At 37.9% G+C, this 72,089-nt stretch overlaps 1 protein-coding gene across 1 annotated transcript; it reads left to right on the plus strand.

Moving 5' to 3' along the window:
* Positions 1–9,891: 9,891 nt before the first annotated feature.
* Positions 9,892–36,937, plus strand: AMTN (amelotin). The gene is made up of 9 exons (XM_059066108.1): positions 9,892–9,945; positions 13,445–13,531; positions 14,737–14,802; positions 15,697–15,786; positions 19,667–19,702; positions 20,944–20,970; positions 21,278–21,281; positions 23,637–23,900; positions 36,795–36,937. The coding sequence occupies exons 1-9, from the start codon at positions 9,892–9,894 to the stop codon at positions 36,935–36,937; spliced, it is 771 nt and encodes a 256-aa protein (XP_058922091.1).
* The last annotated feature ends 35,152 nt before the right edge of the window (positions 36,938–72,089 follow it).

Genomic DNA, 72,089 nt, shown 5'->3' on the forward strand with positions numbered 1-72,089 from the left:
AGTTATACATATACATACATCCACTCTTTTTTAGATTCTTTTCCCATATAGGTCATTACAGAGTATTGAGTAGAGTTCCCTGTGCTATACAGTAGGTCCTTATTAGTTATCTATTTTATATATAGTAGTGTGTATATGTCAATCCCAATCTCCCAATTTATCCCTCTTCCCCCTTACCCCCTTGGCAACCATAAGTTTGTTTTCTGCATCTGTGACTCCATTTCTGTTTTGTAAATAAGTTCATTTGTACCATTTTTTTAGATTCCACATATAAGTGATCTCATATGGTATTTGCCTTTTTCTGTCTGACTTACTTCACTCAGTATGACAATCTCTAGGTCCATCCATGTTGCTGCAAATGGCATTATTTCATTCTTTTTTATGGCTGAGTAACAGTCCATTGTATATATATACCACATCTTCTTTATCCATTCCTCCGTTGATGGACATTTAGGCTGCTTCCATGTCCTGCTATTGTAAATAGTGAGGCACTCTCACTTTTCTAAAGATAATTCAGAAAACTAGAAGGAACAATCAGGGAGGTAACAGTAAAACCAGGAGAGTGGTATCATGGAAGTCCAGAGGGAAAAGGAAAGCATTTCAAGAAAGAGGCAGTGGTTAATAGTAGAAATGTCACCAAAAGGCAGAACAGACAGAATGAAAACCAAATAGTGTCCCTTATCTCTGGCAACTTGAAGGTAATTAGCAGTTTTAATGGAGTCATGGGAATGGAAACAGCTGTGAAATGAGTAAATAGGAGGTGAAGAAACAGAGAAAATGCAAACAATTCCTATTTATGGACTTGGAGTCAAAAAATAAGGCAGCTGCTGGATGAAGCTGTAGAGTCAAGAGAGTTATGTTTTATGTTTCTAAATGTGGGTCATGTTGGTATGCTGATAGAAACGATCCAAGAAAAAGAGATAAGAAGATAACTGAAAAAGTGAAGTACTTAAGTAAAAAATAATGGGATCCAGAACAAATGTAGAGGAGTGGTCCGTTAGTAGGAGTAAGGATACTTCTTCCATCGTAACAAGAAAGAGATGAGTCCACATACGAGTAGGCTAAGAAGAAAAGAGAGTTCCCCTATAATGTCTTTTATTTCCTCCATGTTGTTTCAGTTAAAGAAGGAGAAGTAATCAGCTGGAAGGATTAGGGGGGAGGAAGAGACCTGAGGAAGGATAATCCCAGGTGAGGATCCCTAGCTAGGTCCATACTTGCCCTGAAGTTTTGACTATCCTCAACACCACGGCTAAGTGTCCATAATAATGAAGGCATCCCACTGAAAACACAACCATCTGAACCACGCCACTGTAACCAAGAGGCTGAGAGCTACTGGAAATGATCGCACAGCAGAACAACTGGAATTACTAGAAATGCTTGCCTCAGACCACTAGTCTCTAGTCAGCATTCTCACTCACACTCCCAAGTGTTGTCGAACCCAAGTCTGTGCACTTGACGCACAGTGAGTCCAAACAAACAGAAAGTCGAAGTGTGGAGCAGAGAAAGGTTTATTAGTCGGAGGCACCAACCCAAAAGATGGGAAATGGAGGCTTGTCTCAAATCCACCTTGCTGGCTGGCCAGGGGCTCAAGGGTTTTAAAGGCATAAAGGGTAAAGAGGAGGGGGTTCTTTGTGATTTTAGCTTCCTGATAAGACCTCAGTTGCAGACTTCCTGGCACCGTTTTTTGACTCGATGTGTCATTGGTGATCATGATTGATCTATGTGTTCCTGTAAAGTAAACTAGTAAATCATGGTCTTATGATCCCTTAACTTCTTTCTAGGAGAGAGCAAAGGTGATGATTGAGGCACTTTATAGTTTATTTAGAGCCTTCATGATGGTTCGGGAGGTTCAGTTCTTAATTGACTCTCCCTGTGTCATCAATTTTAAGTCTGCTTGGGGCCAGTTGGTTGAAGCCACAGGACATTATCTCAACAGTCTGGGGTCATAAATCAAGGCATTAGGTTAAACTAACAATCATGGAAAAAAATATATTGAGTTTGCTTTTCCTTTGTTTCTGTGTTCCCTCACTTTCCTAGTTAGTAACTTTGAATCTGCTCTTTGGAACTCAGGGAAGGTCTAGGAGACTAAAGCCTTTTTCTATAAACAAGAAACAGGGGACACAGAAAGGCTTTTGTATCTCAGAGGGTACAAAAGGATTATGTTTCAAAAGGATTATGTTACATATTCTCTAGCCTAAAATTTCCACCTCTTTCCCTTCTCCCTCAGCTCTTAGTAAATGAACTTGCCTAATATTTTACAGAGCAAATAGCAGTCATCAGATTGATTCCTTCAATTGATTGCTACCACATCTACAAATGGCGCATCTGTTCCCATCTTCTTTGTCTTTATTCCTGTTACAATGGCCAAGTAAAAGATCAATCCCTCCATTTGTGCTCTAGATACAAAAATACCCTGCCTTCCCAGGGCCTCTATTCCTTTATTTCTTCATCAATTCACAGCTAAAGTCTTCAAAAGGCTGAGTTGTTTACAGACATCCCATCATCCTGTGTCCACGTCTTTACCTCTCACCCTGCTCTGATTCACCTTTCACCCCTGGACACGATTTCCTCAGTTCACCAAAGACTTACTTGCTGCTAATTTAAATGGACTTATTTCAGTCATTATTGTACTTGATCTTTTAGCAATTATCCCCACACTTTGATCACTTTGCCATTCTCGAAAAACTCGCTTACTTTGCCTTGTGTAAAACCACCCTCTCCAAGTTTTTCTCCTGTGGTGCTGCTCCTTCTCAATCTCTTGTGCTGACTTCTCCACCTCCATCCACACTTCAAGATGTTGGCCTTGGGCATGACTGAATCTTGGGCCTTGTCTATTCTCACATATGGGGAGGGGGAAGGGTAAGGTGTGACGAAGTGAGAGAGTGGCATGGACATATATACACTACCAAATGTAAAATAGATAACTAGAGGGAAGCAGCCGCACGGCACAGGGAGATCAGCTCTGTGCTTTGTGACCACCTAGAAGGGTTGGATAGGGAGGGTGGGAGGGAGGGAGACGCAAGAGGGAAGAGATATGGGGACATATGTATATGTATAACTGATTCACTTTGTTGTAAAGCAGAAACTAACACACCATTGTAAAACAGTTATACTCCAATAAAGTTGTTAAAAAAATAAAAAAATCAGAGATAGCAAATTGGCAACCTTCAAGCTCAATCCTCACTCTCTGAAAAATAGTAAATACCCAATAGACATTTGTTTGAATAATTAATTAGTTATAAGACTAGAACTCAATTGGGCTTAGGGTAAGGGGATGAGGACACAGTGTGGAACTAGCCACTAAAGCAAGCCCCAAGAAAAGAAATTCCTCCCCACCCCACATCAACAGGTTCTCATAACAGTTAACATAAACTACCTAGACCAGACAACTGACAACTGTCCAACAAGAGACACTTGAGCACATTCTTGACATCTGGTGATTTTAAAACACAGCTAGGAAGTTGTTTGGAGTATTTGGCCTGGGGTGTACAATCAAGAAAATCACACAGCTAAATTATGTAGCCAAATGAGAGCTAGTTTAGACCTCCCAGTAAAATAAGGGTCAAATAAACACACTATTACCAGTTTACCCACTTGTTTCTCTTCTAAGATTCAGTGATAGTTTGTTATGCTTACCCTTGTCTCTGATCAATTTCATGACAGTCAGCAAAGGAAAGGTAGAACCAAGCAAAGAGCATAGTCCAATTCACATGCTTTCAGGCCAAATTCATTACTATAAAACTCTGATCAAATTCAACTTCTTCCAAAACCAGCTGATGAGCAAAAATTGTCCCAACCTAAACTTATCCAGAAATAGCTGTTCAGAAAAGACTTGGATCTATACAAATTCACTGGAGACCAGTTAATCAACAAAGAAGTTTACCATCCAAAATTCATCCCCAAACAAATGTTTATTCAAGATCTAGTTCTATACAAACTCACTTGAAATCAACTTGTCAGAAAAAAGCTTCCTCTTCCAAGGCTCATCCAAAGGCAGCTGTTTAGCCAGAACCTAGCTCTATACAAATTCATCCAAGACAAGTTGATCTGCAAAGAATTCTCTCATCCAAAGAAGCTATTCAGCAAGGAGCTACCTCAAACAAACTCATCTAAAACAAGCCAGTACTCATCCAAAAACAGCTGCCTCTAAACTAACTCTTCAAAAACTCATCAGAAAAGCATTTCCCTGTCCATAGCTGGTCCAAAAAAAGCTGTTCAGTTGAGACTTGGATGTACACAAAACTATTCAAGAATAACTAATAAGCAAAGAATGAACCCATCTAAAAGGCATCCAAAAACAGGTATTTAATTAGGTGTTGACTTTCCATATAGTCATCCAAGAGCAGCTATTAGGCAAAGAATTGTCCTGGTCAGAGCTCTTCTTAAAACAGCTATTCAGTCAGAAACTTGCTCTCCAAAGCTCATATAAAACCCCATAGTCAATCAAACCCTGAGTTATCAAAGTATTTTCCAAAATCTGCTATTTATAAAAAGCATTAAAAGCCACCTCAAAAAATACCTGACCACACCAAACTTCATCCAAATCAACAAAAGACCTGGACAAATTCAATCTCACCAAAAAGAAATTTTTCCTCCCCTGCTCCTCTATCAAAACCCACATCCAGATCTAATATTTTCATTTGCAAGCTCTCACCCTCAAATACAAACCAGTACTATAATTTTCACTAACTCTGCTACCACTGCTTCTAAAGCAACTTCTACCACCACCACCACATCTACAACTAAGTTCTAACCATAATCCCCACACTAACATCAGCTATAACTATAAAACAAACCACCCCATCCAAAACAGACCCAAAGCTGGCACCTATAACAATTACTTTGAAACAAAAAGATTTCCCTGTGATGGCACCTAATCTTAAACTGGCTCTTTGTCTAACTTTGAAACACAGAATCTCCTATGGCACCACAGAATCAAATACTGACCTTCCATTTCCCTTTGAAACTACATATTTTCCTGATACTCCTACAAAACTGAAAGTAACTACCCAATTGGCAGTATTGTTTCGACTCTGAAACTATGTAAATTCCCAGCATCATTCTACAACCTTATTATCTAAACCATCATACCACCATCCAAACACTGAAAACATGAATTAATCCTTATACTAGTACCAAACCTCTCATTTCTCCCCTCAGCATCCTCATTTGTGACCATTTGCAGGACATTCTTTCTCATTCTGAAAAATCATCTACAACAAAGCCTGCTTTTTTAAAATCCATAAGAGTGTACTTTTAATGGTGAGTTGAAATTTTCCCACATAAACAGAGTACAATGTTACCACAACGTGTTGAGCTCAACCCTGATGAATGTGGAAATTTGATATAATGTATCCAGTATTTCTAATGACATTACATACTGAACTTTATCACCTATGACCAATGGCCAACCCACTCTCCCAAGAAGTCTGGACATATTTTCCTGATACCCAAACTGAAAAAAACTTCAAAGAGATTAGTAATAAACTTATATAGTTTTTTCTATTTAGTAGAATTTTAGATATACTTAATTCAGTGGCTGTCCTTTTGACATTCATCAAACCACTCCATAGAAAAGCGGTTCTACAGAAGGTTTTCAAGCATATACCCTAATTTCCTCTGTGTAGTATGAACTGGTCAACAATTTTAAAGAATTTTGTAAACTTACAAAGTCAAGCAAGTGATAACTCAATTCAACTCATATTTATTGCTCTACCACATGCAAGATACTTTGCTGGGTTGTACAAAGAATACAAAATGACAAGACACAAGATCTTCCTTTAAATCTAATATCTCAAAATAAGAATACAAATAACAATAGCATCAGCCAAAGTAGAATAAAATAAATAAGAAATTCATTAGTTAAAATAGAGTTTCAGGGAAGGAAAAGAAAGCCTGACTCCAAATGAGGGGAAGAAAGACAATGACAATTGTGGCATAAAGAAGGATCTTTAAAAATGAGTAGAACATTGACAGCCAGAGAAATGGGAGACTCCAGGCAAAGGGAATATCATGAACAAATTTAGAGAAACAAGATGAAAGTCCACTAAGGCTCTTTTCTGACATCCAGTGCATACTTCCATTTCACCTGCACATTATACAGTGATTGATACTGGCTGTATTTCCCATAAGAATGTAAGCAGGTATTCTGTCTTATTCACTTTTGTACCCTAGCATCTAGTACAATGTCTGGGCTAGCACAATTTAGGTTTATGTTTAATAGGTGTTGTTGGAATTATTATGCACCAGGGAATGCTGACTGCAGTTTCCAACTATTAATTTACTTAATTATTCAATTACATTATCACAATAATAAATAGCAATCGTGTGTCTCAAATCCTTTTAATACTGTGATTGAATGATCAAGTGGTACAAGGAGAAAAAGAGGTTTCCAGTCTACTTTATCTTTTCATTGCCAAATGGGTCCTCTTAGGCTGGGATTCACAAAGAGTGCCTTGGGTCTGGGTAATTCCTATCTTCCCACATCCATTGGGTATAATGGAGTTGGGAAGAGGGTACATTACTTGGCTTGAGAAATCCTAGAAAGTTCAGGGATCACACAAAAGAGGTTTCACCAGGATTCTTCTAAACCAGAGACTCTTAACCTGGGTCTTCATAGTTAGGCTCTCAGGATATCCATGAAACACATTTGTTGTCTGATACACATTGTGTTCATGGGCATATGTGAATTTTTTCTGAGGAGATGGTGTATAGATTCAATCAGATTCTCAAAAGATTCCATAAACCAAAGAAACTTAAACCTAAAACCAATAAGAAACATCAAGAAATGTCTAGTCCTACAGGGCTAGATGTTACCTGTAGTTCAAAAAACACTTTAATGAATCCTGATATCATAAGTCATTTAAGAAAAATAAATTACCTCAATGTTTTTGCTGATGTCTCTCAGTTTTGGAATGATTGAGGAATTTTCCCCTTTTATAGTACATATTTCTTGACACACACCTCCATAATTATATTATTGCAAGTCATCAGCTTTCAAACTTAAAATTCCTTGTCTAAGAAATTACTCACCCTTCTTAATTTCCCTTGTTTATTTTGGCCAAAGTCTACTGACTGCTCATTTTCCAAGCTAGGGCACGTCCCATTCTAGCTTGGGGCTGGAGACATGTCTGCAACCGGCATTTGATGCACTGTCAGTTCCCTGAATCACCTGATGTCCAGACAGTCACACAGTGATTCATTTCAAACGAGCTATTCATTAGCACCATACTCTAGATTGGGAATAGAACCTGTCTCCTCACCTAAGCCGAGGAAAAACAGTGGCATAAAATTCAACTCTACCTCTTCCAAAAAAGAAAACATATATATATTTAAGGAAGCCCCTCCCCCTACACATTCACTGAAAATAATGCCCAGGGGAAAGGGGATTCCCCAGTGTGGTGGGCTCCCCCCTATACAATGAGGCTTGACTATTTAATGTTCCCCTACAAAATGTAAGCTCTTTAAGGGCAAGGATTTTTGCCCCTTCTATTCACTGTTTTATTCCCAGGAACTGAAACAATGCTAGCAGAACATAGAGTGAATATATGCTAAATGATGGGTTGGAAAAATGAATTGACTGATTAAAAGAATGAATGAGGGCTTCCCTGGTGGCGCAGTGGTTGAGAGTCCGCCTGCCGATGCAGGGGACGTGGGTTCGTCCCCCAGTCCGGGAAGATCCCACATGCTGCAGAGCAGCTGGGCCTGTGAGCCATGGCCGCTGAGCCTGTGTGTCCCGAGCCTGGGCTCCACAATGGGAGAGGCCACAGCAGTGAGAGGCCCGCGTACTGCAAAAAAAAAAAAAAAGAATGAATGAATATGTCTATGAAAGCCTGTGAGAACATAAAGTTGCTTCCCTTCCACACACTTCAGCTCTTATGTTTCATTGTTCCTCTTAATTTCACCCTCTTTACCATGCTATTCTCTGTCCCATCAATCATATATATCCTTCAAATCCACTTAAAGTCCCATCTCCTCTCTGAACTCCACCTTTCTCCAACTCCCTATAGTATATACCTCTACCATTTATCCATCAACATGCAGTGACCATCTGCTGCTCTACAAAGTTATTAACATAGAAGACACTAAAGAAATATAAGACAAGGTCCCAAGAACTCTCCATCTAGTTCAGGAGAAACATACAATCAGGAAATAATGAAGGAGCTGTGTGAGATAATGTCTGATCAAGAGCCAAAATAAATAATAGAAGCAAACAATCAAAAATACTACAGGTGATTAAAATTAGGTATCTCTCCAACCCTATCTTTCACTGCTAGCCTCACCTCATTTTGTTCCAGTGATAAGCAACAATAACATGTCTCCTTCATATGTAAAAACTTGTTCTGCTCTCCTTGCATTCTTAATAAATGGATTTTTATTCTTCAAAACCTAGTTCAAAGGTCACCTCCTCTACTGGGTTTCTCTGCTCTCTGTCCCCAATGAAATTAACCATGCTCCCCTTCGTACCTGTGAATACTCCTAGGATTACATTTATGAAGCATATATGGGTTAACCTTTGTGTTTCCCCCATTCTTACCAGACAGTAACAAAATTGATTGTGTAATGAATAGTTACAGAAAAGGCTTTGGGAACAACTCATTGTCTCAGACAGATTTTCTGTACCTAAAACAAGTCAAATCTAAGATGGCCTTCCATGGGACTTGCCTGGTGGTGCAATGGTTAAGACTCCACCCTTCCACTACAGGGGGCACAGGTTCGATCCCTGTTCAGCACAGCATGGCCAACAAAAAATAGGAACTAAGATGGCCTTCCATGTGAAATCCTGACATGACACAGATTTATCTTTGATTGGGCTCAAAATTTGTTGAACAGACCCCACCTCCCTTCATATATAAATCATTAAAGAAGAGGCATCTCTCAAAAACTCCAGGGGAAGCCTGGGGCCCTGCAAACCTATGGTGAGCACCTCATTGTTCTTTCTGGGAAAGAAACCTCAGTTGGTCCCTGCATTTTGCTTAGATTACGGTAGATTTTTCCCTGTTTAAAATAAAGTACACCATTCAACTTTTCTGGAAGGAAATTTGGCCATACTTATTGAAATTTAAAACATACATATCTTTTACTACAGTACTTCTAGGAATAATACCTACAGAAATACTCCCATGTGTGTGAAAAAATTTTATAAGGATGTTCATTGTACCACTTTTATAATTACAAACTAAAATGGGAATGGATTAAATTTCCATCAAAATGAAATGTAATATAATGTAGTCATTAAATACATGAAATAAATCTGTACTGACATATATGGTCATCCATTATTTGTTAAGTAAAAAAGTAAATTGCAGAACAATAAACATAATAGGTCTTATTTTTTTAACATACACAGTTATATTTTGATGTTTGATTTATCATGTATACATGATAAAATAGGGATGTCTGGGAAGTCATTTGGGAAGGAGATGGAGGTGAAGATTGTAATTTTTCATTGTCTGCACTTTAAAAAAATTACACAAGGTATACCTTCCTGAAATACCCTCTATTCAAATGGTAGACATTGTGTAATATGATGTCTGCAGCTAATAACTCACTTAATGAAGTGTTGGGAAATGAAAGAAACCAAGTGATTTCACAGACAACTAAGTCCTCATTGGCCACTCAGTTGCCAGCCTCCTACAGTCAAGTTTAAATTCCTACTACAAACTCACAGCTCATCAAAGGGTAAAATTTTTCATCATAGAAACTAGAGAAATCAACTGGACTTTGCATATTGTCTCACCTGTACATTTTGCCTAGTGAAGAGAAAGGTAACAGAAATGACCATGTTTCAAATAGAGCATTCTTTTTTTTCAAGTACCACTTTGTCTCAAAAAGAAAAAAATACAGTGAAAGAATAACACTATTTTTTTTGTTTCAGGTAGTAATTTGAACATGAAGACTACGATTCTACTGTTTTGTCTTCTAGGATCAACTCTGTCATTACCAGTAAGTGCAAAATGTATATTTTATGAACCAACCAGCCTTAGCTGCACCCCTCTCTCTCCTTGCCCTCTGCTAAAACTGCACCGTGACCCATTTCTTTAGTTTTCTGTTTTTATTTTCAAAGTTGAAAGATGATAAACTAATGAAGTATTACTGCATATTTCAATGTACTTACATTGTTAAAATACATCCAATCTATCATGGATTGAGTGGATTAATTTTACAATAAATTAATTTTTATTATTATTTTGACTTATTTTTGAATAATAAATTATTGATTATTTGATTTATTTTGAATAATAAATTAATTTTGATTATTTTGGCAGAGAAATAGGGTAGAAATTAGGAGAAAAAGGAATGCTTTAGATTATGTCTGCTCAAAGTGGATAATGATTCTACTTCCAAAAAGAAGTTAAGATTTTCTTGTCAACTAATTATTTTCTCATGACCAAAGGTGTAAACTAAAACATTCTGATTTTTCTAATTGGAAGCACGAAACATCTAGATTGTATAAACTCTAAAAGGTCTACCAAATCATGCAGTGGGAATATTAGAAAGCAGTCAATATTTTTTAGTTAGAACATTTCATCACGAAACATGTTCATATATAACAGTTTTTTGAATAAAAAAGAGCACTAGTATTCAAACATGTATTCCAACTGTCGTTCAATATTTTATAGACATAATATGGGTGGTTTGGGTGTCTAAGTGAATTTCCCTTTGTTTGAGATGCTTCATTGTGGACAATGAGAAAAATTTTTTTAATATTTACTATGAATTAGCAGAACAAAAAGAAACCATTCTCAGTTAGGCCTCAAGCTCACTTAACACTTCTTTACTCATCCATACAATTAGCAAATATTTATTGAAAACTCTCTGCATACCATATATTGTGCTAGTTGCTGAAGATACAATGGTAAGAAAAAAGGCATGATCCTTCATGGTGTTTACAAAGGCTATATATACTAAAAAATATTTTTAATGTTAAATTATAACAATGATTAGTTCTATGAAGGACCTGAACAAGGTGATATTGGGGGGGAGGGGATGGAACAAAACATGAATAACCAACCTCCTTCTTATTTCATTGCAAATATACATTTGTCCTTTAAAGAAGTTGTCTACAAAAATGTGATGTTTAAACAAGGTAAATTAGGGAGTTAAATTCTTTTAAAACATGGATTTTGCGCTTCACCAAACAAGTTTGCCAAAAGTTTCTTCTAAATAAGGTGTCTCTAGTGAATTTAAATTACCATAACATTTGTAAAGACTCAAGACAAATAAAACTTTCTGGAGCACAGCTATCATTCAAAGTGGACTGAGGAGTACTGTGCAGGTTAATGCATATTGGGAGTGCAGTTAGAAACAGTGGTGCAGGGAATGTGGGAAGTAACATTAAAATGTCTATTAGGTATAGTATTGGTATTTATCAAAGAAAACTCAGGACACATAGAAAAGGTTTTTAAAAATTATTTGTACATGAATTTATTGAATTATCATAAAGGTATATAAAATGAATTGAACACTTATTGTTTTCAGTAAATCAAAAGTTTGGGAATAGGGTACACACTGGAGATGCGACAGGTTGCATATTCAGAAGAGTAGTCAGGCTAGGCCTCAAAAAGAAGATGAGCTCAAGCAACAAGGTGAAGCTGGTGAGGAAGTGAGCCAACGACGGGGGAAAAAAGCATTCCAGACGGAGGGAACAGGTGGAGATGAGGCTCTGAGGCAAGAATTGGCCTTGAGTGTCCCAGAGACATCAAGAAGCCTATATAGCAGTACGAGAGTGAACAACAGAAAATGAGGTAGGATGGAAGGTCAGAGAGGCACTGGGGGTCCAGGTCCTGAGGGTATTTTAGGCCATTGTATTGTCCCTGGCTGAAAACAGAAGTCAAGACACAGATTGAACAAAGACGTGAACACACCAGACTGTTGTTTTCAAAGGACCCCTCTGACTGCCATGCTGACAGTGGATCATAGTGGATGAAAACACATTTGCAGAATTTATACTTACATAATCTTAAGGCTTAAAGGGACCCCTAAGGACAGATAGTGCCAATCTTACCTCTTACAACTGAGAGAAAAGACCAAAGTGAAATCTGTGGAGCGCGCCATGCCCGTTAGGGGTATTTGGCCTGGAGGAAAATGACCAATTGAACACAGACTCCCAAAATAGAGGCAGGCATTCATGCATGCCTCAGTAAGGTTGAGCCAACGCTCTTGGGACTTCTCCAACCCACGTTTCCCCCCGAGGTGATCAGTGCATGACAGGTGCAAGTGAAGCTCATTATGGACAGATGAAAACCCCCCTTTTTGCTAATGTTTATCACAAGGTCAAGAACAATATGCCCAGTCATAGCAGAAACTTTGGGTGCAAACACAGACGGTAGAAATATTGTTATCAAGAAGCTAGCAGGATGAAGGACAAACTGTTCCCACGAGAAAGAAACTAACCTAATCTTAAACAGAACCTAGTATGCTTTAACTCCCTGAGCTCCCTGTAACTGCATTTTATAAAAGCTGTGCATATAAACAATAAAATTGACACTTGTTTGCAATGGCTCCTGGTGTCCCTCCCGTCCTCACTCTTTCCTCTTAAACTTTTTCCTCATCCCCTTGCCGCCTGAATTCGAGCCCTCGGTCGTGCTGGCAGCGACAGAAATCAAGAGTCATTGGTAGCTCCAGGATATATCCAAGTGACCCGAGGGTTAATGCAGTGCTGGGGGGCCCACAGCACACTGCCCTTGGGGATGCAGCCAGGAGCAAATGCCAACCGGAGTCAACCTGTCCAGAGAGCTTCCACATGAATGCAGATGGAGTACAAAGAAAAACAAATAGAAGGATTCATTTCTTCAAGACTAAAAGCGCTTGCAGGGATCCTAGTACAGGCTCTGCAACTCAAAATATCACCTTGGCAGGTGACACTGCTTCTCACTTCCCTCATCTATAAAACAATACAACTAGATCATATGGATTCAAGGAGATTTTTACCCCTGAAATTCAGTTATTCTTAGTACACTAGGAAAATACCCTGGCCAGGAAGGGGACAGAATTTCCATTACAGGAAGTGACTTGTCAGGCACGAGGTAAAATTAGGAAGCTTTGTGAAAATGCAGTAGAAATCATGGCAGCTTACCTTCAAGCTTTGGGAAAAAGCAAATGTGTATAGAGCTAAGGTGTAGACTATATATTTCATGTCCTGGAAAAGGAGGAAAGCACTTTCAGAAAAGAAATGGGAACCTAGGAACTACCACCAGAAATCCATGTGCCCTACCTCACCCTCTGTCCCTACTCACAGCACCCCTCCTGGTCTGGCACTTTTCTGCTCCACAATTCCATCTCCTGTCATGCACAAAATGTTCCACGGAGTTAAAACTGCTCCAAAACACACAGAGGCTAAAGACAGGTGTTTTTGCACTTGGGTCAACTTGTTACCTCCTGGAAATAAATATATGTAAAACCTCAAACACATCCCTGCTTCTGCAAAAATTTGTTATCACAGATGCAGCTCAACCCTTCTTTGGTACTTCCTCCAACAAAGCTGGTTCCAGATCAGGCAACACTGCTAAACCAACAAAAGCCAAATCAGGTAAGAGTTCTACAATAGGGAACATTTAGAGACCAGCAGAGGAAACATGTTAAGACTAGTGGATTTAAAATCAAGATTCATCCAAAGTCTCATGACTAAGCAACAGAGAGAAAAGCTTTATTTGGGGGAAAATAAAAACCAGAATCATATTTTATTTCAAAACTTTGAGCAGGAAAAGCAACACATCTTCATTCTTTTTCCTTTTGACTGAATAATCATTTGGTTTAGCAACCAAATCTAGTAAACTCTGAAAAGCAACAGCTATACCTATTGAAAAACCTTGGTCATCTATGCCCTTGAAGTACTGTGACTTAATCATGTATGGTATTTGCCAGAACTAGCAGGGATTAAAAAGTAATCTATAAAAATAATTGCAGATTTCCTCGTGGTTTTCTTAAATTTCATTGTTGCTGATGAGCTGATGTGTTACTGTAAAATCTGTCTTTGAAACATATTTAAGTACATTTGAAAACTGCATGGTCAGGCTTCCCTGGTGGTGCAGTGGTTGAGAGTCCGCCTGCCGATGCAGGGGACACAGGTTCGTGCCCCAGTTTGGGAAGATGCCACATGCCGCGGAGCGGCTGGGCCCATGAGCCATGGCCGCTGAGCCTGCGCGTCCGGAGTCTGTGCTCCGCAAGAGGAGAGACCACAGCAGTGAGAGGCCCGCGTACCACAAAAAAACCCCAAAACAACAACAAAACCAGCATGGTCTCCTGGCTACCCACCCCCTTCTTCTCACCCTTCCTCTGTTCAAAAGGACCTCTCCTTACCTATGTCTAGACTTTGTGAAATAGTACAATAATACCAGTCTAAAGTTCTCTTTTTGGTCTATGGACATTATACAATACTCATGTCAGTAGCCAACCTCCCTCCTTAAGGAACCTGAAGCTTTGGTGACCTTCTTTGAAAAATAATACAAAGTTAGATATGTAAAATTAGTTACTAAAGTGAATAATTTATAATGAGATAAGAAATAAGAATAAGTTACACATTTTTAAGCTGATAACTACCTTAAACTTGACACATTGCTAGGGTGCCTCCTAGGGCCACGGAAGGGGACAATGCTAGTGAGAGGCCCTGAAGCTTTACCTTCGTGGTAAATCCACCTGTGACTGAAGTATACGTTACTTGAGGATATCCTCCACTGACAGCATTGTAAAACCAGACAACCTCTTGTCTCACACATCAATTTCAATGCCCTGCAGGTCTTCCCTTCTTTAAGTCTAATTCCATTGACACAGATGCTCACACTAGGGTCAGACCTGCAACTGGTAAGTACTCTTTTTATCATTTTAATATCCATTGTTAAATAAAAATAATACCTAATGTGGAGGGTATGTGTGTGTGTATCCATAAATGTACACATGCACACATATTCATTGTAGTGACAGAGGAAAGTCAAAGAGAGTTGAATGCTATTCAATACATCATTAGAACATTTTCTTAGCAAGAGAATCTCTAAAGGAATTAATCTAATTCTTAAGTCTTTACTTCTTTAGTTCTTCTCACCTGCCCTCCGAGCTCCCCTCCCCATCCTCTGACACATCTTCCTCATGGCCCATACAACATCCACATACCCACACAAACACTATGACTGCTATCATCGCCACAAAAACAAGAGCAAACAAGAAGGGGTAGAAAGATCTACATTCTTTTCATAGACTATCTGTGTAGTTTAATCTGTTTGGGGGATAAAATAATGTTTCTTTCCTGCTTAAAATGGATTTTTTTCCACTGGTCAGATTTAAATATAGTACTAGACCATATTCAGACGAGATACTTTATTCTGACCCTCACAATTTTCATGGGGATACCTATGAAGGAACTCAGTCCTTCATAAGAAAATCATCAGAAAAATTCCAGGAACCCTTGCTGTTACAGCCAAAAAGGGAAGGCAAATATAGACTCACTTAAGTAATCCTCAGGAGAGTGGGTTAAATGCCAAAGAAAAACTTAATATGAGAAAATTAGTCCTGGACTTGATGGTTGTACTAGTAGACTAAACAAGTTTTTGAACTTCATTTATTTATCTAATTCCAAATGCAATGTAGTGTACTATACATTTGCATAGCAAATCCTTCCTTTTACATTTAGTAAATACAAATTCAGGTCCTGGATGTTCGAACTGAAACAACACAATGAAAATCTTCCTCGTTGCCCTACAGCTAAATCCTGCTGCAGGGATGGCACCTGGTAGCCAGACCCTCCCATTGACCCTGGGGGGATTGAAGATACAGCAGCAGGTGCAACCACAAGTGAGTTCAAAGACCTACTAAGTTTAACAATGGGGAGCATTTTCCCTCAGGTGAAGACCTAAAGGGGAGGAAAGAATGTTTTCAAGGTTCTTTAAAGTTCTACCCTGATAATTTGCAGAGGGATGTCCTACTAAACTTAAAGCAGCCTTTGGCAATTTGGTTCTTGCTGAAATCCCATGAGAACACACCCAGAAAACAGCATGCTGCCCCATAACGTCTCTAGAATACATTTGTAATAGGTAACAGGAAATGTGAAGAGTTGGGGAAGATCGAGAAGTAAAGAATAAACGGGGGGGATTGAGAGGTATCAGGATTCTTCTCCAGCTTGCTCTGGTTCTACTGAAGACTTTCTGGGTGACCAAAATCATTCCAAAGAAAAAATAAGAGATGGATAAAGTTTATTTCCAGTAAATCTAATCTATCCTTTTTGTGTGCTTTTTTCATGCCTCCTCTCGAGTCCCCAAGGATTCTCTAATTCCTTCTCTCCTGCCATCATTATTTGCTTTCAGGAAAATCCCCCCAAAAAAACCCTCACATGGGCTTCCCTGGTGGCGCCGTGGTTGAGAGTCTGCCTGCCGATGCAGGGGACATGGGTTCGTGCCCCGGTCCGGGAAGATCCCACATGCCGCGGAGCAGCTGGGCCCGTGAGCCATGGCCGCTGAGCCTGCGTGTCCGAAGCCTGTGCTCCGCAACGAGAGAGGCCACAACAGTGAGAGGCCCGCGTACCGGAAAAACAAAACAAAACAAAAAAACCCTCACGTGAAGATATAAATGACATACTTAGGACATCACCTCTTTCAGAAGTGTTTGCATTTTAACTGCAAAGCCCAAATTTTGTCTTCTTGGAACTTCTCTAAATAGTTTAATGACTCTGGAGAAAAATACAATGATCCCTTTATGACTAAATTGGTTATTGCTAACTAATTCTCCCTAACACATGACCTCAGCCCCTATCATTCCCACATAATGGTCTAATTTTTTGTAGATGCTTTCTTGATTATTACATGCATAGTATATGTTAACTATAGAGAATTTAGAAAACACAGATAAGCAGAAAGAAAAAAATAAAATTCACCCATAAGCCTACCAGCCAGAATTAAACACTGTCAGCATTCTAGGTTATGTCTTTCCACTCTTTTTTCTATGCATATAAGTATACTTTTTAAAGACAATATGTTCTTACTATATCTGATGTTCTATAATCTAATTTTTTCACTTAATACATTTTGAATAGTCTTTCATATATTTTGAATATTCACTTATAACATTGTTTTTAATGATTGCCCGTATTCCATCATATTGCAAAAATTGGTTTTTTTCCAAAATTTTTGCTTCTATAAACAATTCTACAGTGAACATCCTTTGACTAAGTCTTTGAGCATTTCAGTGATTATTTCTCTAAGACCAGTTCTTAGGAATAGAATTTGTGGGTCCAAAGATATTCTAAACTGTAAGACTCTGGACGCGCAGGCTCACCGGCCATGGCTCACGGGCCCAGCTGCTCCTTGGCATGTGGGATCTTCCCAGACCGGGGCACGAACCCGTGTCCCCTGCATCGGCAGGTGGACTCTAAACCACTGCACCACCAGGGAAGCCCAAAACTGTAAGACTTTTAATACACATTCCCAAATAATGAAGCACGACTATACCTTAACCATCTTCCTACCACTATGGACACATCCAACTTACAGTAGCAAGCTTATATTAATTAGTAATTATAATCAAAGCTGAGTTTAATTGACAAAATTATTTTAAGCTGTTCAATTGAAATTCTATATCATATGCAACTAATACTTTTTTCTGTGCCTTTTGTCCAAAATAACAACACAAGAAACTCTATACTGCTTCATTTATTCATATTTGTAAAAATCTGTAACATAACTAATTTTTACATTTCTTTTTTTAATATTGATGTTTATACTTGTCTATCAGTCATTACTTATTTCTTACAGATATGTTAGAGCCTTCACTCAAAGTATTTGCTGCTTATTTATATTTTAATAATAAAAGTGATCCTCAGAAAAAGACTAGAGAGAGTAGCAAATAGAATGAGAATCTCTTTACTACATGACCCTGGTGTAATCCATCTGCCAGTTGCCCAGGTTCAGTTTCAATTGCTGGCCTGCTCTAACCTGGAAGTCAGGCTTAGTACATCTTCATATCCACCAAAGAATATATCCACCAGAGCCAAAGGCATAAGTGGGCACTGTAGATGTTACTGAAGATTCAGTAGGGACAGTTCGACATTGCACACTCCCCAACATGCAATAATATAAATCAATCCTCGTTCTCTGTGGGGATTCTTTGATGTCTCTAGGCTATGCCACCACCAAGGGTCCCCACACATGCCTTCTCCTGTGCAGTCCCAGTCCCTCCAACCCTGTCTCTCCCTATGCAGAGGACCTTATGTCCCTGCCAGAAACCTGGGCAGCTGCCCACAGCATTCATTTATCTAAGGCAGGCCAGAGTGGCTAAGAGTGAACTCTAGAACCTCAAAACTTCTGGTCAAATCCCAGCTCTCCACTTACTACCTATGTGGCCAAGTTACCTAACCCTATGTGACTCACTTTCTTCATCATATAGAATAGAGATTAATTGGAATCTACCACTAGAGCTGTTAGGATTAAATGAGTAAATCTACATAAAACATTTAGAACAGTGCCTATACATGGTACTCATTCAATACGTGTTAGCTGTTATTATTTCAAACAATTTCTCTATCAAAAACTAAGTTAGCTGTTATTATTTCAAACAATTTCTCTATCAAAAACTAACACTTTTTCTCCTTGTTACATTGGTGCTACATTACTTAATTCTTACAATACAGTTTTTACTTAGACATCTGTGGTTTCCTTTTGTATCTTTCTGTTCCTTCCAATTTACCTTTAAAGAAGAAATTTCAATTTCGTTTTCTCCCAAATCCTGTGTCCCTTCCCTTCAATCCACTTTTCCATTGCCACCCTGAAGATGAGTTGCTTTTTTGGTCAGTAGCCAGGGATCTGACAGAGAGTAAGGCTTTTTCTTAAATGTGTGTACTTTTTACCTCTTGGCATTATGGGTGTTACTGTACAAACTTCTTGAGAAATAATAAGTTAAGAGTCTTTTTATAAGACTTTCAAATCTTTTAGGTCTGGCATATTAAAAGTCCCATTTTGATAACTTTTGTGACACTCTATATGAGTTTCTATAGAAATAAAAATAAACCTTAAAACCCTAGTTCTTTCTGACAAACCCCATGATTAGTTCTTAGAGTGCTAGAGCACACCAACACCTCACCCAGAACTTTCCAACTACAAATCCATAACATGTACGTAGTTATCAGTGATCAGTGTGGTATTTCTCACTTAGCTCTAAGAACTCTGTTAGGATGAGCGTTCTTGAACAATATCAACCAAAATTTCCTTCCAGTGTTCTATTTTAATAGCAAAATATCCAGGCAACCATTATGAGACTAAGTACACATGCTTTAAGAAATCTTGATATTTTAAAATATCCATTACATGTTTTCATGTATCTTCTGAGATGCCATATAAAAGAAACACATGGATTTTATCAACATGATTGCTTAGAATAATTTTAAGTTTGGGGATAGCTTGAGATCAAAGTTATTTTTTGTTCATCCAATTTACTAACTTCTACCTTTTAAATGTGCTGCTTTGGACTGATTTCTAAATCTCTGGGTCTAATCTTCTTCTTTTTACAAATTGGATGAGTTCCAATTCCCATCCTGCTCTATGAGTCAATATATATGATCATAGATGATACATTAAACAAATACCTATTCAGTAAATATTGTACACTTTTAAAAAGTCTCAATATTGATATCTACCAGAACTTACCTTTTAGTATATTTTTCCTACATCTTTCACTCTTTTTTCAGGTGTTACCAGTTATTGTAGCACACCTTGGAGCCCAGGTAAGATTACTTTGTAATATGATTTTTATTTTAAATCATCTTAGTGTGAAATATTTCATCCTATCTCAATTCACCAGATAGTTGCCAAGTTTCCTATTTACTTTGCACTGTATGGACACTGATAATAACAAAAATAATTATTGAACACTTACTATGTGCCAGGTACTGTTCTAGTACTTTTTATTTATTATGTACTATCTCATCTAATCTTCAGAACAATCTTTTATAGACAATATTTTTATTTCTAATGTGAAGATAACTGGCAATACTTACAGTTAGTTATTTATTTACAATCACACAGTTAGTAAATGTCACAGATGAAGCAACCAGTCAATCCTTTAATAATTAATGATTTGGGGGATATTTATCTCAAATTTATTTATTAACTATATATCTTTCCCTAAAAATGACACATTTTCCTCTCTCTCTATTTTCCTTTGTGAAAGGTAATTCTTGAGATCACCGATAAAATTACCAAGACCCAAGATCAAATATGAACATCAGAGGGCAGTTTTTATTTCTAAAAGCAGAATCAAGTATAAAATTCATATTAACTCTTAATTCCACATTCCAAGGAAATAATCTGAAATACAGCAAAGGTTTATTTACAAATAAATTCATCAAAATAATTTTATACTAGAGAAGAATATTAGGTGCAACCTACATTTAAACAAAAGGAAAATTATTACGTAAACTGTACAACATAAAAGCAAATACTTTGTGACCATTCAAAATTATATTTATTAAAATTTGTTGGTAATGTGGTTAAATGATTGCTGGAAAGTATTAAAAGAAAAGGTAAGACACAAATTGTAAAAATTACATGACTTCTAGTATGTAAAAAAGAAATGTTTGAAAAACATCTGCAAGAAAAAATATCACATTCTGCATGATGGGATTTTTTTTTATTGCTTTCTGCATCTTTCAAGTCTCCCTTCATGTGCATCTATTACCTAATTATAGAAAATATGTAACTTCTGAAATGCAGAAGACCTCCCATCACTCAAATAATAAATGTTAGTAGTTCAATGTCATGTGCTGACTTGAGTTTTGTGATACAAATCACAAAGACAGTTTAAATTATTGTTGAAAATAAACACATATCTCTTTATAATATTTATAACTATTTTAAGTATTTAAGTTATTTTATTTAAATATGTATATATATATACATATATATATAAACCTTGCCTCAAATATATTAAAAATCTGTCTAATAACTTGTGTTATTTTCTTTTTAGGGTGTTATCCTAAGCTCAGAGGAATTGGTAAAAAAAAAAATTAATTACTAGTATTTCAAATTCCTTTCACTGCTACCACTATGCTGCTTTCTATCCTCATATAGCCACTTTTGACCACAACCCCTAAATCTGGTGCATACTATCATAAACTGAACACTTTTATAGGTCCTCACATTAGGTTATCTTTTGTCTAGCTGGGGATTTCATCATCCTTCTCCAGCTACTTGTCCTCATTAATTTGACTTAGCTTTTGTTTTCCACATATTGATGTCAGATTCAGTTCTATCCAGAAAGGCAATGCATAGTTTTAAACTTTGTATTGATTAAAATGTAGGATTGTAAGTTACTGAAATGCATGCAGATTTAGAATAATATACATATTTCTATTTAGTGCAGGAAGGATTAATTTTTTTACTTAGATGCTTAAAGTTTATAGAAAAAGTATTATTCTTCTAGCATCTAATGGTGATGAATGAACTCTTCTCTATACGTATGAATAACTAGAGGGCTGAACCTAAATAAAACTCATAGTACCATTACTAGGCATTTCTATGCATTTCCCCATAAGTCATTTTCAGAGAAAAATTATTTGAATTATTATGATTTGAATTATTATAATTATTTGAATTAATATGGTATGGAACATGAAACTGAAGTAAAGAGTTGAGGCAATATCTGGGAAGACAGTTTGAAAAAGGTAGAGATTATGAAAAAGGTAGAGTATGTAAAAAAGAATTCCAAGGAAATAATCTATTATGAAAAAGGTAGAGATTTGCTAGACTGTCCATAAATAAAATCAAGTAACGGGGCTGTTTTGCCAGCACTGATACATGAACACCCATATCAACCAGTTATAGACCCGATTCTATAGAACAGGAACCTTAGTAGATTTTTTTATATGTGTTGCCTTTAATCCTCACCAGATTACAAAGTAGAGACTTTTAACCCAACTTTATATAAAAAGAAACTGAGGCTTGGAAAGCTTAAGCAAATTAGGTCCGAAGGTCAAAAAAAAAAGTAAATCCAGATTGAAAACCATTTTTCTATCCACTATACCAGTGGATAGAAAAATGGTTTTCTTTTTCTTTTTTTTTCTTTTTTTGGTGAAACTCACAGTAACAGCTATATTTTTTATGTAACTAATGCACACACACACGTTTTATGAACCAATATTTACCCTTACTATATAGAGTGCACTGGTAATTTATAGTCTATTATTTTTGCCTTATTTTTTAATGATGGGTACCACTCACCTTCTTTATTTTATTTATTTATTTATTTATTTATTTAGCTGCATTGGGTCTTCGTCGCTGCACGGGCTTTCTCTAGTTATGGTGAGTGGGGGCTACTCTTCGTTGCAGTGCGTGGGCTTCTCATTGCAGTGGCTTCTCTTGTTGCAGAGCATGGGCTCTAGGTACACAGGCTTCAGTAGTTGTGGCACGTGGGCTCAGTAGTTGTGGCTTGCGGACTCTAGAGCGCAAGCTCAGTAGTTGTGGTGCACGGGCTTAGTTTCTCCTCAGCATGTGGGATCTTCCTGGACCAGAGCTTGAACCTGTATCCCCTGAATTGGCAGGCAGGTTCTTAACCACTGTGCCACCAGAGAAGCCACCTTCTTTATTTCAAAAGTATGAGAGTCCCAACTCCCAATTTGAAAATTTCTGTACTCTACTCCTATCTCCCATTCAGCACAAGTCTAAATCTGGTTTCAGTACCTCATAAATCTAAGACAGTGTTTTCCAAACATCAGTCCTGGACCATCAAACCAGGACAACTTGGAGCGCTGGTTAAAAATGCATATTTCTGCCTTCCAGATGGTGCTTATGCAAACTAACAATTGAGATCCACACTCAAAGAAACGGACCTGTATCTTAATTTTGAGTTCTCAATGCTTTTTATTCTGTGAGAATGCTGTCAGAACTGAAAGGTCCCAGAGAACTGGTTCTTGCCTGAACTCTCTCCAAAACCAGCTGATTTCAAATTATTACTTCTTAGGAAGAACTTTTCACAGTAATTTATTCCCAGGGGAAAAACAACAACAAGTGTAAGTAGCAAAAACATTCATTACCATTGTGCAAATCACTGACTGTCCAAAAGAGAGAAGATCCACTGAATAACCTCAAGGAATACACCAGTGGCTGAATTGCCAAAAGAAACATTTCTGACTGAATATTCCAATGCCTTTGAAAAATACATCAAAAGAAACTTGAAGGGGTGAAAACCATGAGATAAGAATTGATTAATCTAGTTGAACTAATTTTTCCATTAATTTTTAGTCTCTTAAATTACTCTAAAAAAATTTGGGCAAATGAGAGACTATAGTTTAGGTCAATAACAGAAATGCAGCCCCCTGTAATTGTATGGATTTTCTGCCTTAGTTCTACCTCCAGATACACCTGATATGAACAAATGATGCATTATTCCTCTTCCTGTGACTAGCTTGATTCTGGCTTTCCCTTTCTGAGGAAAATGGAGCACAGCAAGGAATCCCAGTAATGAAACCAGCATCAGGCTTGGCTTGGGAGAGGGAGGCATTTCCTCTGAGGAACGCTCGATCTTTACTGTTTTTTCTGACTCTATCCTCTCCATCTGTAAATCCTACCCAAACTTGCTGCCCTCAAGGAAGAAAAAGCTGGTTGACCAGCTTTTAAATGTGTTCCTTTGACTTTGTTTTCTATTTCCTTATCTCATTCAAGCCAGCAACCCCCAAATCTTAACAGGATTTATCTTCCATCCCTTGTTTCCCGGAGCCATCCTGCCCACCAATCAGGCTACTCCAGATGTCCAGAATGGAATCCTTCCTGCAGGACAAGCAGGAGCAAATCCTGCCATCCAGGGAACCCCAGAGGGCCCCTTCCCAACTACCAGTGGCACAGATGATGACTTTGCAGAGACCACCCCTGCAGGCATACAAACGGGCACACACACCACTGAGGAAACCACCACAGGGTCACCAAAAGGTAAGTTCTCCAAGCCAGGAAAGTGTCCCAAGGCCGTGAGTGAGAGAGGAGTTCTCACTGCCTAGTTTCTCATCCGCAGAGTGAGAGAGGAGTTCTTTGTCTTGGCTTGACAAATACAGATCCCAATAATATCAGGGAGCCCCCTTACTCACTCACATTTGATTCCAGCAATGTGAGGGAGTATTTTTACTGGGCTACCAACCCTATTGGATCTATCCAGAAAGAAGACATTTAATTGCTGGCATAATTTACTTTCCATGTTAGGTCAGAGCTGGAAATATTTGGAAACAGACAGTGTTCTCCATTTCCCATCCCCCCACACACCCTTCAAACACACACAGGACACAGTTAATCAATCAAGATACTCTTTTCCACTCACTAAGCATGGATGAGCCTCAGAACCTTCCTAACATAAGGAAGGTTCTGAGGCTTCAGAAGGTTGCAAGCTGCCACTAGCAATAGACTAGAGTTGGTGCAGTACATGAACCCATGTGCCACTCCCCTCAGATGGGACTTAAGAAATGTTGCAAAAATCAGCTCTTCCGGGCTTCCCTGGTGGCGCAATGGTTGAGAATCCGCCTGCCGATGCAGGGGACACGGGTTCGTGCCCTGGTCCGGGAAGATCCCACATGCCGCGGAGCAACTAAGCCCGTGAGCCATGGCTGCTAGGCCTGCTCGTCCAGAGCCTGTGCTCCGCAACGGGAGAGGCCACAGCAGTGAGAGGCCCGCATACCGCAAAAAAAAAAAAAAAAAAAAAAAAAAAAAAATCAGCTCTTCTAGCACCAACAGACAGAGATATCACTTAACCTGTGAGGATGTCCAGACCCACATGTTCCAAATATCCAAATGGACAAAAGAATGATTTGCTATTGATAATCTTGCTCCAAAAAAAGAAATTTTGATCTCAAGTAAAAAATGTTTGAATTCAATATGCCTTTACCTACATTTAAAAAGTGTCTTTTTTTTCTTCCAGGGATTTAGTAAGCTGTCTCAATTTTTTTCAACTAAGCCACCTCAAATGTGGTGATACATAAGAATCTTTTTCATTGATCATATTATGGAATAGACTGAGACATACTGGAGAGCATCAGAAGAAATTAATTCTTGGTTTACCTAAAAATTTTTCTTGAAATTTCAGAAGATATACACTTCCTGGGGAATACTGACTTCTGAAAAAGAATACTAATGAAATGGATAAATTTATCTTTAAAATATAACATTATGCCACCTTAGACCCAGAAGATATGTATATTAAAATGTATTTTGAAACTGACTCTTTTCCTTTTTGGGGGGTGAAAAAAAGTTGGACAATTTCAGAAACTCCATTACCTCAGGAGACTTAGATGATACTCTTGGTCTAGACTTTCTTTGGAAGCAGAAAATGCTGCAGTCATGGGAGTGGACATCCAGCTGTGTAAGAACAGTTCTAATTTCCTCACAACCACCTTATGACCTACTCTATCCCATAAGAGCCACAAATTTAATTTTCAATATGCAAATTAAAAGCAAATTACATGTGCATCTAAAATATGCAGTGGAAGTCAAGAATTATAATTCATATTGTCTGTCCTCAAGTTGCTTATACACAGAGCTAGTGATTATGGCATTTAATCTTTAATTTGGTATGTCTGAGTAAGAAATGCAATTGATAAAATACCTGCTAAAGAGCTCGAGGAATCACGGTCCCTGGCTTCAGACTATACTACAAAGCTACAGTAATCAAAACAGTATGGTACTGGCATAAAAACAGACATACAGGTCAGTGGAACAGGATAGAAAGCCCAGAAATCAACCCATGAACCTGTGGTCAATTAATCTATGACAAAAGAGGTAAGAATATACAATGGAGAAAGACAAGTCCTTCAATAAGTGGTGCTGGGAAAACTGGACAGCTACATGTAAAAGAATGAAATTAGAACATTCTCTAAAACCGTATACAAAAATAAACACAAAATAGATGGATTAAAGACCTAAATGTAAGACTGGATACTATAAAACTCTTAGAGGAAAACATAGGCAGAACACTCATTGACATAAATTGCAGCAATATCTTTTTAGATCCAGTTCCTAGAATAATGAAAATAAAAACAAAAATAAACAAATGAGACCTAATTAAACTTCAAAGCTTTTGTACAAAGGAAACCATAAACAAAATGAAAAGAAAACCCACAGAATGAGAGAAAATATTTGCAAATGAAGCAACCCACAAGGGGTTAATCTCCAAAATATTCAAACAGCTCATGCAGCTCTATATCAAAAAAACAAACAACCCAATCAAAAAAATGGGCAAAAGATCTAAATAGACATTTGTCCAAAGAAGACATGCAGATGGCCAAAAAGCACATGAAAAGATGCTCAACATTGCTAATTTTTAGAGAAATGCAAATCAAAACTATAATGAGGTGTCACCTCACACTGGTCAGAATGGCCATCATCAAAAAGTCTACAAACAATAAATGCTGGAGAGGGTGTGGAGAAAAGGGAACCCTCCTACACTGTTGATGGGAGGTGAATTGGTATAATCACTATAATGGACAGTATGGAGGTTCCTTAAAAATCTAAAAATAGAACTACCATATGATACAGCAATCCCAATCCTGGGCATATATCCAGAGAAAACCATAATCTGAAAAGATACATGTACCCCAACATTCATTGCAGTAATATTTACAATAGCCAAGACATGGAAACAACCCAAATGTACATCAACAGATGAATGGGTAAAGAAGATGTGGTATATATATACAGTGGAATACTACTCAGCCATAAAAAAGAATGAAATAATGCTATTTGCAGCAACATGGATGGACCTAGAGATTATCATATGAAGTGAAGTAAGTCAGAGGAAGACAAATATCATATGATATCACCTATATGTGGAATCTTAAAAAATGATACAAATGAACTTATTTACAAAACAGAAATAGGCTCACAAACAAAGAATACAAACTTATGGTTAACAAAGGGGATAATGGGGGGTAGATAGATTAGGAGTGTGGAATTAATATATATACACTACTGTATATAAAATAAACAACAAGGACCTACAATATAGCACAGGGAACTATACTCAATATCTTGTAATAACCTATAGTGGAAAAGAATCTGAAAAAGAATGTATATATACACACATATATATATAAATGAATCACATTTATACACATGAAACTAACACAACATTTTAAATTAATTATACTTCAATTTAAAAATAAATAAATAAAATATAAATTTTAAAATTATCCACTAAAGGTGAGACTCTTGCTCTGCACAACTAAAAGGTAGAATTTAATCTGATTTAAATTTATAACCCAGACCACTGCAGTTCACTCAGAGTGGGAGGGAGTGGGAGGGATTACTATAAACTACAGTAGAGGTCCCACATAGGTAAGATATGAATAGGTTTAATAACATTCCTCATTATATTTGAGTCAGCCCCATCAGTATGGAAAAAACCTAAATATATACCCACACAATATATTCCATGTTATATTTTTCAGATGGTTAAAATTTTACTAGTGGTTAAAGATTTATTAGCCACAGTGTTTGAGATTTGCAGAGCTGAATAACATATTATGAATTGTTAAGGATTTTATAGCCAAACAAGAGTAAATTAGGATTTAATTTTCCAAAAATACTTTGCCATTAATGCCATGTGATACTAATTAAAAGTGCTAATCAAAAGATTTCCTAGGTAACCCTCTATCAGAAAAATTCTCTCTGAGCCTCATTTTTCTTATCTGTAAAATGGCGGCAAAGACCTATTATAGATACCCCACAAGTTTAACAAGATGATCAAAACAGGTAATACATGAAAGTGCTCTGTAAACTCCAAACCACTGTAGAAATTCATTTTGTTTACTTTCAATATCCTTCAAACCAATAAAAATTACCTGTCCTTCGAGCCCCACATCTTCTCCCTGGTCCTCCTCAATATACTTTAATTATTAGTGTAGGTATATAATTGCCAACTAAACCATCGAGATCAGGTGTCTTCCTGGGTATGCTACACTTGGGGGAACCTGAAAAATTCCCAAGGCTAAAGGCAAACAGATGGATTTAAGGGCTCAGTTTCCACACTTACATCCCACATATGGACTTTCCTAAGATAGATCTGCCTGAGAACATGTACTACTTTTCTTCCTCTTCTTTCATAGTCACTCTTTTCTCACATTACAGAAGAAAGACCTATGTCTCATCTATCACTGATCTCACTGTGGAAAAGTGTTATGTCATAGAAAACCTCCAGGACACAAAACAAAGAATTTCAAATACTGGAGCTGGTGTTGAGAATGACAATGGCCTTTTACAACTCAGGTAGTTTCTTGTTCTTAGCTTTCAATGAAATTAAATGAGGACCTACTGGAACAGGAATTTGATCATTGGAAACATTTTTGATGGTAGAAATTAAAACTACAAAACATTAAATGTTTAGTTATTAATTCATTTTAAAATATCAATAACACATAAATTACATGTCAATACAAATAGCATCCTTTTTAAATTAAAAATAACTTTTAAAATTTGATGAGAATGCTCAATTTAATTAACAAAATTTAGTGAGAAGAATGGTTTTATCTTTGAACTCTCATGTCTGACTTAATAGAAGATGTTAGGATTCTCTTATCTGCTTCTGCATTCAATCTTCATCTGTCACAATATCACATATGTAGTTGCTGGAAAATTCTACTGTATATTCTTCATAGAATGAGAATGACAAAGGAAAATGCAATCTTTATATTATTATAAAAATAGTTTTATCTCACTGACCTATCAAAAGAATCTCAGGGACCACCAAGAATCCTCACCAAATTTTGAGAATAACTTTGAATGATGTTACATTCATATTTTTGAATCCTCTCCCTGGTTATATATTGAAAATAGCATAGTGATCTACCACATGTGTGTGACTTTACACACAGACATTCTCTTCTCATTGCTTATTGTACTACTAGTCTGTGCCCTACACACACAGTAACTCTGATAAAATCAAATTTATTCAATTTCCACCAAAAAGGAAAAAAGCTATAGTAAATGTATAATTGTATGTGCTGCAATATCAAATATATTCCTGGCAGAAAAGATCTTCCCTTTAAAGGAGGCATTAGTGAAAACTGAAACCTCTGCTTCCAATTTTACGGTCTGATTGGTAGAATTTTACACAGACTAGTTTCTGGCTTCAAACATTACAGACATTTTTTCTCTTTCATTACTCACACTTCTGTTGCCAAGCACCACAAGACAAGTCCATGTGGCAATGCCAACTTTCGCCTTTCACTTTGGTGTCCCAACACTTGGCACATTGAGACAGTAGGGGGTAGGATTATTCCTGGAGCCATTTCTAAAGTGGCAACTTATTCACAAGCCACATACATATAGCCCACTAAACCCAAATTCAATATCTCCCCAATTCAACCTTTCTGAGGCAGATCTCGAAAATGCCTGTGATAACCCCAATGCCACTGACACAAAGTATGATGAAAGAAAAATCAACATGGAGAGAAACAGATGTCTTCACTGGTTGTGATTAAAATATCTTACATTTTCAAGAGCTACAAACATAAGACCCCACAAACACATACTTCAGGGCTCCGCAAGGAGCCTGTGTGAGTGAAAGTCCCTGCAGCTTAAACTTAAACTTTATTGGCTTTATAATTAATCTGTCTCTGCCTCACCACTTTTACCCGGTTGTATTTGCCCTTTCTTCCTCTGTTTTTTGTGTTATTTTTGCAATAACCCTATTTATGTCCGTATTAGAAAGCAAAAAGTTCATAATAACACCTCCCATGTTCTAGGTGACAAGTTCTGCTTGGAGTACAAAGCAAAGGGAAATAATATATACTGAGAGCATTCTATGTAAGAAGTGCAAAATATTTTTGGAAAATTGAACTCTAATTTATTCTTGGTAAGGTCATGGATACCAAAGTTTAGAGAAAAATGCCGTCCAATAGAAATATAACATGAATCACATATGTAATTTAAAATTTTCTAGTAGTCACATGAAAAGGTGAAAAGAAGTAGGTGAAGTTAATTTTAATAATATATTTTACTTAACCCAATATATTATACCCTAACATACATATAATACAAAAAATTAATGATCTTGGGGCTTCCCTCATGGTGCAGAGGCCAAGAATCCGCCTGCCAATGCATGGGACATGGGTTCAAGCCCTGGTCTGGGAAGATCCCACATGCCGCGGAGCAACTAAGCCTGTGTACCACAACTACTGAGCCTGCATGCTACAACTACTGAAGCCTGCATGCCTAGAGCCTGTGCTCTGCAACAAGAGAAGCCACAGCAATGAGAAGCCCGTGCACCGCAACAAAGAGTAGCCCCCACTCACCACAACTAGAGAAAGCCCACAGCAACAAAGACCCAATGCAGCCAAAAATAAATAAATAAATAAATTGTCTTTTTTTTCTTTTTTGGTTACTAAATCTTTGGAACTAGAAGTGTGTTTCAATTTGCATCTCAATTTAAACTACTAGCCACATTTCAAGTGCTTAATAGCCACATTTGGCTAGTGGTTACCATACTGGACAGTGTATGTCTAAATATAATGGAAGAGCTACACGGTTAAAAGTAACACTCCTATTTTAACAACAGGAAAATCTAAAGCTTGGTATAAGTAACATTTCCAAGGTCACTCAGGAGCTAGCATTTGGTGGAGATGGGGTTTGAACATGGGTTTGCATAACAAGTTATAAAGTTGAAAGAAACTTTTCTAAATTACCAAAAATAAAAATCAAATTTAATCAATAGTGTTAGAGAAAAGACCAGATCATAAAATGATAATATAAAATCATTGTCAGATGAAAAGAAAGAAAAGAATCTAGACATTGACCTTTCACCTTTCACAAAAATTAACTCAAAATGGCTCATAGACCTAAATGTAAAATGCAAAAATAAAGATCCCTAGAATATACAGAAAGAATATCTACATGACCTTAGATTTGGAGATGACTCTTTAGATACAATATCAAAAATACTCTCTGTGAAAGAAAAAATGGTAAGTTAGACTTTCATTAAAAGTTAAATTTTTCTGCTCTGCCAAAGATAGGGGTAAGAGAATAAAAAGAAAGCCATAACTGGGAGAAAATCTTAGCAAAACATATATCTGATAAAGGACTGGTATCCAAAATATACAAAGAACTCATAAAATTCAACAATAAGAAAACAAGCAACCCAATATTTTTGAATGGGCAAGAAATCTGAACAGACACCCAAAAAACCCATACAGATGGCAATTATTTGGAATATAGGGAAAAAATGCTCAACATCATATGTCAGCATGAAATTGTAAATTCAAAAACAATGAGATACAACTGAATACCTATTAGAAAGGTTAAAATTCACACACCAGTAAAACCAAACACAGGTAAGGATGTGGAGCAACAGGAACACTCATCCATTGCTGGTAGAAATGCAAAATGGTACAGCTACTTTGGAAGACAGTTTGGCAGTTTCTTACAAAACTTAAAATACTCTTAGCCACGTAATCCAGGATTGCACTCCTTAGTATTTACCCAAATGAGTTGAAAACTTACGTTACACAAGAATCTGCATAAAAATGTTTATAGCAACTTTACTCATAATTGACAAACTTGGAAGCAAACAAGATGTCTTTCAATAGCTCAATGGATAAACAAACTGTGGTACAATATACAGTGGAATATTATTCTGCTATCAAGCCACAGAAAGTAATGAAGTAATCTTAAATGTATATTACTAAGCAAAAGAAGCCAATCTGCCTGATATACACTGTATGATTCCAGCTGGATGACATTTTGGAAAAGGCAAAACTGGAGACAGTAAAATGATCAGTGGCTGCCAGAGTTTTGGGAGAAGGGAGGGATGAACAGGTGAAGCACAGAGGATTTTTAGGGCAATGAAACTATTGTGTATGATACTGAGATGGTATGTACACATCATTACACATTTGTAAAACCCACATAATATACAACATAAAGAGTGAACCCTAATGTAAACTACGGGATTTAGTTAATAAAAATGTGTCATGGGCTTCCTTGGTGGCACAGTGGTTGAGAGTCTGCCTGCCGATGCAGGGGACATGGGTTCGTGCCCCGGTCCAGGAGGATTCCACATGCCGCAGAGTGGCTGGGCCCGTGAGCCATGGCCGCTGAGCCTGCGCGTTCGGAGCCTGTGCTCCACAACGAGAGAGGCCACAACAGTGAGAGGTCCGTGTAACGGAAAAAAAAAAAAAAAAAGTGTCATTGTTGGATCATCAATTGTGACAAACGTACCACACTAATGCAAGCTGTTAACAATAAGATTAACTGTGCAGGAGACGAAAAGGGGATAAAAGGGAACTCTCTGTACTTTCTGCTCAAATTTTCTGTAAACCTAAAACTGATTTTTTTAAAGTCTATTAATTTTTAAAAATATACCCAAAAAATTACTGGTTAGTATTTTAAAATATTAGCCCACAATGTTTGCAAACTGATATGGTTTGCTAGAAATGATGACTGAGAGATAGAAAATATCACCCCCTAGTCACCCTGAGAAAGAAAAACTACAAGTGTAATGAACCAGCTAGTGTCAAAGAAAAAGCAGCAATAGCCCCTTCTGGGGGACAAGGTACTTCTAAAAACAAATTAAGTCTCAAATATGATAGCTATACAAAAATCCAAGTAAGAACTCAAGTATTCAGGAGGAAGGGTGATTAGGGACAACATTTAAGGAAAATCAGAGAGTGTATGAGCAAATTATCAATATATAAGTGACTGATGCCTTATAATACCATGGGAGTGACATGGAAAGGAGGAAACAAAATTCTATAACTCCTTCAACTGTCTAAGTATTCCTTGGGTAAGAAGGCCTCTGCAGGCCAGGAAATGAAGTCACACTAAAGGGCCATAAAAATGCAGGTCCATCCTCCCAGTAAAATATTGGCAGACCTGACCGGCAGATGTAAGATATAAGATGTAAGAAGCCACATTCAAGAAACTCAAGGGGACTAAGCAAACACAACTTAACTTTTAATTATTAATATAGTTAAAACTTTAAATTTGTTAAACTAAAACAGGTTACCATATACCCAATACAAAATGGGTCATGACAGATTTTAGACCAACACGTAGGACAAATAATTGCAACAATTATTCACTTCAGAATAAAATTTAAAAGAACAGCTAATTTGAATTAAACTTCCTTTAAACTGCAAGAAGACATTACATATAAGAACATCTCAACAAGTATTATACTTATGTCTCTTATAGAATCTATCAAATATTTTTAGGACCCAAAGATCCTGCCACTTTATTTCAGTGTCCCTATGTAACTGAGAATATAATTGAGAAGTCATAGACTAGAAATCATAGAAGGAAGATAGCACATATGAGATCACTTTCTGTGCAGATAAACACACTGCCCCACCACTACCATTCCAGGTGGATTCCACTGGTGTTGTGGACAGACTCATGTTGTAGATTGCATCCTCAATATTTTGAATTCAACCTCCTGGATGTCAATATATATTGCTAAGGATGTTTACTTTCACCCTACATTCTAACCTTTGGACCTATGAATTCATGAGTTCTTTTTCCAACTGTATCTAACATGCTGCTAAACCCATCCATTAGTCCTCTTAATTTTGTTTATTGACATTTTCAGTTCCAGAATTTCTATTTGGCTCTTTTTGAAATCGGCTACACCGTATTACATAGTTTCCTGTTGCCTGTCAAAGTTTTCAAGGCTTGTTTTTATCTCTTTGAATATAGTCTTAGTTTTTTCAAAGCAAGGTATAATTCTAATTATCTTGATTCCCCATCCGTTGCTTCCTATTTTCTGTTTTTCTTATTCTTCCCATAGGATCTTGCCTCCTATTGAGTCAGGTTATCTTTGATAATATGTCAAACTTTGTTGCTAAAAATTTTTGTAGAAACAACTAGTGCCAGAGAGTACTTTTGTTTGTTTCTGCCAGGAGCCCAGAGAAATAATAACCTGGATCATCCTAATCCAGTTTTAGAGTCTGAGATTTTTCTGGGCCCTCCAAATAAGAGAAAGGCAGGCAGCAGTCCCTCGAAGGCGGTTGACTTACTTGTGTTTCACCCCTAGTGGTCGCTAATCAACCGCAGGTGTAACTTTCCAGGGTTCCCACCGTTGGTGGGCCCTGGACTCTGACTGCTGTCCCTTCAGGCTGGCCAGACTCTTAAACAAACTCTTCTAGGTCGGCAACTAGAATCAGTGCAAAAATGGCCCTAAATGCTGGACTCTCCTCTCTAGATTTCCATCCCCTCCTGGATCTTAGCCTAGTAATTCTACACTATCTGACTAACTCTTTGGTTTTAAAATTTTTGTGTATCATTCAGTTTTTACTTGTCTTGAGCAGGAAGAATCAGTCCAAATGACTTTATCGTTACTGAAACCAGGATTCCATTCCTTATCTTTACTCCTAACCCATTCCACAGTATCTCTGGCAGGGGTAAGATCTATGAAAAATCAAAAGGTGTATGATGCTCAACGAAGTGGCCGATCCCAATACCTGATGTGGATACTCACCCCCGAAACTAAGAATGTGGATACTCACCCCCAAAACTAGGAGTGTGGATACTCACCCCTGTTCTTAACTGGGGCTTGGTTGCTGATTCTGTTAATTTAGGAACAACCCCACATGGTGCCTCATGTCACCATATATCAAATAGGAAGTGATTATTCATTAAAAATACAATATATCTGGAATTCTCAAAAATTAAATGTTAATGGTCCCCTTTCATCATGAATAAAGAAAAACTGAACAAGACTCTGATATGGGGGGTGTGTGAGTATATTTGTATATGTGTATGCTAGACTCCAAAATATTACACGTTATTCTGCTTACTTTAAATATGTATACATGTTTCCATTTTAAAAGTAAAACACATTATTATATCAAGACTATAAAAATATCCACTATTTTTGGAGCTGGTGCAGTTTATCAAATGAGACTTTTAGCCAGTCACCAGCTGATTATTATGACTTTGCTTTTTAAAGTAGAAGCAGATAGAAAAAATTTTTAATGCAGAAAATTATAAGAAAGAAAATTAGTCACTCAAATCCCACCATACATATGTTAGTAACCTTCACCCTTTGATAAATACTTTCTAGTCATGTTTTTCTGTGCATATTTTATGTATTTTTTTCAGAGTTGAGCTTATTCTGCAGTAATATATACTGTTATGTAACATGCTTTTTCCATTTAACTCTATGCCATAAGTATTTTCTCTTGTCATTATTTTGCTTAAACAATTTTAATGTCTAAATTGTGTTCTACTTTATCGATTAACCATAATTTATACAACCTAATTCCCTAGATTTTTAAAGGAATTTTTGTACAGTAAGAAATCTTTAATGATCTCTGTTGATCTGTCTGTGTGAGAAGTGACGTTGGAACTTCCTATCACTGGAAGCCTCTTTTCCTCCTTTTCCCTACCTGAAAATTTGTATCAATTAGATGATTTAGTATGTTATCCTTCACCCCTCTCCATCACTGTGAAATGCCTACCAAGGGTAACAGGGGAGAGGGAGGCATTTGGTAGAGAAGAAAGGTCGGTAAAGAAAGGGAAGAGAGTGGTTTTAGGGATTATACCAAATGCAAGACCGGCTAAGAGGTGGTCCATCTTGGCAGTGTGGAAGGTCTGACCGGCTGGTAGATGCTCCACCCATGGGACGAGACCCCCTCATGAGCCCCATCCAGCGGGGAATCAACTTGCTCTGGAAACCTGGGACAAGAAAGAGTAGGGCCCTAGATTAAACGAATCTAGAGGCCATGGAAAAGATATAAGTTCCAGGAAAGATTTGTTTTTTCTCCTACAAAGTATAAAGCAACATAGAAGCATAAACTATGCTTCTATATTTCTATGACAGATGAGATGAAGGGTCTCTTGTGTGTGAATAAGTGGTGAGGATGACTGAATCCTTGGGCCCCATGGAGTTGTGTGGGTTGAAGGATTTGTTTCTGACCTGAAAGACTGTTTTGTACATTCCTGTGGGTGTTGTTTGTGTTTGATCAGCTGATGTAAGACTGCTTAATAATGCAGTGTCTCTCCTCATTGTCCTCCACTCCAAGGGATGTAGTTGTGGGGTTACAGAGAGGGAAAACCCACGTACGATAATACCTGTAGATGTATTTTTTTTAATCTCTGTTCAAATCAGACTTTGTGTCAGCAAGCTTCTCATAGTTAATTGTCAAACATTTAACCCCTCCACGCCCTGTCTGCCCCACACACTGTAATTGTATCCTGATGGGCTTTTCAAAGGAGTGTGTCCCCAGCAATTGCATTGCTGTACCAGTGCAATTTCCAGAAACTTGTTTAGGGAAGCTTGCGCACCATGCCAAGCAAGTGGCTACTGGAAGAGTCTCCTGAAAGTTATGAGCTTACATTCTCATATCTGATCAAATCTCAGTCTCTGAACCACTATATTAAAATGCACATTTAAATTTTTTTTGGCCTTCACAAATTATTCTAAGTGCTTTAAAGAAGCCAAATAGGAGGCATACTATAGGGTCGATAGTACACACAACACTCTCAAAAATGAAACAATCATCCCTTATGTTCCCCTTTTTGCACCCTCTAATTTTTTAGTAGTCCCACCACATGCCACATCACCAAAGTTTAAATCATCATAACCCTTCATGCTTCTCTCTTCTCCTGCCCATCACATCCAATCAGATGCCAATCCTCTCCACGTCTGCTTCAACCCCCTTGTAAAATTGTAAAAAAGATTAAATGAGATTATATTTTTAGAAAATACTTGGCAAATTCTTTAGCATATTTTAAGAATGCAATAAAGGCTGGGTGTTAATATTATTATTATTATTAATTACATTATAAGTATTACCCTGTTTTCTGACCTGTAAAGGACAAGAGAATTTGACTTTCTACTTTCACTTTCAGAGAGTGTAGGAAAGTTTCAGGGAGGTAGAAAAGAGTACCAACCGACAACTGTGTCCTTAGAACATAATGAATATCTCAGAGCCTATACTTTGAAATCACCAAACAAGGCTGCTGATAATAACTACCCTGTCTCATACAGTTGATGAAGATAAAGTAAAATATAAATTTAAAACTCCTTTGCAAAATATAAAGTAACATATAAACATATACTGTTATTTCCATCTTCTTTTTAAATTACAAAGTGAAAATAAGCAGGCTGGGATACATGATGACCAAGATGAAACTTTTTTGATTGTGAAGGGAAGTTTCAGAAGTGCCTATGATTCTGTATAATATGTAATTTTCATCTCACAGGAGCAATGCTTTGCAGACCCTCTGACAGTGAAGAAGTGGCTCTATAGAGCCAATACTTCTGTATTCTGGAATGAAATGGTCACTCTTTACAAAAGGAAAACCTAATTACATTTATATTTTTTTATTTCTTCTTTTTCTTGAAGATGGTTAAGATTGCAGTCCTATGTTGAGGGATGAATCAAGATGAAGAGGCACAGACTTTTTCATTGATAGTATAAAAAGTTTTTTATGTTTTAACTTCTTATTTGGAAATAATTTAAAACTTATAAAAGCATTTGAAAGATAGTACAGTGAACTTCCATATACTCTTCAACCAACTTTCCATAATGTTAACATCTTACATAATTATGGTATAATTATCAAAACTAAGAAATTTACATTAGCACAATATTATTAACTAAATTACAGACTTGAAGTGGGTTTCACCAGTTTTTCCTCTACTATTCTTTTTGTGTCCCAGGATGTAATTCAAGGTCCCACAATTCATTTAGTTGCCATGTTTCCTTAGCCACTTCCAATTGGTGACAACCCCTCAGTCTCTCCTTGTCTTTAATGACCTTGACATTTTTGAAGACTGGTCAGGTGTTTTGTAGACTATCCCAATCTGAATTTTTCCAATGTTTTCTCATAATTAGAATGAGGTTACAAATTTTGAGGAAGCATTCCACAGAGGTGATGTGCCCTTCCTCATTTATGTCTTATGTGATGTTGAAGTGATATCTGCTAGGTTTTTCCACTATAAATTTACTATGTTTCTCTTTGGACTAAATAAATAGTTGGGAGAGATAATTTTTGGCTATGCAAATATTCTGTTTCTCCTTACAATTTTGACCACTAATTTTAGCATTCATCTGTGGATCTTGCCTGCAGCAATGATTACTGTATCATTCTGATGGTAATTTACTATTTCCCTCATTCTTTCTACATTTACTAGTTGGAATTCTTATGTATGGAAAAGTTGTCCCCCTCCTCCCCCAAATAAATTTTATTTGATTTGTCACCAATAACAATCACTGTTCAACTCTTCACATGATTTATGATCCAAATGCCCTGACTACCTTACAGAGTTATCATGGGAATTGAATAAGATGGAACACATACAGGGTAAGCATTCAATGGATGTGGGTTTCATTCCTTCCACTACCCATTTTCTAATGTCTAGATGAGCCCAATATCTAAGCCATACAGTTAGTACTCAATCAACCATAATCAACAAAATTGTAATCATTAGATAACTTTGCACACATGTGACCACACCAAATAGATTGTAAGGCCCAAAGTTGAGCAAACAGACTTCTTTATGGCCACAGAGACTCATAGCACTAGTACACTGTATTATATAGGGACAGTCAGAAAATTTACTGAATGAATGGGTATTTCATAAATGCCAAGAAAAGAGATACAAATGCTAAGAGCCCTAAATAAGGATCAGTTTAAATATTATTTCTTTGTTCAAAACATTCTCCCCTATATCTCTTTTGTGTCATTTGCTTCCAGACAGATTTAAACTTCAGTGTCAATAGATCTCTATTTCATAGTTCATTCATGTTCCTTTTTAAACCCATCAGTTTTTCAAAACATCTCAGAGGGCTTCCCTGGTGGCACAGTGGTTGAGAGTCCGCCTGCCAATGCAGGGGACACTGGTTTGTGCCCCGGTCCGGGAGGATCCCACATGCCATGGAGTGGCTGGGCCTGTAAGCCATGGCCACTGAACCTGTGCGTCCGAAGCCTGTGCTCCGCAACGGGAGGGACCACAGCAGTGAAAGGCCCATGTACCAGGAAAAAAAAATCTCAGAAAATAGCCCTAATTTTAAAACAGGCAAAGGACAGAAACGGACAATTCTAAAACAAGAACCAAAAATGGCAGTTTAACTTCAAAAGTTGAACCACTGCAAGTTCAAATAAAAATATATTGTTTTTGCCTTATCAAATTAAGGTATTTTACATCAGGTGTTCTCAAACTTTAATGTGTGTTCAAACCACCAGAGGATCTTGTTAAAACTTAGATTCTGATTCAATGGGGCAAAGAAAGGATCAGAGGGATACTGCATTTCTCATAATCTCTGAGCAATGCCAATGTTGCTGAGCCTTAGGACCACACTTTGACCACTCAAACCGTAAACATAATGATCAGTGTTGGTGAAAACAGCTGTGTGCTGTATATAACATTCTGACATAAATCAGTACACATTTTGGAAAGTACTTTGGCTATGTGACTTAAAGCAGTACTTCCAAGTCCTGGCTGTACATTAAAATTTCCTGGCAAACTTTACAAAATATCTATGCCCAGATTCCATTCCAGAACAATTAAATCAAAATCTCTGGGAGTGGGGACTAATAGTGAGTATTTTCAATCAAAGGAAAATGAAAATTTTATTGATTAGATAAAATTGTGATTATATAGATAATTAATGAAATATTATGTGTTAACAATATAATGTAGGAAAATGCTTACAATATAATGTCAATTTTTTTCAGCTTTATTAAGGTGCAGTTGACAAATAAAATTATAAGATATTTAAAGTGTATGTTGTGATGATCTTGTAGACATAAACATTGTGAAATAATTCCCCCATCCAGCCAAGCCTGCCATAGGAGCTTCTTTCTCCATGCATTCACAGGTGTCAGGGCACTGCCTTCATGAGCTCCAGGGACAGGAGTGAGCCACAGCTGCCATCTTGAACCCCAGAGGTGGACACAGACCACTACTGCTGTCACTGCTGCCACCAATGATACTGTGAGCAAGTGCAGGTCACTGCCCCCACCTTCCCAGGAGCCTGCACAGCCTGCCACTGCAGAAGGTCCTGTGATCCAGGGCCAACTGCCGGTCTCTGCCACCACAGACACTTCGCACATGTCCCAGTTGTGGCCACCTTATCCCTCCCCGGTCTGAGCAAGTAAGTGTGCCCCAATCAGCCACTGCTTTTGCTCCCTCTCACCTGGGTGGGGAACAGACACCTGAGGGTGGCCCACATTCAGAGATGGGGCCAAAACCAAAGCTGAGCTACAGGGGCTGTGCAATTAAGGAAGAGGAATGGAAGTCTCTCCATGCAGCTGCACAGGCTGCAGATTAAATCCCAGCAATTGGCTTGGTAACCCCTGCGTCTGTGGAATGCATGAATCCCATGACTGAGACTGGTCTAGCTTCAGCAGCTGTAGACTTTGGGGGCAAGTACAAAAGGGACTTGGGCCAGGTCAGCATAGGAGCTGCCCCACAGGGCCCAGAGCGGGTCCAGAGGCCTACCTAGAGGCATTGGAGGGCCTCCTGGGGAGGCGGGGGTTGGCTGTGGTTCAAAACAGGGGCAAAGACACTGACAGCTAAGGCCCTGGGAAAATATTATTATCACTGTTTTTTGTTTCATTTTGTTCCATTGTTTTTAATTTTCTTCTGTTTAAAAAATTTTTTAATATATTTTTTCTATTTTTACTTTACTTTTTTGTTGTTTTATTTTGCTTGTTTTTGTTTTTTCTTTTTTCTTTTGTTTTCATATTTTTTTATCATTTTTGTATGTTTGCTTTATGTTTTCTTTTTGCTTGTTTTAGTTTGTTTTCTGCTTTTGTTTTGTTTTTTGTTTTTATTGTTTGTTTTCATTTGGGGTTCTTTTGTTTGTCTGGTTGTTCTCTTGGGTTTTTTTCCTTTGATTTTTTTCTTTGGGTCTGTTTCTTTGTCTTTGTTTGGATTTCCTTTTACCACTTGTCTTGGGTTTGCCTCTTTTCTTTTTGTTGTTGTTGCTGTTTGTTTGCTTTTGCTATTTGTCTTGGGTTTTGTTTGTTTGTCTTCTTTTCATTTTTGTTTTTTTTTCACCATGCCATGAGGCTTGCAGGGTCTTGGTTCCCCAGCCAGGGGTCAGGCCTGAGTCTCCAGGGTAAGAGTGCTGAGTCCAAGATGCTGGACCACCAGAGAATTCCTGGCCCCTGGGGACTATTAATCAGCATGAGCTCTCCCAGATGTCTCCATCTCAACAGCAAGACCAGGCTCCACCCAACTGCCTGCAGGTTCCAGTGCTGAACACCTCATGCTAAACAACTAGCAAGACAGGAACACAGCCCCATCCATCAGCAGACAGCCTGCCTAAGGTCATACTAAGCTAGCAGACACCCCAAAACACACCACCTAACACGGCCCTACACATCAGAGGGACAAGACTCAGCTCCACGCACCAGAGTACAGGCACCAGTCCCTCCCACCAGGAAGTCTAAACAAGCCCCTGGACCAACCTCACCCACCAGGGCACCAGGAGCAGACACCAGAAACAAGAGGAACTACGACCCTGAAGCCTGCAGAAAAGAGACCTCAAACACAGTAAGTTAGACAAAATGAGATGACAGAGAAATATGTGCAGACAAAGAAGCAAGCTAAAAACCCACAAGACCAAATAAATGAAGAGGAAACAGGCAATCTATATGAAAAAGAATTCAGAGTAATTATAGTAAAGATGATCCAAAATCTCAGAAATAGAATGGAGGCACAGATCAAGATAATACAAGAAATGTTTAACAAGGACCTAGAAGAATGAAAGAACAAACAAACAGTGATGAACAACACAATAACTGAAATGAAAAATACACTAGAAGGAATCAATAGTAGAATAACTGAGGCAAAGGAGTGAATAAGTGAGCTGGAAGATAGAAAGGTGAAAATAACTGCCAAGGGGCAGAATAAAGAAAAAGAATGAAAAGAATTAAGGACAGTCTCAGAGACCTCTGGGACAACATTAAATGCACCAACATTCAAATTACAGGAGTCCCAGAAGTAAAATAGAAAAGGAAAGGGTCTGAAAAAATACTTGAAGAGACTATAGTCAAAAACTTCCCTAACATGGGAAAGGAAATAGTCAAGTACAGGAAGCACAGAGAGCTACACCCAATGAGAAACACGTTGAGATACATATTAACCAAACCAACAAAAATTAAATACAAAGAAAAAATATTAAAAGCAGCAAGGGAAAAACAACAAATAAAATACCAGGAAATCCCCATAAGGTTACCAGCTGATCTTTCAGCAGAAACTCTGCAGGCCAGAAGGGAGTGCCAGAATACATTTAAAGTGATGAAAGGGAAAAACTTACAACCAAGATTGCTCTACCAGGCAAGGACCTCTTTCTGATTTGACAGAGAAATCAAAAGCTTTACAGGCAAGCAAAAGTTAAGAGAATTCAGCACCCCAGACCAGCTTTGCAGCAAATGCTAAAAGAATTTCTCTAGGCAGGAAGCATAAGAGAAGAAAAAGATCTATAAGAACAAACCCAAAACAGTTAAGAAAATGGGAATAGGAACATACATATCGATAACTACCTTAAATGTAAATGGATTAAATGCTCCAACCAAAAGACATAGACTGGCTGAATGGATACAAAGACAAGACCCATACGTATGCTGTCTACAAGACACCCAATTCAGACCTAGGGACACATACAAACTGAAAGTGAGGGGATGGAAAAAGATATTCCATGCAAATGGAAATCAAAAGAAAGCTGGAGTAGTAATTCTATATCAGACAAAATAGACTTGAAAATAAAGACTATTACAAGAGACAAAGAAGGACACTACATAATAATCAAGGGATCAATCCACGAAGAAGATATAACAATTGTAAATATTCATGCACCCAACATAGGAACACCTCAATACATTAGGCAAATGCTAACAGCCATAAAAGGGGAAATCGACAGTAACATAATCATAGTAGGGGACTTTAACACCCCACTTTCACCAATGGACAGATCATTCAAAATGAGAATAAATAAAGAAACACAAGCTTTAAATGATACATTAAACAAGATAGACTTTACTGATATTTTTAGGACATTCCATCCAAAAACAGCAGAGTACACACTTCTCAAGTGCACATGGAACATTCTCCAGGATAGATCACATCTGGGGTCACAAATCAAGCCTTGGTAAATTTAAGAAAATTGAAATTGTATCAAGCATCTTTTCCAACCACAATGCTATGAGATTCAAAATCAATTACAGGAAAAAATACTGTAAAAACTCAAACACAGGGCTTCCCTGGTGGCGCAGTGCTTGAGAGTCCGCCTGCCGACACAGGGGACACAGGTTCGTGCCCCGGTCCGGGAAGATCCCACATGCCACGGAGCCGCTACACCCATGAGCCATGGCTGCTGAGCCTGTGCGTCCAGAGCCTGTGCTCCACAACAGGAGAGGCCACAACAATGAGAGGCTTGCGTACCACACACACACACAAAAAAAACCCTCAAACACATGGAGGAAAAACAGTATGCTACTTAGTAACCAAGAGCTCACTGAAGAAATCAAAGAGGATATAAAAAAATACGTAGAAACAAATGACAATGAAAATACAGCAACCCAAACCTATGGGATGCAGCAAAATCAGTTTTAAGAGGGAAGTTTATAGCAATACAATCCTACCTCAAGAAACAAGAAAAATCTCAAATAAACAACCTAAACTTACACCTAAAGCAATTAGAGAAAGAAGAGGAAAAAACCCCCAAAGCTAGCAGAAGGAAAGAAATCATAAAGATCAGTGCAGCAATAAATGAATTAGAAATGAAGAAAACAATAGCAAAGATCAATGAAACTAAAAGCTGGTTATTTGAGAAGATTTACAATATTGATAAACCTTTAGCCAGACTCATCAAGAAAAAAAGGGAGAGGACTCAAATCAATAAAATTAGAAATGAAAAAGGAGAGGTTACAACTGACACCATAGAAATACAAAGGATCATTAGAGACTACTGCAAGCAAACTATATGCCAATAAAATCGACAACCTGGAAGAAATGGACAAATTCTTAGAAAGGTTCAACCTTCCAAGACTGAACTAGGAAGAAATAGAAAATATGAACAGACCAATCACAAGTAATGAAATTGAAACTATGATTTAAAATTTTCCATCAAACAAAAGTCCAGGACCAGATGGCTTCACAGGCAAATTCTATCAAATATTTCGAGAAGAGCTAACACCTATCTTTCTCAAACTCTTCCAAAAAACTGCAGAGAGAGGAATACTCCCAAGCTCATTCTACAAGGCCAGTGTCACCCTGATACCAAAACCATACAAAGATATCACAAATAAAGAAAATTACAGGCCAATATCACTGATGAACATAGATGAAAAATCCTCAGCAAAATACTAGCAAATGGAATCCAACAACATTTATCCCAGGGATGCAAGGATTCTTCAATATACACAAGTCAATCAATGTGATACACCATATTAACAAATTGAAGAATAAAACCCATATGATCATCTCAATAGATGCCAAAAAAGCTTTTCACAAAATTCAACACTGATTTATGATAAAAACTCTCCAGGAAGTGGGCCTAGAGGAAACCAACCTCAACATAATAAGGCCATATGTGACAAACCCACAGCAAGCATCATTCTCAATGGTGAAAAACTGAAAGCATTTCCTCTAAGATCAGGAACAAGGCAAGGATGTCCACTCACACCACTATTATTCAACATAGTTTTGGAAGTAGCCATGGCAATCAGAGAAGAAAAGGAAATAAAAGGAATACAGATTGGAAAAGAAGAAGTAAAACTGTCACTGTTAGCAAATGACATGATACTATACATAGAAAATCCTAAAGATGCCACCAGAAAACTACTAGAGCTAATCAATGAATTTGGTAAAGTTGCAGGATACAAAATTAATGCAGAGAAATCTCTTGCATTCCTATACATTAACAATGAAAGATCAGAAAGAGAAATTAAAGAAACAATCCCATTTACCACTGCAACAAAAAGAATAAAATACCTAGGAATAAACCTATGTAAAGAAGCAAAACACCTGTACTTAGAAAACTATAAGATACTGATGAAAGAAATCAAAGATGACACAAACAGATGGAGAGATACACCATGTTCTTGGATTGGAAGAATCAACATTGTGACAATGACTATGCTACCCAAAGCAACTGACAGATTCAATGCAGTCCCTATCAAATTACCAAGGGCATTTTTCACAGAATTAGAACAAAAAGTTTACAATTTGTATGGAAACACAAAAGACTCCAAATAGCCAAAGCAATCTTGGAGCCAGAGGAATCAGGCTCCCTGACTTCAGACTATATTACAAAGCTACAGTAATCAAGACAGTATGGCACTGGCACAGAAACAGAAATATCGATCAATGGTACAGGATAGAAAGCCCAGAGATAAACCCACATACCTATGGTCACCTAATCTATGACAAAGGAGGCAAGAGTATACAATGGAGAAAAGACAGCCTCTTCAATAAGTGGTGCTGGGAAAACTGGACAGCTACATGGAAAAGAATGAAATTAAAACACTCCCTAACACCATACACAAAAATAAACTCAAATGGATTAAAGACCAAAATGTAAGACTGGAAGCTACAAAACTCTTAGAGGAAAACATAGGAAGAACACTCTTTGACATAAACCACAGCAAGATCTTTTTTGACCCACCTCCTACAGTAATGAAAATAAAAACAAAAATAAATGGGACCTAATGAAACTTAAAAGCTTTTGCACAGCAAAGGAAACCATAAACAAGATGGAAAAATATGCTCAGGATAAGAGAAAATATTTGCAAATGAAGCAACTGACAAAGGATTAATCTCCAAAATATACAAACAGCTCATGCAGCTCAATATCAAAAAAACAAACAAGCCAATCTAAAAATGGGCAGAAGACCTAAATAGACATTTCTCCAAAGAAGACTTACAGATGGCCAATAAACACATGAAAAGATGCTCAACATCACTAATCATTAGAGAAATGCAAATCAAAAGTACAATGAGATATCACCTCACACCAATCAGAATGGCCACCATCAAAAAATCTATAAACAATAAATGCTGGAGAGGGTGTGGAGGAAAGGGAACCCTCCTGCACTGTTGGTGGGAATGTAAATTGATACAGCCACTATGGAGAACAATATGGAGGTTCCTTAAAAGACTAAAAATAGAACTACCATATGATCCAGGAATCCCACTACTCAGAATGTACCCAGAGAAAACCATAATTCAAAAAGACACGTGTACCCCAATGTTCACTGCAGCATTATTTACAAGAGTCAGGACATGGAAGCAACTTAAATGTCCATCAACAAAGGAGTGGTTAAAGAAGATGTGGTACATATATACAATGGAATATTAGTCATAAAAAGGAACAAAATTGGGTCATTTGTAGAGATGTGGATGGAACTAGAGACTGTCATACAGAGTGAAGTAAGTCAGAAAGAAAAAGCAAATATCATATATTAATGCATATATGTGGACTCTAGAAAAATGGTATAGATGTCCTTATTTGCAAAGCAGAATAGAGCCACAGACGTAGAGAACAAATGTATGGACACCAAAGGGGGAAGCAGGAAGTGAGATGAATTGGGAGATTGGGATTGACATACATACACTACTATGTATAAAGTAGATAACTAATGAGAACCTATTGTACAGCACAGGGAACTCTACTCAATGCTTTGTGGTGACCTAAATGGGAAGGAAATCCAAAAAAGAAGAGATATATGTATATGTATAGCTGATTCACTTTGCTGTACAGCAGAAACTAACACAACGTTGTAAAGCAACTATATTCCAATAAAAAATTTTTAGAAAAGATTCCCCCATCCAGTTAATTAACACATCCTATCTTTTTCTTTCTCTTTTGTGAAAATATTTAAGTTCTACTCTCTTAGCAAATTTCAGTTATACAATACAGTCTTATCAACTATAGTCATCATTGATGACTATACATTAGATCCTGAGACCGTATTCATCTTATAGCTGTAAGTTTGTACCCTTTTACCAGCCTCTCCCTATTTCCCCCACCAGCACCCAGTCCCTGGCAACCACTTTTCTGCTCAATGAATTTGACATTTTTTTTAGATTCCACATATAAGTGATACCATGCAGTATTTGTCTTTCTCTGTCTGACTTAGCATAATGCCCTCAAGGGGCATCCATGTTGTCACAAACGACAGGATTTCCTTCTTTCTTATGGTTTAATAATATTTCATCACACAATAATGCATATGTGTGTATATATAAATAAATTTATGCATATATATACGTGTATGTATATATACATCTTCTTTATCTATCCTTCCACTGATGGATAATATAATGTTAAATTTAAAAATAATGCAAACTGTATGTACAGTATGATTTTAATTATTGATTAATTGACTCAACAGTTTAATTATTTAGTGCCTGTATGTACCAGGCAGTATTCTAATAGTTGCTTGGAATAATTTAGTAAGTAATACAAAGATCCCTTTCCTTGAGGAGCTTACATTCTATATATTAGTTATCTGAAACAAAAGTAGATACAGCCAAACGTGAGTCAAAGTTAGCTTTGGGCAATCTTTATTTTCATCTTTAAGCATTTTTGTAGTTCCGTGTTTCAAAATCATATAAAAATAGATATTTTCCTCAAATATATTACCCACATGGTATCAAGATGAGTTAACACTCCAAAAGTAATCTTTTCTTGAAAGATTTAAATTAAGCCCTCTTGGCAATTTCAACTTTTATCTGTTTCCTTTTTTGACAGTTGCTTTTCTATGGTTAGAAATTTCCTTTCCCCACTTTGATCTCTAATCCTGAGGTGAATCTTGGCCTCCCTCTGCTGGCCAGACAGCATAAACAGATGAAGACCAAATTGAGGAAAAACCTGGAAAATCACAAAGCACAGCAACTATCCTACACCCTTGTCCCTCATTCGTTCAATCAAAAGACACTTACTGAACACCTATTATGTGCTAGACATCATCCTAGGTGCTGGAAATACAAAAGAAATAAGATATAATCCCTGTCCTTGAAATTGTCCTATACTTTTCTCTAGGAAATTACCAAGTCCCAGAAGATTCCTTGGGCCTACGACTCAAGAAAAAACATCCACTCTGCCTAGAAAGGATGACTGGTATGTATTCACACTGGGCTATGAAAATAACATGTTTCTGTGAAAATCAGGGGCACTTTCTACAATACTCTCTGGAAGATACTAAAATATTTAAGCTTCAAATTGCCCTAGACTAAGACAGTCAGCATAAAGTAAGAGACCTAGACACAAGGGAGAAAAGTGACCCAAAACCATGAGCAGTCTGGGGTAAAAATATGGTCAGCTGCCCCAAGAAAAGTCAGGTTTGTTCTTGATTCTTTCCTAACTTAAGACATGATTTCAAGATTTGAATCTTTGCAAGACTATTAAATTCCATGAAATGAAAATTCTAGAGATGCTCTATTCTTACCCCCTTCTTTTTTTTGCTTTGCTTTTGTTTTTGTTTTTGGCTGCGCTGCACGGCATGTGGGATCTTAGTTCCCTAACCAGGGATTGAACCCATGCCCCCAGCATTGGAAGCACAGAGTCTTAACCTCTGGACCAGCAGGGAAGTCCCTTACCCCCTTCATTACATAACAAGTAGTTACCTATTTGATGTGGTAAGCAGACATGATATTCCAGGAATGACATCCCTTAAATAAACATTCCCTATAATTGATGTTTTAACCACAAATGGCCATGACAGACAGTTGGGATTTGGACTCTCCTTAAACATCTACTATTGAGTCAATACAACTTGCAAACTCACTGTTTTTTTACCCAAGGGGTTTGATCCTTTTGAGCTGTGACAGTATAAAAATTACATGAAACATGAAAAACTAAAGAAGTATGAATTTCAGAGTAAGTTAAGCCATTAGAACATTCCAGTAAGTTCTCAAGACTTTGAATAAACTCTGCAGGCTTTGATTTAAAAGTCTCTACCAGTTGGCTCTACTGAACAGAAGGCGTCCTCACTCTCCTTCAAATTCACTATACTGCATTAGTTTTGCAGCAACTGAACTCAGCCTAAGCCTTTTTCACTGCTGTATAGCAACAGAACCTTGTAATGGAGATGGGACAAACCTTTAGGGGTATTCTGACAATTTTTGCAGACATTTTTTACTGTCATGATGATTAAAGCTGCTATTGATGTGCAGTGGCAAAGGCCAGTGCTGCTAAATGCTCTGCAATACATGGGGAAGTGCCAAATGAGAAAGATTTGGTTCACATCTTGCATGCCTTTCAAATGCCCCATCAGATTTTCACAGAGTTAAATAAAACAATTTGTTTATGCAAGCCTAGGATCCAACTCTTTTTGAATGTTAATATACACAGAATATTTTATGCCTGCACCTTCCTTTTAATCATGGAAAGAGTATGCTTTGTTTTTGCTTGAACTTTTCGGAGAGTTGTTAACCATCGTGGAAAATCAAGTCCCTAAAGGCAAGCACCATTCATGGCATTTGAGCCAATGGTCCACAGTGGTACCATCTATATTTATAGCTGCTGCTTGCCAATATTTTACAGTGGAGATTTTAGACACCATTAATGTTAATTGAGATACATGAAGTGCATACCACGTTTTATTAATAATTCTATCATTTTACTTTGGGGCATAATGGTTTCTTATTATGTATGTTATAAAAATTACAACTTGAAATTTCTTGAAATTGCCCATTGTTCTTCAATCTAACTTTCTTTTCAACCTTATAGTCCCCAGAGATCTGCCACAAAATTTCTCTGTTGTCCCTTGATTTACTATTTATTTTCTCAGGTCTCTAATTCCCCGTTAACTATCAAAGTATATCGTCTCTGTGGTCCCTTTGTATATTCAAGACAGAATGTATACCTCAATATGTGGTTTTAAAATAAAATTTGTTTACTGAACTATTCTGTCTCATCTCTGTCCCATGAAACACAAGGAATTATTTTGATATACACTTGTAAATAAGGTACAGCTCATTTGCAAGATCATACTTCCTCATTTTCTCACTTCAACAGTCTGTAAGTTGTCTTGACATGTTATCCCTACTGCAGTTAAGGTTATTTCCCACTTTCTCTTATCATATATAGACAGGTCTAGTCTGTCATTACTTATCCTAACACTAGTTTTTATTCTAGTGTCTACTGTACCTCTGCTCTTTCATTTTCCTCTACTTCTTATTCAGCATGGCTTTTACTTTTACTTCTAAATTCTTAGTCATTACAAGTAGGTACAAACATCTGACTACCTCATTTTGGTTTCTTGTGTAGTCGTGCTCATGTGTTATATATTGAAATGCACACTGTTTATTATACTTTTCCTTCTTTAAATTGCAGTAAGGATATTATATGTATATTTAATGTAATTTAGTTTTAAAATTATGTTTGCATGTAGGTTACAGAGTGAATTTAATTTCAGGAAAGGAAATATTTATGTAAAAAGAGGACTTCAGGTCTGAGGAGGAGAAAAAATGTACACTATTTGCCACCTCTACCCTCAGACACCTTGTCCCTCCTCTCTGCCCTGTGGTTCTATCTGCTCTTCAAGGCTCATTCAGAGAGCTTTGCAATTAAATTTTCAAAACTGCTCCTGCCTTTGAAGGTCTCTTCTTTGAAATCCTATGACTCTATTTACTATAAGTAGTTGAAATTTAATCTCCTACTGACTTGAACTACCACTGCTGATCTTAAGTGTGTGTGCATTATTGCCTTCCCAACTGAAATGCAAGCTTCTGGAAAGCAAAATTACTTGCCAGGCTACATCCTCTATCACTATACTTTGCACAAAGATAGAACTCAGTAAATTCTGGCTGAGTAAATAAACCAACTTCTAAATTTTATATGATAGCATAGTTCTTGGCACTTCCCTCTTGTCAGACCAAACTTTAATTAGTTCTATGTATGTCTGATTCTCTCACAAACTGTTAGAGAGGAAAGGCACCATGATTATTCAGCCTTGTAATCTCAGCATCAGAGCCCACTGCCTAGTTCATAGAAATCACCCAGTGGGTGTTCACAAATGACCAGACGGATGCATTTAATTAAATCCATGGGGAGGATTCTGATTAACTATAGATCATGTGGAAGCAATTTAATAAGAATGAATGTAATTAAAAGTCACTGCAGCAGAGAAAATCCTGAAACGGAGGTTCCCAGAGTTTTACCTTCACATTCACATTACCATTTTGTTGTGACTTTGTCTCATTTTCAATCCTCTCCCCTGCAGAAACTTTCTCACAAAGTAATTCTTTGAAAGAGATCTGAAAGAAAATAGAAGTTAAAAACAAGATGAGGGCTTCCCTGGTGGCGCAGTGGTTGAGAATCCGCCTGCCGATGCAGGAGACACGGGTTCGTGCCCCGGTCCGGGAAGATCCCACGTGCCGCGGAGCAACTAAGCCCGTGAGCCATGGCCGCTGAGCCTGTGCGTCCGGAGCCTGTGCTCCGCAACGGGAGAGGCCACAACAGTGAGAGGCCCGCATACCGAAAAAAAAAAAAAAAAAAAAAAAAAGATGAGGTCCAGTGGAGCCTTTGCACGGCAGGCGGCACAGGTTTGATCACTGGTCAGAGAACTAAGATCTCACAAGATGTGTGGCACGGCCCAAAAAGAAAATAAATGAAACCCGTCTCGAGGTTAGAAAGCCTTTATCCTCCTTGAAAACTGGGAGGAATTCTATTTTGTAGACTTCTTGTAAGACTAAATTTTGTAGACTTAGAAATAATTCTAAATGTCTAACCAAGTTTATTCTAGTTCACTTTACCACCTGTGCATCACCACAGAATCAGCATGTCCTATATTTTAAATGTATCAAATGTATCATTTTATCTTAATAACAAAAGAATTCACATTTATTGTAGAACTTTTGAAAAGACAGATATTTTCAAATTTTAAATCATCCATTTTGCTAACAAAAATGATCACTGTTTCTGTGTATTTCTTTTCTTTTTTTTTTTTTTTTTTTTTTTTGCGGTACGCTGGCCTCTCACTGTTGTGGCCTCTCCCGTTGCGGAGCACAGGCTCCGGACGCGCAGGCTCAGCGGCCATGGCTCACGGGCCCAGCCGCTCTGCGGCACGTGGGATCCTCCCAGACCGGGGCACGAACCCGTGTCCCCTGCATCAGCAGGTGGATTCTCAACCACTGCACCACCAGGGAAGCCCAAAATTAGAATTTTTTGACATTTATTTATTAACTATTTTGAAATAACAATAACAAACCAATTACATGTTAACATAAAAATTTTATATGAAAAATCACTACATTTCTCAAAACAAAAATTTTAGAAAGAAATTATGACATTGTTTTTACATATTTGTAAATCTCGTTAATGTCTGACCTGATAGAAGATAGGGAGATTCTCCTATCTATTTCTGCATTCCCTCTGTTATATCATCCATCATGTAGCCTCTGGAAAATTCCACCGTGCACTTGTGAGAGAAGAGAATGAGAGTGAAAAGGGCACATAACATCTTAGAACTATTATCTTAAAACGTTTTGAATTCAGGACTCCCCAAAGGATCTTGGGACCCCTGGGTATCCCCAGACCATACTCTGAGAATGTGTAGTCCTGTGGACTGGATGTGGATGAGAAAATGTTAATGGGCCTCTTCCTTCAGCACAGATTCTGCTCCATGTACTCCAGAAACTCCACATTGGCCATATTATTCCTGGAAGACCCTAGAATGCCAGCCTTGGCTCAGTCAGATCACAGTCTTGGGGGATAATTTGCACATGGACCACTGAACCTCTGGCGTCTCCACCACGATGGCACAGTGAATGATCAAAGTAGAGTCTCAGCTAAGCAAGGGCTTGTGACTGAAAGTACCAAAGAAAGTCATATATTATTTTTTACAATAAAAATTAAAATAAAGTATTCTCATTTTGAAAAATATTAACAATTGTTCAGCTAGAAATTTTTAAAAATTAAATAAATTAGAAAAAGGCAAGTCACAGGGACTTCCCTGGTGGTGCAGTGGTTAAGAATCCACCTGCCAATGCAGGAGACACGGGCTCAAGTCCTGGTCTGGGAAGATCCCACAATCCGTGGAGCAACTAAGCTCATGTGCCACAACAAGAGAACTACTGAGCCCACATGCCACAACTGCTAAAGCCCGCATGCCTAGAGCCCATGTTCCACAACAAGAGAAGCCACTGCAATGAGAAGCACACACACCACAACGAAGAGTAGCCCCCACTCGCTGCAACTAGAGAAAGCCTGTGCACAGCGATGAAGACCCAATGCAGCCAAAAATAAATAAATTAATTAATTTTTTTAAAAAAAGAAAAAGGCAAGCCACAAACACTGGTAGTGTCTAGCCAACGTCACCTACTGAAGGAGCTCTTCCCAGTGAGTCTCCAAAATTACAATTTGTAAGGCCATCTCTAATGGGAAAGAGGCAGAAGGTTGTGGCTAAGCAACTCCGTGTATTCCAGGTCTAGTGACAGATCCACCCTTTCATTAGCTATATGTGCCAGACTAACTTAGTCTTTTGCCAGCTAACCTTATGTTCACAAAGAATTATGTGATTATGATTTAGCTTTTGATATAGGTTTTTCTATGGGGCAATAGTAAAGTGATCATGAATAGTCTGACCAAAGAGAGCTCTGCTGCTTGTTATAAATTAATAAAATAGTCTGGTTTTAGCTTTTTTTAATATTACCATTGTGTCAAGAAGCTTATACTGAACAGGCCAAGAAAGGTATCTGAGCGTCATAAGCCCTTCTGGGAGCTTCAAAATGCCTACCAGATCCACTTCCCCTTCTAAAATTTCCTTAGTCATGCTTCATAACTTTCACCATACCTCCATGGACACAACTTATTGGAAGAGGGATGGGTACTTTTTCTGGCCAACTATCTATGAGTTGTCCTGACTCGAAAGTCCTGCCCAGTTCAGAGCTCCTATATGGAATGGTGACTAGTTAAATCAGTCATGTCCTCTCTCTTAAGAAATTTAAACTAGATACTTAGGAAGAGGCAGTTAGTAAACCTAGTTAGCTAGATCATGAAAAGCAGCACAGACAGAGAACAGCTATGTTTCTGTAAGATGTCACAGCTACCAGAAGAGAAAGCTGCAGTGCCTGCTGAGTGGTGAAGCTGCTGGATACCAGAACAATTACAAGGTATTGGATGACATTTCATCTCCATGAGGCCTGAAAATACATCTGTTCCTACTTTGCTTTCATTAAGTAAGAAGTACATTTTGTTCTTGCAACTTATAACAGTGTAAGTCCCATTACATCATAAGCTGAATGAGAAAGTGGAAAGTCAATTTAGCCAGTCATCCTGCATGCTGCAGTGAAAAGTACTTAAGGTTTACAGCAGGCTTCAAAAGCCAAAATGTCTACCCAGGCAAGGCAGGTAACATACATGAGTGAAGACAGACAGATGTAAGGAAAGTAAGGAGGGATGCTTGCCCTGTTAAAGGGAACAATTGCACCTTAAATTGGTCATACCACCTAAAGGGGTGGGATAGGGAGGGTGGGAGGGAGGGTGACACAAGAGGGAAGAGATATGGGAACATATATATATGTATAACTGATTCACTTTGTTGTAAAGGAGAAACTAACACACTATTGTAAAACAGTTATACTCCAATAAAGATGTTAAAAAAAAAAAACATTGGTCATAGTTACCATTCAGAATGACAGTATGATAGAACTTAGGCTTTAAACGGCATAATGCATGTTCATTGCTTACTATATGTCCAGCACATTGCAAGACCTCATTAATATTCATTATTATTGTCTTATATCATTTACAATCATTAACAGTTACATATCTATAAGAATCATCTGGAGAAATGAAACTGCTTGGCAAATTTACATTTTCTAATTCCTTAATATATATTTATCTCACAAAAATTTTTTGATCATACTCTTTAAAATGCTTCTCCAGTTTTACTGGTCTCTTTTGTTGTTGTGGTGGTGGTGGTGGTGGTACGTGGGCCTCTCACTGCTGTGGCCTCTCCCGTTGCAGAGCACAGGCTCTGGATGCGCAGGCTCAGTGGCCATGGCTCACAGTCCTAGCCACTCCACAGCATGTGGGATCTTCCCAGACTGGAGCACGAACCCATGTCCCCTGAATCGGCAGGCAGACTCTCAACCACTGCACCACCAGGGAAGCCCTGGTCTCTTAAATGGAAACCCTAAAATTTAAGGTACGCTGACTCTACTGGTTTACTTTCTGTTGATTCATTTCTTTGGTTTTTGGAGGAAAGATAGTCCACTGTTTCTTGGTCTTTCTAGCCTATATTTTCCTTGGTAATTACCTCCATAGACACCTTTCAGACACTGCCTATCAGGCAGAAATGTGAATTGAAAATAATGTGATTTTTTTCCAAGTTGGTTTAGGCCTTTAATCAGAGACTACCAGTTCTGCCCAGCTCTTCCAAAACAAATCAGTAAGTTTTCTTGCCTTTGAAGGATTGGTACAAATGATGAAATTTAGCTAAGAAATGAGTAAGGAGATACTATCTAGCATGGTGACACAACATACACACTTGCAGAGCACTTACACCATAACTTACAATTCCAGGGTTTAGGTAGAAGATTGTCTTTTTGTTTTGTTTTAATGTATGAGATCCCGTAACCAAAATGAGAGTAATTGAGTCAAATGTGTCTAGGCTTCCTTCTGTTTTAACAACTACTATGAATTAATATTGTGAAATAATATTATGAATTAATATATAACATATTCAAAGCACTTCAAAGTCTCAAAGTAAATAATGCTGATTAATATAATCCATTCAGATTCAGTTTCCTACTTAAGGACAGTGTGATATAGAGTAAACAGCATGTATGTAAACAGCTCATACAACTCAATATCAAAAAAACAAGCAACTCAATTAAAAAATAAGCAAGGGCTTCCCTGGTGGCGCAGTGGTTGAGAGTCCGCCTGCCGATGCAGGGGACACGGGTTCATGCCCCAGTCCGGGAAGATCCCACATGCTGTGGAGCGGCTGGGCCTGTGAGCCATGGACGCTGAGCTTGCACGTCTGGAGCCTGTGCTCCGCAACAGAAGAGGCCGCAACAGTGACAGGCCGGCATACTGCAAAAAAAAAAAAAAAAAAAAGTAGGCAGAGGACCCGAATAGATATTTTCCCAAAGAAGATATACAAATGGCTAACAGGCACATGAAAAGATGCCCAACATCTCTAATTATCAGAGAAATGCAAATCAAAACTACAATGAGATATCACATCATACCTGTCAGAATGGCTATCATCAAAAAGCCTACAAATAACAAATGTTGGAGAGGATCTGGAAAAATGGTAACCCTTGTACACTTTTGGTGGGAATACAAATTAGTACAACCACTATGTAAAACAGTATGGAGGTTCCTCAAAAAACTAAAATAGAGCTATCATATGATTCAGCAATTCCACTACTGTGTATATATCTGGAAAAAAATGAAAACACTAATTCGAAAAGATATATGCACCCCAATATTCATAGAGGTACTATTTACAATAGCCAAGATATAGAAGCAACCAAAGTACTCAACAACAAATGAATGGATAAAGAAGATATAATATATATATACAATGGAATATTACTGAGCCATAAAAAAGAATAAAATTCTGCCATTTGCGGCAATGTGGCTGGACCTAGAGAATATTATGCTTAGCGAAATAAGTCAGACAAAGACAAATGCTGTAGGATATCACTTATATGTGGAATCTCAAAAAAATACAAATGAATGTATATGCAAAACAGAAATAGATTCACAGACAGAGAAGACAAACTAGTGGTTACCAAAGGGGAAAGGGAAGGGCAGGAGCAAATTAGGAGTATGGTATTAAGAGATACGAACTACTATGTATAAAATAGATAGGCAGCAAGGATATATTGTACAGAACAAAGAATTATAACCATTATCTTATAATAACTTTTAATGGAGTATAATCTATAAAAATACTGAATAACAATACTGAACACTCAAAACCAATATAATATTGTAAATCAAATATACAAACAAACAAAAACAATGTACAGATGTACAGCAATGTACAGATCTTGGAGTGATACTGACCTGAATTCAAATTCTGATATGCTTATCAGATATATATTTTTGACAAGTTCCTTAACCTCTCAAAGCCAGTATTATCATCTCTAAAGATGGGGACAATAAGGCTTCATTATAAAGTTTATAAGAGAATTTCATGAAATAACATAGAGAAAGTATCCATTGTCTATTATTTAGCAGACATTTAATAAATGTTACTTTCTTATTTCTATCCCATCTTCCCCCAGCACAACATGAAGATCAATCCAATTTCACGTATATCTCAGAAAATATGAGAGACGACTTGAATGTCCTTAGACACGATACAGAAGGTTAAGGATCTTGCCTCTTACACCCTTGAGTAAGGACAGATCTGTGCTGCCCCTTCATTTCAGGTAGATATGTCTGGAGTGGCCAGAGTGAAAGATATTAGTTTATTTATTCACTAAGTCATTTATTCAACAAATATTGAACCCTGTAAGGTTGAGCTACACGTCTACAGTGGAAGAGCTGTGGACTTTGGACCCAGACTAAATTGGAAATTTGATTCTACTATTTGCCTGCATGGCCTTGAGCAAATAGTGAAAGCTCCTTGATGCTCATTTCCATATCTAAACATTTGGACTCATAATAATACCTGCCTCCAGGGGTTCTTATGAGGAATAAATGTAATAATATAGGGGAAATACCAGGAATAGAGTAAAAGTAGACCCTAACAGATAGCATTCACTTTCCCCCCTATTCTATACTAAATTTTATTACATCCTGGAAAGCACAGAGCTACCAGTCAAGAGATAAACACATCTTGCTCGTTTAAAGAGCAAATACATGTGCTTCATCATGTGTACTTCCTGTATTATTTTTGCTTACAGTTTTGTACCTCTCTGCACTTCTGTGTTTCAGCCAGAAATGCTGAGACAACAGTGAGAAAATGACAGGATCTTCCTCTTGCCTGAATGAGAAATCCTGGCTGCTTTCTGGGAGAAGTTGTTCTTACATTTGCAGTCCAGTTGATTTAGAGTCCTATATTTTTACATCAACCCAACATTACCTTCCTCTATCTAAAATTCAGTAAAATCCTCCAAACTCTTCATCCCTGGGACTCTCATGGTCAGGATTTTTTTTTTAAATGATGTGTCATTAAATGTGACTCTGTGAAATGCAGTGTCTCAGAGTCACAATAAGATTCCTCAGTCATTACTGTAATCCTTGTCTCTCTAGAAATGGTTGAAATTTACTTCTCAATGCTAAAATTAAATTTGAAAGAAATAATCATGTGAAACATGTCTTCATACACACAGTATAACCAATAATGCTCCATTTGTGAGGGTTATCAGAGAATGAGCTGTTCCACGTATGTGAATTTCAGATAAATGAAGTTTGCAGTTAACCCACTCCTATTTCACTCACCCCAGCTTACATAAAATGAGTTCTAGAAAGCAGAGAAGAAAATGGAGAAATATGGAGAAACAGCAAAAGTCCATATTATGAATTCAGGGCAGTGTAGATAGCTTGACTAAAGAAGAATAGGAAGAAGAAGCCACATCCCAGCCCAACGCAGAAAATGCTGCCAGAGCCCCTCTCCTCCTCCCTATCCTGCTTGGGGCAGACAATGCAACACTATGGCCTATGGCCATTAGCAGGAGAGACAGAACTACAGATGGCAAGCTGCAGAGGCCTGGAAAGACAAGCTTTGAAATTAGAAGTATCTTGAGTTGAAATTTTGTGTGACTTTTTACTCTAGTTATTGACCTAAAACTGAAAGATTTGAAAGAATTTGGTTTTAGGGGTCTTTGGGGCTTATTGAGAGATTTGGGAGCACCTATAGGCCTTTGGAATGTGTCAAGAAGGGTCTCAGGAAAAAATTTTAAAAAGGGAATTCATTAATGGGGCTTGCTCTAGGTTCCAGTTTTAAAAGAAAGGGAAGAGGGGCTTCCCTGGTGGCACAGTGGTTGAGAGTCCGCCTGCCGATGCAGGGGACACGGGTTCGTGCCCTGGTCCGGGAGGATCCCACATGCCGCGGAGCGGCTGGGCCCGTGAGCCATGGCCGCTGGGCCTGCGCGTCCGGGGCCTGTGCTCCGCGGCGGGAGAGGCCACAGCAGTGAGAGGCCCACATACCGCAAAAAAAAAAAGAAAGAAAGAAAGAAAGGGAAGAAAAAAGGGTCTTTACATTGTCTTCTGGTTTGTTAAGCCCGCTGTCCAGGGAAGGAAAGGAGATCATAATTCAAGACTACCAGAGCTGTGTATATCTATCAGAACTCACTGTGCTTACCCTAGAAACTGATAAGGGTAAGGAATTCCAACACATTTCATCATTTTAGAGGCAAACTCTATAATTTTACCTCTCTGCTTCCTAGACTAAAAGATAAAAACATAATGTAACCTGATTTTAATGACACGATGATCATTTAAAACTCCCTTTTCTATTTTAAGAGGGGCTTCTAAGGCAGTGAGAAACATGAGATTCTGTATCAAGCATCCTCAGCCTGTCTGATTTTTATGTTTTTGTTTTGTTTGTTTTTATCTTTGTTCTTAGTCTCAGCTATTATTTCTGGTGACTATGTGTTTCTAAATTTAGAAGTATTCTCCTTCCTTTCTTATTTTCTTATGATCTGAAAATAATAAAATGATGATATTTATTTGAACTATAACTCAAATAAGAACAATAAAGGAGCTAAGAAAAATCTCTTATAAGCACAGAGGCTTTAGGGCTATGTGCTCTCTGTTTTGGTGGCTTTGAAGAGAATTTTTTATTTACTTCTGAGCTCTTAAACATGTTCCAAATAGCCATTTAAAGATGAATAACCCTTGAATTAAATGTACTAGATAAATATTATGCCACCCTTGCTGATTCCTTTCATTCTCTCACCCCTACATATACTCTAGCAGTAAATCCTACCAGATTTACCTTGAAAAATATCCAGAGTCCAGCCACTTCAACTGTTACTATTGTAGCCCAAGCTGCCATCATCTCTCACCTGGATTATTGCAATCTCTCCTAACCTATACTATGCTTCTGCCTTTGGCTCCCTTCAGGCTACGGAACCCAGCCAGAATAGTCCTATAAAGATGTTATCAGAACATGTTCTTCCTCTGTTCTAACCTCAATGATTTCCTTCTTCACTCAGAGTAAAAGCCAAAGTCTTTACCATGAACTATGAGATCCTCCATGATTTCACCTTCTATGATTTTTTCTCATTCGATCCTTTCCAACCAAACCTAGCCTCCATTACTGGTTTTTAAATACCAATGAAACCATCTCTCTGTACACTGGCTATTTCTTCTGCCTGGAATATGCTTTTCCCAAATATCCACATGGCTTTCTCCCTCACTTCTTTCCCAGATGACATCTTTACACTGAAACCTTCCATGGCCACCGTACCTAAAATTTCAACACATACCCTCAACAATTCCTATGCTTCTTTCCTACTTAATGTTTTCCCCTTGGCACTTATCATACTACATATTTAACCTACTTACCCCCACTAATAGGTGAGCTCTCTGAGGGTTCTTTGTTTTGTTCTCTTTCAAATCTCAATGCCTAGAACAATGTCTGGTACACATTAGATGCTCAGCTGTTAAATGGGTAAGGGAGCAATTTTAACCTCTCATTTAAGTTGCAATAAAATTCAATCATCCAATTAATAATTATTCCTTTTTAATATTCAGCTCCTTTCCATTGAGGAATTTTTAATCTTTTGGTGCAATTTGACTCCAGTGTCAGAAAGATCTGGGTTGAATTCAGAGTGCTACTTACTAGTTGTGTGACTTGGGGCAAATTACTTAAACTGACTCAATTCATTTTCTAATCTATAAAACATTAACAGTAATAATAATACCTGCCTGATGGAGTTGTTGTACAGAGGAAATAAAATAAATGGCCAGGATCTAGAACATAGAAAAGACTTAGCAAATATGATCTATTATTTTCATATACTTTGAATTTTTCTTAATGTATGTATCCAAATATCAGGTTTTTACATTATGGGGACCAACTCAAAAGCTGAGATGAAATTTTCTTTTTCATGATACCATACTTTGGTTATAAGTAACTTACAAAAGAAGAGAAACTAATTTCTTCACTGTCTTAGGCATTTATTACCATATTCATCTTCCAAAAAGAAAAACTAAGGTTCATTATGTTTGGCATCATGATCACATCACATCCTACTACTAATTGGATACATTTTTCACTAGATTCCCTAGTATCATTTAACCTCAATCTTTTCTTTCACCATCATGCAACCAGTTCCTTTCTTTTCATAAGTCATTCCTTCAATATGGAAGCATCTTTCACCTTATCTTCTATATTCTTTATCTGCAATCCTGGTTTTAAAACTCACTTTCTGCAAAAATATTTCTATGATTAAGCCTCTCCCATTCTAATAACCTCTTTATTTGACATACCTTTAGCATTTGTGCTAAATCTATAATAATTTGCATTAACTTCATGTTTTCAGTGTACCAGACACTGTTCTAAGTACCTTAGACACTATTTTGTTTACTCTGTAGATTTCTTTATTTATACTCTTTCACAGATGAAGTAACTGAGGCATAGAATGCTGAAGTAACTTGCCTAACACACACAGATAGAAAGTCATGAATCTCTATCCCAACCCAATCACACTAACCACAAAGCCCACATTCTTATCAGCTAAGCACTTTGTGTCCTATCTTCTTCAACATGATAAGATTTTTCATAATATGGCTCATGTCAGCTCATGTATCAATGTCATGGAGGATTTCTTCAACTAGACTGTAACACTTTTGAAGAAAAGGAGCTTGAGTGTCTTTCTTTACCATCATTAAATTTAATATGTAGTCTGTTCATAGTGAGCCTTTAATAAATGCTCTTTAACAAACTCAGCAGTTAAGTAACTAGCACAAGGCATGCTTCCTGCCTTGCTTTCCAATTATCTATGCAAGAGGCTTCTCCTGGGCAGGGTAAAAACAAACACCATTTCTACTGTAAAATTAACTTTATGTCAAAATGTAGGGTCATTGTGTGTAGACATGAAGTCATTCTGTATTGGTTTGTGGTCAACTCTCTCATTCTTCCAAAAGTCCTTCTGAAGTGGGCTTATAATGGGTATCAACTGGCAGATAATAACCCAGAAGAGATACAAATGAATCACCATTTTTAACATACAAAGCAAGTGGGTGTGTTACTTGGCAATCTACCAAGAACTACTGTACCCATTACACATATTTCTATCACAAATTCCTTTGTTTGTAAAGGACTAATGACAAATTTGTTCATCATCAGAGTTTCCAAGTATGTGGCTTTGGAATCCACCATGCAAAGAAAGGAAAGTGGGGCAGAAAATGAGCTCAACCTGACTCCAATAAGTATATATGAAGCATACTATGTGAGAAATTACTATAAAATATAACGTCTTTACATGGAAGGCATTTTAACATATATTTTTAAAATGTCTATCAAAAAGTTTACATCAAACATGGCAAGAGATTAATTTGTATGTTATATAAAAGTTTCATAATATATACTTAGAGATATATATATATAACACACACAAATTGATAAGATATCAATTTCCTTGTGGCTAATAAGCAAATACATGAACAATTTACAGAAAGTAGGAGTATAGTTAGAAAAAAATACAGGAGGAAAATATTTCACCTTCATAATGATCAAAGAAATATAAATCAAAACCCCAAGTTATCATCACAAGAAAAAAAATACGTAACCATGTAGGGTGACAGATGTTAACTAGACTTATTGTAGGGATTATTTCACAATATAAACAAATATTGAATCATATTGTACACTTGAAACTAGTATAAAGTTATGTGTCAATTATACCTCAAAAAATGATGAAATATTGCTTTATGCCTATTAAGTTATGGGAAAAAAAAATTAGATGAACAAATTCTGGCAAGTGAACTGGTATACATAAATTATTGATAACATATAAACTTGGATAATTCAGCAATTCTTAACAAGAGTCATAAAAGAATGCATACTTTTAACTAGGAATCCTATTCTGGTAAATCATACTAAGAAAATAATTAAAATATTTACTAATTAAAATATTTATGGTGAAAAATTAGAAACAATCAAAAGTCAAAAAGTAGGAGTCTTGGGACTTCCCTGGTGGCGGAGTGGTTAAGAATCCACCTGCCGGGACGGCTTAAAGATGGCGGAAGAGTAAGACACTGAGATCTCCTTCCTCCTCACAGAGACATCAGAAATACATCTACACGTGGAACTTCTCCTATAGAACACCCACCGAACGCTGGCAGAAGACCTCAGACCTCCCAAAAGGCAAGAAACTCCCCACGTACCTGGGTAGGGCAAAAGAAAAAAGAATAAACAGAGACAAAGAATAGGGACGGGACCTACACCAGTGGGAGGGAGCCGTGAAGGAGGAAAGATTCCCCCACACTAGAAGCCCCTTCACGGGCAGAGACTGCGGGTGGTGGAGGGGGAAGCTCCGGAGCCGCGGAGGAGAGCGCAGCCACAGGGTGCGGAGGGCAAAGCGGAGAGATTCTCGCAGAGGATCAGTGCTGACCGGCACTCACCAGCCCGAGAGGCTTGTCTGCTCCCCCGCTGGAGCGGGCGGGGGCCGGGAGCTGAGGCTTGGGCTTCAGTCGGATCCCAGGGAAAGGTCTGGAGTGGGCAGAGTGAAAACAGCCTGAAGGGGTTAGTGCGCCACGGCTGGCCGGGAGGGAGTCCGGTTGAAGTCTGGAGCTGCCGAAGAGGCAAGAGACCTTTTCCTCCCTCTTTGCTTCCTGGGCGCAAGGAGAGGGGATTAAGCGCTCCGCTTAAAGGAGCCCCAGAAACGGGCGTGGAGCTGCCGAAGAGACAAGAGACTTTTTCTTGCCTCTTTGCTTCCTCGGGAGCGAGGAGAGGGGATTAAGAGCACCGCGTAAAGGAGCTCCAGAAACAGACGCGAGCCGCGGCTGTCAGCACGGACAGTAGAGACGCGTGTGGGACGCTAAGGTTGCTGCTGCCGCCACCAAGAGGCCTGTGTGTGAGCACAGGTCACTCTCCACACCGCCCCTCCCAGGAGCCCGTGCAGCCCGCCACTGCTGGGGTCCCGGGATCCAGGGACAGCTTCCCCGGGAGAATGCGCGGCGCGCCTTGGGCCGGTGCAGCGTCACGTCGGCCTCTGCTGCCGCGGACTTGCCACGCACCCGTGCCACTCCCTCCCCCCAGCCTGAGTGAGCCGGAGCCCCCCAATCAGCTGCTCCTTTAACCCCATCCTGTCTGAGCGAAAGGCAGACGCCCTCGGACGACCTACACGCAGAGGCGGGGCCAAGTCCAAAGCTGAACCCCAGGAGCTGGGCGAACAAAGAGGAGAGGGGGAGGTCTCTCCCAGCAGCCTCAGAAGCGAAGGATTAAAGCTCCACAATCAACTTGAAGTGCCCTGCATCTGTGGAAAACCTGAATAGACAACGAATCATCCCAAATTGAGGAGGTAGACTTTTGGAGCAAGATATACTATTATTTTCCCCTTTTTTCTTTTTGTGAGTGTGTATGTGTGTGCTGCTGTGTGAGAGTTTGTCTGTATAGCTTTGCTTTCACCATTTGTACTAGGGTTAGACCGACCCGTTTTTGTTTTTTTTTAATAGAAATTTTTCTTCTTAATAATTATTTTTTATTTTAATAACTATACTTTATCCTACTTTATTTTGTCTTCTCCCTTTCTTTCTTCCTTTCTTCCTTCCTTTCTTCCCTCCTTTCTTCCTTCCTCCCTTCTTTCCTCCCTTCCTTCCTCTTCCTTCCTCCCTTTCTTGCTTTCTTCCTTCCTTCATTTCTTCCTTCCTTCCTTCCTTCCTTTCTTTCTTCCTTCCTCCCTCCCTTCCTTTCTTCCTTCCTTCCTTCCCTCCCTCCCTCCTTCCCTCCTTCCTTCTTTCATTCCTTCCTTTTCTTTCCTTTCTATTTTTTCTCCCTTTTATTTTGAGCTGTGTGGATTAAAGGCTCTTGGCACCCCAGCCAGGCACCAGGGCTGTGTCTCTGAGGTGGGAGAACCAACCTCAGGACACTGGTCCACAAGAGACCTCCCAGCTCCACGAAATATCAAACGGCGAAAATCTCCCAGAGATCTCCATCTCAACACCAAGACCCAGCTTCACTCAAGGACAGGAACGAACAGTGCTGGACACACTATCCCCAACAAAGAGGAAGACAGGTCTACAGCCCCATCCATTAGCAGAGAGGCTGCCTAAAATCATAAGGCTACCAACATCCCCAAACACACCACCAGACGTGGACCTGCCCACCAGAAAAACAAGATCCAGCCTCATCCACCAGAACAGAGGCACTAGTCCCCCCAACCAGGAAACCTACTCAACCCACTGAACCAACCTTAGCCACTGGGGACAGCCACCAAAAACAACGGGAACTACGAACCTGCAGCCTGCAAAAAGGAGACCCCAAACACAGTAAGATAAGCGAAATGAGAAGACAGAAAAACACACAACAGATGAAGGAGCAAGATGAAAAGACACCAGACCTAACAAATGAAGAGGAAATAGGCAGTCTACCCGAAAAAGAATCAGAATAATGATAGTAAAGATGATTCAAAATCTTGGAAATAGAATAGACAAATTGCAAGAAACAGTTAACAAGGACCTAGAAGAAATAAAGGGGAAGCAAGCAATGATGAGCAACACAATAAATGAAATGAAAAATACTCTAGATGGGATCAATAGCAGCATAACTGAGGCAGAAGGACGGATAAGTGACCTGGAAGATAAAATAGTGGAAATAACTACTGCAGAGCAGAATAAAGAAAAAAGAATGAAAAGAACTGAGGACAGTCTCAGAGACCTCTGGGACAACATTAAACGCACCAACATTCGAATTATAGGGGTCCCAGAAGAAGAAGAGAAAAAGAAAGGGACTGAGAAAATATTTGAAGAGACTATAGTTGAAAACTTCCCTAATATAGGAAAGGAAATAGTCAATCAAGTCCAGGAAGCACAGAGAGTCCCATGCAGGATAAACCCAAGGATAAACACACCAAGACACATAATAATCAAACTGTCAACAATTAAATACAAAGAAAACATATTAAAAGCAGCAAGGGAAAAACAACAAATAACACACAAGGGAATCCCCATAAGGTTAACATCTGATCTTTCAGCAAGAAACTCTACAAGTCAGAAGGGAGTGGCAGGACATATTTAAAGTGATGAAGGAAAAAAACCTACAACCAAGATTACTCTACCCAGCAAGGATCTCATTCAGATTTGATGGAGAAATTTAAACCTTTACAGACAAGCAAAAGCTGAGAGAGTTCAGCACCACCAAACCAGCTCTACAACAAATGCTAAAGGAACTTCTCTAGGCAGGAAACACAAGAGGGGCTTCCCTGGTGGTGCAGTGGTTGAGAGTCCGCCTGCTGATGCAGGGGACACAGGTTCGTGCCCCGGTCCGGGAAGATCCCACGTGCCGCGGAGTGGCTGGGCCCATGAGCCATGGCTGCTGAGCCTGCGCGTCCGGAGCCTGTGCTCCACAACGGGAACGGGAGAGGCCACAACAGTGAGAGGCCCACGTACAGAGAGAAAAAAAAAAAAAAGAAGAAGAAACACAAGAGAAGGAAAAGACCTACAAGAACAACCCGAAACAATTAAGTAAATGGTAATAGGAACATACATATCGATAATTATCTTAAATGTAAATGGATTAAATGCTCCCACCAAAAGACACAGACTGGGTGAATGGATACAAAAACAAGACCCATATATATGCTGTCTACAAGAGACCCACTTCAAACCTAGGGACACATACAGACTGAAAGTAAGGGGATGGAAAAAGGTATTCCATGCAAATGGAAATCAGAAGAAAGCTGGAGTAGCAATTCTCATATCAGACAAAATAGACTTTAAAATAAAAACTATTACAAGAGACAAAGAAGGACACTACATAATGATCAAGGGATCGATCCATGAAGAAGATATAACAATTGTAAATATTTATGCACCCAACATAGGAGCACATCAATACATAAGGCAAATACTAACAGCCTTAAAAGGGGAAATCGACAGTAACACAATCATAGTAGGGGACTTTAACACCCCACTTTCACCAATGGACAGATCATCCAAAATGAAAATAAATAAGGAAACACAAGCTTTAAATGATACATTACACAAGATGGACTTAACTGATATTTCTAGGACATTCCATCCAAAAACAACAGAATACACATTTTTCTCAAGGGCTCATGGAACATTCTCCAGGATCGATCATATATTGGGTCACAAATCTAGCCTTGGCAAATTTAAGAAAATTGAAATCGTATCAAGTATCTTTTCCGACCACAACGCTGTAACACTAGATATCAATTACAGGAAAAGACCTGTAAAAAATACAAACACATGGAGGCTAAAAAATACACTACAAAATGACCAAGAGATCACTGAAGAAATCAAAGAGGAAATCAAAAAATACTTAGAAACAAATGACAATGGAGACACGATGACCCAAAACCTATGGGATACAGCAAAAGCAGTTCTAAGAGGGAAGTTTATAGCAATACAATCATACCTTAAGAAACAGGAAACATCTCGAATAAACAACCTAACTTTGCACTTAAAGCAATTAGAGAAAGAAGAACAAAAAAACCCCAAATTTAGCAGAAGGAACGAAATCATAAAGATCAGATCAGAAATAAATGAAAAAGAAATGAAGGAAACAATAGCAAAGATCAATAAAACTAAAAGCTGGTTCTTTGAGAAGATAAATAAAATTGATAAACCGTTAGCCAGACTCATCAAGAATAAAAGGGAGAAGACTCAAATCAATAGAATTAGAAATGGAAAAGGAGATGTAACAACTGACACTGCAGAAATACAAAAGATTATTAGAGATTACTACAAGCAACTGTATGCCAATAAAATGGACAACCTGGAAGAAATGGACAAATTCTTAGAAGTGCACAACCTGCCAAGACTGAACCAGGAAGAAACAGAAAATATGAACAGACCAATCACAAGCACTGAAATTGAAACTGTGATTAAAATCTTCCAACAAACAAAAGCCCAGGACCAGATGGCTTCACAGGCGAATTCTATCAAACATTTAGAGAAGAGCTAACACCTATCCTTCTCAAACTCTTCCAAAAGATAGCAGAGGGAGGAACACTCCCAAACTCATTCTATGAGGCCACCATCACCCTGTTACCAAAACCAGACAAAGACGTCACAAAGAAAGAAAACTACAGGCCAATATTACTGATGAACATAGATGCAAAAATCCTCAATAAAATATTAGCAAACAGAATCCAACAGCACATTAAAATGATCATACATCATGATCAAGTGGGGTTTATTCCAGGAATACAAGGATTCTTCAATATACGCAAATCAATCAACGTGATACACCATATCAACAAACTGAAGGAGAAAAACCATATGATCATCTCAATAGATGCAGAGAAAGCTTTTGACAAAATTCAACACCCATTTATGATAAAAACCCTGCAGAAAGTAGGCATACAGGGAACTTTCCTCAACATAATAAAGGCCATATATGACAAACCCACAGCTAGCATCATTCTCAATGGTGAAAAACTGAAACCATTTCCACTAAGATCAGGAACAAGACAAGGTTGCCCACTCTCACCACTCTTATTCAACATAGTTTTGGAAGTTCTAGCCACAGCAATCAGAGAAGAAAAAGAAATAAAAGGAATCCAAATAGGAAAAGAAGAAGTAAAGCTGTCACTGTTTGCAGATGACATGATACTATACATAGAGAATCCTAAGGATGCTACCAGAAAACTACTAGAGCTAATCAATGAATTTGGTAAAGTTGCAGGATACAAAATTAATGCACAGAAATCTCTGACATTCTTATACACTAATGATGAAAAATCCGAGAGTGAAATTAAGAAAACACTCCCATTTACCATTGTAACAAAAAGAATAAAATATCTAGGAATAAACCTACCTAAGGAGACAAAAGACTTGTATGCAGAAAACTATAAGACACTGATGAAAGAAATTAAAGATGATACAAGTAGGTGGAGAAATATACCATGTTCTTGGATTGGAAAAATCAACATTGTGAAAATGACTCTACTACCCAAAGCAATCTACAGATTCATTGCTATCCCTATCAAATTACCACTGGCATTTTTTACAGAACTAGAACAAAAAATTTCACAATTTGTATGGAAACACAAACGACCCCGAATAGCCAAAGCAATCTTGAGAACGAGAAATGGAGCAGGAGGAATCAGGCTCCCTGACTTCAGACTATACTACAAGGCTACAGTAATCAAGACAGTATGGTACTGGCACAAAAACAGAAATACAGATCAATGGAACAGGATAGAAAGCCCAGAGATAAACCCACACACATATGGTCACCTTATCTTTGATAAAGGAGGGAAGGATATACAGTGGAGAAAAGACAGCCTCTTCAATAAGTGGTGCTGGGAAAACTGGACAGCTACATGTAAAAGTATGAAATTAGAACAATCCCTAACACCACACACAAAAATAAACTCAAAATGGGTTAAAGACCTAAATGTAAGGCCAGACATTATCAAACTGTTAGAGGAAAACATAGGCAGAACACTCTATGACATAAATCACAGCAAGATCCTTTTTGACCCATCTCCTAGAGAAATGGAAATAAAAACAAAAATAAACAAATGGGATCTAATGAAACATAAAAGCTTTTGCACAGCAAAGGATACCATAAACAAGACCAAAAGACAACCCTCAGAATGGGAGAAAATATTTGCAAATGAAGCAACTGACAAAGGATTAATATCCAAAATTTATAAGCAACTCATGCAGCTCAATAACAAAAAAACAAACAACCCAATCCAAAAATGGGCAGAAGAACTAAATAGACATTTCTCCAAAGAAGATATACAGATTGCTAACAAACACATGAAAGAATGCTCAACATCATTAATCATTAGAGAAATGCAAATCAAAAGTACAATGAGATATCATCTCACACCGGTCAGATTGGCCATCATCAAAAACTCTAGAAACAATAAATGCTGGAGAGGGTGTGGAGAAAAGGGAACCCTCTTGCACTGCTGGTGGGAATGTAAATTGATACAGCCACTATGGAGAACAGTATGGAGGTTCCTTAAAAAACTAAAAATAGAACTACCATATGACCCAGCAATCCCACTACTGGGCATATACCCTGAGAAAACCATAATTCAAAAAGAGTCATGTACCAAAATGTTCATTGCAGCTCTATTTACGATAGCCAGGACATGGAAGCAACCTAAGTGTCCATCAACAGATGAATGGATAAAGAAGATGTGGCACATATATACAATGGAATATTACTCAGCCATAAAAAGAAATGAAACTGAGTTATTTGTAATGAGGTGGATAGACCTGGAGTCTGTCATACAGAGTGAAGTAAGTCAGAAGGAGAAAAACAAATACTGTATGCTAACACATATATATGGACTCTAAGAAAAAAAAATGTCATGAAGAGATTAGTGGTAGGATGGGAATAAAACACAGACTTACTAGAGCATGGACTTGAGGATATGGGGAGGGGGAAGGGTAAGCTGTGACGAAGTAAGAGAGTGGCAGGGACATATATACACTACCAAATGTAAATTAGATAGCTAGTGGGAAGCTGCCGCATAGCACAGGGAGATCACCTCTGTGCTTTGTGACCACCTAGAGGGGTGGGATAGGGAGGGTGGGAGGGAAGGTGATGCAAGAGGGAAGAGATATGGGAACATATGTATATGTATAACTGATTCACTTTGTTGTAAAGGAAAAACTAACACACTATTGTAAAACAGTTATACTCCAATAAAGATGTTTAAAAAAAAAAAAAAAAGAATCCACCTGCCAGTGCAGGGGACACAGGTTCGAGCCCTGATCCGGGAAGATCCCACATGCTGCAGAGCAACTAAGCCTGATGCCACAACTACTGAAGTCCATGCACCTAGAGCCCGTGCTCCGCAACAAGAAAAGCCACCACAATGAGAAGCCCACACACCACAAATAGAGAAAGCCCGCATGTAGCAACAAAGACCCAACACAGCCAAAAATAAATAAATAAATTTTTTTAAAAGTAGGAGTCTTAAGCACCAATTTGATAAGCTATTACCCAAGCAACTTAAAATACAGTATTTGTCCCTGTACCTACATATTAATATAGAGCATAAAGCCCAATACAAAATTATACTTACACTACAATCATAACTGATAAATATGAATTTAACATGAATAAGTACTGTAAGATAAATAAATAAAAATGGTAAGGTAGTAAAATCTTGTCTAAATTGTTTCTCTTTTTTATTTATACAATCATTTACATAATCACCTTATTTTTCTGGTTATTATTCTTAATTATGAAACAAACAGAATCCAACAAAAATACTATTTTCTAATATTTTCTGCAGTTTTCAAAGCAACTTTGACTACTAGCAAGCAAAAATAATTCAAATTTGACTCCTATGCTGTAGAACTATATGGTAATAATGTATCAATAGATTTCACAAAAATTTATTATCCAAATTTTGTAAGAATTAAAAATCAGTTATAAACATTAGCCTGAACCAGCATGACAATGAGCCTTATAAAACACTAAGCACTAGCAATCAATATGGGTGGCCTAGCTGTCAGGAGCATGGTCTTCGGAGATTGACTCCAGTTATGCTACTTATTAACTCTGAAGGACATAGTACCTTTTCTAAAGCCCAGTTTTCACAGTACTTATCTCATGAGGTGATTCATGAAGATGATTTAAGATAAGGAATATAAAGCACAGCGTCTAGTGCATGGTAAGTGGTGGTCGATAAAAATAAGCTATTATTTTTTGACTTTTTATTTTACATTGGAGCACAGTTGATTAACAATGTTGTGTTAGTTTGGGGTGTACAGCAAAGTGATTCAGTTATACATATACATGTACCTATTCTTTTTCAAATTCTTTTCCCATTTATGTTGTTACATAATATTGAGCAGAATTCCCTGTGCTATACAGTAGGTCCTTGTCGGCCATCCATTCTACATATAGCAGTGTGTACATGTAAAATAAGCTATTAATATTATATACTGTAGAATTTAGTGTAAGATCCATGAACCCATTATTATTGCTTTTATTATTCAACATATAAAATCAGCTTTAAAAATTGGTCTTCCCTGACGTGATAATACCCTCTGCCCTTGTTTCCTTCCACTAAAGCCTAATGCCTGACACTCCATGAGATTCTTT

The sequence above is a fragment of the Kogia breviceps genome, chromosome 6 (genome assembly GCF_026419965.1).
Source record: "Kogia breviceps isolate mKogBre1 chromosome 6, mKogBre1 haplotype 1, whole genome shotgun sequence".
Classification (NCBI taxonomy): domain Eukaryota; kingdom Metazoa; phylum Chordata; class Mammalia; order Artiodactyla; family Physeteridae; genus Kogia; species Kogia breviceps.

Coding starts and splice junctions, on each gene's coding strand:
- AMTN (XM_059066108.1), top strand. CDS start 9,892: ATGAAGACTACGATTCTACTGTTTTGTCTTCTAGGATCAACTCTGTCA. Junction 15,787..19,666: donor AGCAGCAGGTGCAACCACAA/GTGAGTTCAAAG, acceptor CTCTTTTTTCAG/GTGTTACCAGTTATTGTAGC. Junction 23,901..36,794: donor CACCACAGGGTCACCAAAAG/GTAAGTTCTCCA, acceptor TTTCACTTTCAG/AGAGTGTAGGAAAGTTTCAG.